The 72,089-nt window shown below is 39.5% G+C and overlaps 1 protein-coding gene across 7 annotated transcripts; it reads left to right on the forward strand.

Moving 5' to 3' along the window:
* Positions 1–7,955: 7,955 nt before the first annotated feature.
* Positions 7,956–40,517, forward strand: LOC131232453 (probable serine/threonine-protein kinase SIS8). Of its 7 annotated transcripts, none has more exons than XM_058228686.1 (21): positions 7,956–8,212; positions 10,636–11,114; positions 11,284–11,439; positions 11,545–11,630; positions 17,250–17,374; positions 24,042–25,196; positions 29,369–29,756; positions 29,851–29,967; positions 30,076–30,150; positions 30,364–30,477; positions 34,241–34,799; positions 34,902–34,942; positions 35,039–35,107; positions 35,465–35,565; positions 35,770–35,848; positions 35,962–36,060; positions 36,141–36,209; positions 36,825–36,874; positions 36,999–37,080; positions 39,968–40,062; positions 40,156–40,517. In XM_058228686.1, the coding sequence occupies exons 6-21, from the start codon at positions 24,847–24,849 to the stop codon at positions 40,262–40,264; spliced, it is 2,397 nt and encodes a 798-aa protein (XP_058084669.1). In that variant the 5' UTR covers positions 7,956–8,212; positions 10,636–11,114; positions 11,284–11,439; positions 11,545–11,630; positions 17,250–17,374; positions 24,042–24,846; the 3' UTR covers positions 40,265–40,517. The 7 variants fall into 7 exon arrangements, with proteins under 7 accessions (XP_058084669.1, XP_058084670.1, XP_058084665.1 ...); XM_058228682.1 differs by having other exon boundaries at positions 7,957–8,212; positions 30,076–30,180; XM_058228684.1 differs by having other exon boundaries at positions 7,957–8,212; positions 10,967–11,114; positions 30,076–30,180.
* The last annotated feature ends 31,572 nt before the right edge of the window (positions 40,518–72,089 follow it).

Here is a 72,089-nt window from a genome sequence, read left to right on the forward strand (position 1 = left end):
TTATTTCTTCATCAGATGTGACAACATTAGCCTGTTTGGAAGAAGCCACTGAATTTTCTTTCTTCGCCATAAGATTTCTATAATCCTTCTTCATGTGTCCAAACATCCCACAGTTTCAACACTTTAATTTTCATTTGCCCTTACCTTTGGATTTGGATGTAGGTCTAAAAGATCTTATACCTCGCTCAGAATCTCAGCCCCTCATAATCAGTGCATCGGAAGATGTCCCCATGTCATTGTTTAGATTTCTCATAGCTTTCCCTTAAAGGGCTAAGATAACGGTGTCGATACTCAGGGTTTTATTTGCAATGCACATTTGTCCCTCAATGACTCATACGATGCAGGAAGAGAATTTAACAATATACATGCTTGTTCCTCATCTTTGACCACTTCCTCCATATGCAGCAATTTACATATCAATTTATTAAAGTTGCTGATGTAGGCTTTTAGATCTCCATCATCTGCCATATTGAAGGTATAACATTATAGCTTCAAGTGTAGGTGATTTTCAGAGTACTTTGCATAGATGTTCTCTAACTTCGCCTATATACTTGCTGCAATTTTCTTCCTCAAAACATTATACAAAACCTCATTCATGAGACATAAATAGATGGAAGCTAAAGCATTACTACCAAAGGTCTTCCGTTCTTCATCTTTCATAGTCGATTTTCGCTCCTCAAGAGCCTTAACCTCACCTTGCTTAATTACTTAATCTTCCACAACTCAAAATTATTTTTGCCTGAGTACTTCTTGTTAAGGGTCAAATATTATATATTAGACCATAATTATTATCTAATTTTACATACATGATAATGCTTAACGCCCTGCTTTAATCTTGTTTTTGGTGCAAGGTGTATTTACGAGCCTCGACCAAAAAGGATGTTAAAAGTATGGATTTAACGCTCAGGAATTACCAAGGCAATGGACGGGACTACAGGGGACTGAGATCGACAGATTTACACGCCAGAGATCCGAGAAAATCAGGAAACTGAAGCTCAAGTAGCCCAAAATTGGTCCAGAATGCAAGATCATGGGGTTCCCACCATCCGTTCGACTCGAAACTTCATACATGGCCAAGGGACCACAAATTAACCGTACACGTAAAAATTCAGCCCTTGGATCAGTGTGTAAGTGACCCGATGGATAAGATCAGACAATAACCATTAAGAAAGCATCTTGGATATCCTTGGGAGATCAGGACCCAAACTGAACCGATGGAAAGAGCATGAAAAACGGTGGATACCCGTCAAATTTCACTTCTTTTGGATGGTACAGTAGGGAGAAACGAATGATAGACGTTTCTAAAAGGGAGAGTGGCAAATTTGTAAATAACCAAAACTCTATATGCATGCACGTAAGCTAGAAGAGGTTTGCATCAACGTTCGGTATTGACTCATCACAGGTTGATGGTGTGGCCCACCTAGAGTTTGGATCTACTTCATACTTTGACCCATAGGCTTATACTTTATTAAGAAAATGATGAGCGGAGTAGATCTTCGAAAATGCCATCAGAAGTGGGCTCCACCTATTTTTTGCAAACCATCCAAATAGAGCCATGCAAAACGTCCAGTGACGGACGTGCTATCCACTGGGTTTTTACCGTGGGCCCCTCCCATCAGTCTGATCACTGATCCAGACCGTCCATGTGACTCACGTGGTTCATCTTTCCCAAGCTTAGGTGACGAAATAAGATGCGACAGCGAGGATGGGTTCCTATCCGTCCAAACATAAGACGGATGGCAGAGCAGAAAATGATGTGGGCCACACTGAATCTAATAAAAAAACCTAGTCATTTCCAATTGGATTTTCGAGTATAATCCAGTGAACGGAGTAGATTTTTATTCCAGAGCATTGATTATGGGCTTGCCAATCATCACACAAGAAGGGAGTGCGTAAGAAAATTTCTGCGTAAACAGAGTTGCTTGTTACACACTCCACCGACCCAGCCACCGTCCTTGCTGCTATAAAGAGGGAGAGAGAGAGAGGCGCAGTGGGGGGGATCCTGGACGGGGACGAGGACGGGCAGCCGTGGAGGCATCAGCAGCACCAAGTAGTGTCTTTTATTTTTCTGTTTTATTTTTTCTTTCTTTTAAGGGTAGCCTAATTATGTTGGGCTGAACCTCTTAGATAGGGCTAAGAGGTAAAGCTTGTAGTGTGATTGGGTTGTTAGCTTTGCTTTGATTCATAGTTATTGAACTTTTGTGGATTTTAATTTGATTATTAAAGAATATTTTTAGTTTTTAATGGTTTATTGTGACTCAAATTACAGTAGATCTGCAATAGCTTCGAGTATGTTCTTTCCATTATGAGATTGTGAACTTAGGAGGCCCTGTTGTTCACCATTGTCTCCTTGACATGGTTGGGTGACGGAACCCCTTCCTAACTTTCATAATTCTCTTGTGATTGGTTGTGGGTTTGGTAAATTGCTGTTGTTTGCCATAGTCTCCTGGGCATGATTAGGTGATGGGATCACTTCCAAATCTACACCAATCGTATCTGTTGATGATTAGATCCATGAGACATTTAGAGATCTGACAAATCTCTTCTTACCAACTGGATAGGATGGGACTCTGATTCCAGTTGTGTCCTTGAATCAATATAAGGTAACTTCCCAATTGCTACAAGTAGATCCTTGGCACCCTAGTTCCCATCTTTATTTTTATTAATTTTTAATTAATTTATTCATAATTATTCCCTCATAATCACTTGATTTACATTACATCTTAGTCTAGTTCTAGTTCTATTTAGTTTTAGATTATGTACAGGTTTCAGTCCCTTGAGATTCGACCTCGGTCTTACCGAGTTTATTACTACATCACAATCCTATACTTGGGGACTGAACACTTCTCAATGTCAAACTTGAAATTTTTCATTGTTGTTAATCCTGCAAATTTAGATATGTGCCCCAACAATATCTCTAATACCACTTGTTGGGATTTGTGCTGTGGAATTACACAGTTCTAAATTAGGATAGCAATTCAAGAGCACCAAGCAAACACAAAAGAACGCAGAAATTTAACGTGGAAAACCTTTGTGGAAAAAAACCACAACATAAAGTGACAAAAAATTCCACTATGAAAGCACATATTACAAACATAGAGGACTTACCCGGCTTAAGCAATCTTCAAACCTTTCCTTTTCTCCACTCCTTGAAACCCCGGAACTCTTTTAGAAATACTTAGAACCCCTTAGAATAGCTCTTAGTCCTGTATACATGCCTATTTATAGGTTTAAAAAGAAACCTAAGCAAAATCGAAAACAAAAATCGCAGAATCTGCGTTTCCACAAACAAATCTACGTAAACCTTCGATGACATCGAACTTAGTTCGATGCCATTAAAGAAGGACCAAAACTATCCAACGACCGGGGCTGAAAAACGCGAAAAATTTTGATTTCATCGAGTTTGCTTCGATGTCATCGAACCAATATATACAGATTTAAGACATCTGTCAATAACACATGTAGTGGTTTCTTTTATTGAATTCAGTTGGGTTTTCTATTGTTACTGCTTGAAAATTTGAGAAACTCATATCTTATTTTTCCTGAATTTGGGTTATTTTATCATAGTTGGGTTTTCTAATTATAATAGTGCTTGGGGATTTAGAAACAGCCAAAATTTTGTGGGTTCTTGTAATGTATGAAAGACCGGCCTTAAGATTATTCCTTCTACTTTTCACGTTATAGGTATTTTTGATCTGTGGGCCCACTCTTGTGGCCCACTTGATGATTGGTTTAACCTAAAAATGGGTTCAAATATTCATCTAGATTTGCTTAACAAAATGGCATAACTTTCTGCCAAGCTTTCTTACCTAAGTTTGACATTTTGGAATGATATCCTATTCCAAGTTTTGCTTGGTGTGAGTACAGTACTTGTAACTGACGTAGAGCTTATCCAAACGCAAAAAACAACTTACTTGTAGGTGAGTGGTGACTCATAGGTTACATCCAAATAGGCGCCATGTAAGTGAAAGTCACAACTTAAAAACTTATGGGCATCCGAAGGACCTCTAAAAAATCATTATAGAGGGAAAGAACGGTCAATGGTGACAACCCAACACCAGAAATTTACTCTTCATTGAATAGAGCTATTGCAATTCAGTTGGATTGGACGACATCCAAACACAGATATATACATTCAATTTCAACAAAGACAGGAAGACCAGCTGAGCATTGTCTTAGCAATTTTTTTAAAAAATAAATAAATAATCAATTGATAGTTGGAGATGTGTGTGTGTGCGTGTGTGTGCGAGAGAGAGATAGAGAGAGGGAGAGAGAGAGAGAGCAACCTCAATGATGTTTGTGTATGGGCGCTTGTCTTGTGACAGCCTTCTCTTCTAGTCTCTGCTGAGGAAGTTCGCCACTTCTGCGTCACCATGTGATCATCCAGACGATTCATCTAGAAGGTCCCCACTGAATACGAGACGCACGGGTTCAGCGATCCTCACCGTCCACTTATAAGATGACAACGGACATGACATCTCTGGTACCACCTGGCCGATCGAAGTAAGACATTCTAGATGAACGGCCTGGATCGTTATGCTGTGGTGCAGGAGGAGCGAGCAGATTGGGCCAACCTTCCTTAGCATTGAAATGCGCAAGAATTTGAGGTCGCACGTCGAGTAGCGAGGGAGGGAGCGGAGGTTCAGGTGTGGCAACGGGTTGGGCTTGAATGATGTCAGGGTCAGCCCGATCCTGGCCCGCTTATTTAAACAGGTGGCCTAAACCCAACCACTGACCCATTACCCGATCCCCAGACCAAACCCATTTAAGATGCAACGGCAGGCCCTGACACAATCCAACCCATTTATTTGTTATTGGGTCGGGTCCAGACATAAGGCTGAAGGTATACCCAACACAGCCCGATTAGTGGATACAAACATCAGGCGTGTATCAATATTTCTCTTTTGTGTTACTTGGCCCAGCCCACTGACATCATATATTGCCGGTTGGATAGGGTAGGGTTCAACTCAAGTCTAACCCATTATCGAAAATGGGCGATGTTTACGTCTCAAGCTCAAATCATTGACGTAAATGGGTCCCATTTTCAGACCGGCCGGGGCCGTTCAGGTGCACATTTAGCTTGCCTAAAACCCTTCTCCAAAGCAGGTCAGACCCATTGACTTGCTGGGGAATCAAACCTATTGCCACCTCTAAGTGGCACATGGCTCAAGTGCATTGATCTACGCACCGCACCCAAGATCTCGGTATTGGAGGACTATTTGGTGAGGAATACGTTTTTAGCAAAATTGGATACGGCTCTCTCTCTCTCTCTCTCTCTCTCTCTCTCTCTCTCTCTCTCTCTCTCTCTCTCTCTCTCTCTCTCTCTCTCTCTCTCTCTCTCTCTCTGCCTATATGGAGTGATATACAATTCATCAAAGCACACTTAACATGTGATGGCCCTTAGGTCAAATATAAAGCTCAATTCACAAGTTGGGTGGGTCACACAACAAGGAACAATGATAGTGGAGATTGACCAAACATTGTGGGTGGGGCTCATAAAATTGTTGAAATATTGAATCTAACCTCTTAATTGGGTTCCTCCCACTAGGTCCACTCGAGATTTCAATTCAATCAAACAAGAGGATACATGTGTTAGTGAGTAAATATATTCGATTAACGCATGCGATCAAGGAAGTGCGGGAATACCAAAGTTGCACTTGACTTAATATTTGATTGAATGTTGGTGCTCTCGTGCTGATATGGACCTTTTAAAATTGAATTCTAGGACTCAACCACCCTCTCAAACACTAAGGGCTCGTTTGGCCGGTCGGATTGGAAGGGATTGGATGGTATTGGAAGGGATTGGAAGTTAAATCCCGGGATTAGCCGGGCGTGCCAAACAAAGATGGTGATCTGATCCCAATCCCATGGGTCTTAAGACAATCCACTGACAACACCATCATTACCTTTAAATCCCAATCCAATCCACCCTAATCCGTTCAAATTTGCCTGGGACGTTTTTGGTTCTAGGGAATGGAAGGGATGGGAAGGTTAATCCTGGGATTGGCCGGAAGTGCCAAACAGACTAGATATAGCAATCCCATGGAACTCAAGACAATCCACTGACAACACCATCATTACCTCGGAATCCCTGCCATCCACTCTAATACCATCCAATCCCTTCCAATGCACCTGGCCAAACGAGCCCTAATTGTTATCAAGCGATTTGAAGAATATGAGTTGGTCCTTTTTGATAGATTTTTTTTTCTTTTTTGTACTGTGTTTTAAGGGCTTGTTCTTTCACTAGTAATTATAACCAATGCATTTCTTAATAAAATGAAAATGAATAAATTAAACTAAAGAGATAAAATAATGTCGTTTTTATTAATGTGTAATTAATGTTCACAATTAATAGAGTAACAAATAAACTAGAAAATAAAAAATAAAACAAGAGATAAATACTTGTATCGCCCATGTGGATAGACAATCTAAGTTAATGGTCAATAGAATGTGACCAGGGTATTTGATTTTTCAAGTGAGAACTCGGTTAATTAGGATCCAACAATAGAAGGTTGTAGATATTTATGTTACATTTACACATACTACAACTATAGCATTGGATAATAGTGATCTACACTAATTTAAAACTTTAAACATTCTATAACATGATCAAATAAAAGTAGGGAGATTAAAACTAAGATAAGATAAAAGATAAAGACAATGTTGTATTGTGAGACAAATTATGTTTGGTATAGGCATCGAACTTTTCATTACGTTCTCCTTTTATAACTCTGGAATGAGACAAACCCATTGTTGGGTTTCCTTTCCAGTCTATGATCCTGCGTGGCCGCGTCCCTTTGGACCTGGATCATGACCTAATTCATTGGTTTTTATCTACTCCAATGTTGATTTAATTCTTAAATTTTTATAACTGCTGTGAGAGCTTTTAATATTTTTGAAAATATATTTCATTTTAGGACCATGAGAGAATCTTTTCATGCACATTCAAATATGTGATAAAATTCTTCCCTTGGTAGTCTTTTATACAGCCTTTTAGCTGGTTAGTACACCTCACTGTCAGTTCACACTTCACCGGTGGCTACCCCCACTTGAAATCGATACCAAGACCTCATTGTTGAAACAAGGTATCTTTTGTTATAGCTTGTTACCTCGGTTATATGCCACCTTTTCACAAGCATGCAGTACTCACGTGTGATAACATTTATTGGTCAGCAAGCGTGTGCTTTTTTGTAATCCAGATCCTCTCCTGAAATAAACAAACAGAAAATTTACATTTGTTACAATCTGATTGAGCCACATCATCTCACACGTCATTTAATGCATCAGGAAGAACGTATATGATGCGTGTACTAACCGCAAAAATTTCATGGGACGCGGATTTCCTGCAAAACAGCGACAGCCATGACACAAAGTTCATGGGCAAGGGTGCTGAGTTGGGCCCACTATGATGTTCGTAAGAAATCCACCCCGTTCATCCGTTTTGGGAGATCATTTTATTACATGCAACCAAAAAGGATTCAAAACTCAAGTGATCCACGAGAGAGGAAACAGTGGGGATTCAGTGAGCACCGTTGAAACATTCTTGTGGTGATAAAAAGGTTTTGTATCATGCTATCTTTTCGGTGTTTTCACTTCATCCCATTGGGAATGACCTTATAAACGGTTTGGATGACCTATAACCATCAGAGTCCAAGAAGATTTCAACGGTACGAATTTCTTTCCCCAATTTTTCCTCTCGTGTGACCCACTAGAGTCTTGGATCCACCTAATTTTTTATTGCACATACTACAATGAGCTAGAAAAACGGATGGACGAGGTGGATTTTTCACAAACATCACGGCCCCCCATCCAGCGTCCTTGGCAGGAACTTCCCGCGAAAGCCTTTAACAGGAACTGCTTGTTACGAGCAGAGGATGCGGATTCGTTTTTTGCAAACCCTCGTGGGCCAAATTAATGCTGTCACGTGTTGGTGCTATAACGACATAATCGTAATCGCAAAACGAATGGACGGCGTGGATATTGACATGTCCATCCTTTATTTTTTGGACCATGACTTACATGGTCCGCAGCAAGAACATGCGGCTCCTCGTCGTCCCCACCCGCTCTCTCAACCGCTCGATGCCTACGACGAGATCGGCGATAACTGGCGGCTCCATCTAGACGTGTCTGCAAAGATCTATAGACGGCTGGGGATTGGTCACTGTCCTGACCACCCATTGTTCAACTGGAGAATGATCACAATGCATATAAGGTACTGATTTCATGGCTTCTCCCATTCATCTCTCTCTCGTGATCTTCTGTTGATTTGTGGTGAATTTTTAGGGTTTGTTATCCAGGCACGAGAATTTACTCTTGTTTTTTAGTTTTGGACTGCGTTTCGATTCATAACCAATTGAATTGCAATATTCCGTTCAGTAAAGAGGAAATTAGCATATTTTACTTACCTGCTAGTGAGCAATCTTGCTCTCAGCAAATTCTCAGGTTGAGAATTTCTCTGGAGATTTTCGGATTTTGAGGTTTTCTTAGATGATTGGAAAATCTCGCTGAATATATATATAGAATTAAAGAAATGTTTATATAAATTAGTGAAATCCATAATGTATGTAATGGTTGCTTGAATTTTAAAAAACTTTCATGCCAACATTACGGTAATTTCGTGATAAAATTGTGTAATTTTCATGCCAACATCAATTTTAATGAATCCACAGAAAATCAGCAGAATTATCTGAAAAATAGGTCTATATGCAACCACACATTATAAAAACCTTCATATCTCCCTCAATTTTCATCCAAATCACATGAAACTTGTTTCTATAGTTGGAAAACGCACAACTGCACCAAATTCATGTGAAAAAACACCACAAAAATCCTCAGAAAAGACAATATAACTCTAAAAAAATGAAAACTGGAGTGTTTCCCAACTTCTTTTCTATTTTTGCATGAAAGATCCCCAAAACCTTACCAAAAAATATTGGAAAAATCACCGTAATTCCTCTATAATATCCTTTTCTAGATTTCGTACTTTCTTTCTTCATGGGGCCATCTCCTACTGTATATTGTTGATGTCGTCCGTACCGATTGCATCAATAGTGGGCCCCACCAAAACCCCCTTAATCAGCCAAAAAACTTGTTCTAATACCAAGTCGAAAGTGGTGAGTGAGAGAGAGAGAGAAGTGTTTTGCCCGCTTTTTTAAATCTTGGTAAAGGCATCTAAATGCCCATCCACAAGACTTCTTGGCTGCTTTCAGTTAAAAATCTACATACGGGCACCTAAATGCCTATCCTAGAGGCATTTTGCCCTTCTTTTCAAGTTTAAAAATATAGGGATGGGCACCTAAATTCCATTCCTCGCAGCATTTTGCCTCATTTTTGAGTAAAAGATTCAGGTTATGGTACCTAAATTCCCAACCTTGAGCCATTTTTTACACTTTTAAGTTAAAAATTATAGTAAGTGCACCTAAAAGCTAATCCTTAAGGCATTTTACCCACTTTTCAAGTTAAAAAAATCTAGATAAAGGCATCTAGGTGCCTATCCTAGATGCATTCTGGCCGCTTTCACAATCAAAGATCTAGATAGGCACCTAAATGGTTGTCGTCGAGGCATTTTGCCATCTTTTTAAAATAAAAATGAAGGTAAGGGCAACTAAATACCTATCCTCGAGGCATTTTTCCATCTTTTAAAGCTAAAAATGAAGGTAAGGGGCAACTAAATGCCTATCCTTGAGGCAGTTTGCTCCCTTTTCAAGTTAAAAATCCAGGTAAAGGCGCCTAAATGCCTTTCCTTGAGACACCTGAGTTCCATAACCCTTTCTAAGATCTTAACTCCCCCATGTGTGGAAAATTCTAAAATTCTCATGGGGAAGAAGGAGAATTTGAGACAAGGACTAAGAGCTTGGGAAGCTCTTCTCACTCAGGGCTAGAGAGTACAGCTCTATTCTTTGAAGTGGTGAGCAAGGCTCTACCTTTGGTAGGAGAATTGCTCTCTTGTTCTTTTTCTTTGTTTCTCCTAGAAGAACAATCAAGCCAAGACCCTCCCCCTCACAAGATGTTGAAGACTCATTCAAGGAGATCAAGTCCGTTTTCAAGCTTAGTTCCTAAATAATAGGAAGGCAACCACTTGGAAGCAAACTCACTAGATTCCCCTCCCTCAATTCTCTCTCTAATCCTCCTACTTTCTCCTTTTCTTTTCTTTTCTTTCTTTCTTTCTTTCTTTCTTTTTTTCTTTTTTCTTTTTAACCTTTGGGAGCCAAAATTAACCATTCCACAAAATCCCAATAGTCAGGATATAATTCTCCTCAAGTAGATGCTGCAATATTGCAGGTGGAGTTTGGTGCCCAAGTCCTAACCCCTTTCAACTCCATAATCCTGGTCCTTAGCAGGAAATTTGGTGAGGAGACCTTATCAAAGTTAACTTCCCAAAAATCAAGGGAATCGCTCCTTTTTATTTGAGCCATAAACAAGGATTCTAGCCTTTCACGATACACAAAAAAATGGCTAGTGGCAACTCCAAATTTTACAAAATTTGGCTCTACCATCTTGGTGGGGCTTTGTTGCTACGTTGAGAAGTTGCCATTTAATTTTTCCTAAAAAAAATTGTGCGCAGGCAAAATGTATGTGTCGCAATGATCTTGGAGAGAGTTGCCATTTATTTTATCTTGAATTTTGTGTGTGCAGGCAAAATGTATTAAAGAAAGCATCGTAATGGGTTGAAATGATCTTGGAGACCTCCATTGTACTTGAGAGTTTCCATTAGAATGGACTGCAATGATCTTTGAGCCTTTCATTGCGCGGGATGGAGGGAGGGAGTAGCAATTATTTCATCTTGAATTTTGTGTGCAAGTAAAATGTATCGAAGAAAACATCAGCATGGATTGCAATGATCTTGGAGATTTCCATTGTGCACATGGTTCACTTGGGGATGATTTTAAGAGTTACATCTGTACTTGTGATTATTGTACCACACCAAAGCAAATAATTCAGATGTGTTTGAATGTAATTTTGGCAGCATTGAGATGGGTCAATTCATCCATGTCTTCAGATACTATGTTTGTGAAGCAGAGCTGACTCTAGAGGTGTTCAACCTTGCAAAACTAAAATGCGCCACTGGATTGGTTCACTTGGAGGCTAAAAAGTAGAAGCTTGCTGCTCACGAGGTTTGTTTGGCCATCTTTTATATAAAAAGAAAATAAGAAGAATCTTGTCTCAATTTCTATGATTATGTAGGGTGGAACTTCCTTCCACAAATTTTAAGATGGGTTTTGATTACTAATTGCATGGAAGAATTTAACATATCATTAAATTCTCTTGCTGTGTTGCAAGCAGTTTCTGGAAATGGGACCAAAACAGGGGAATGACCATGCAATTTTAGAAATGGGACCAAAACTGGGTAATGACTATGCAAAGGTGATAGCACCACAAGACATTGTGACCTTTGGTGGACCATGCTCACTTGCTTGTTTTGATAGTACACGGCTGAAGGTATACATCCACCATCTGTTAGTTCACTTACGAAATCATGTCCTATTACTTTTCAAGCTAGTTGCTGATGGATCACTACCCCAAATATTTGTTTTTCTTTGACAGAACAAAGTTGTCGAAAAAATCGGCTTCGGAAATTTCTTGTAGTTAGTTCCTGAAGCAAGAGAGCTTATTCATGACTTCTATGAAAGGTAAGTAAATATGAGAATCCAGATGATGCCTTGTCTTGATATCCCCAGTCTGCATAGGGTTTACCTTATGGAGGCATGTGATTTCAGGATGTCAGATTTTGGCATTGTCTTCTTACTCTTCCATTGGGGATCTAAAAGTTCCAGCATGTGTTAGACATAGCAGATAAATAGTCCCGATGTTCCTATTTGGTGCACTGGGGCCCATTGTTCACTTATCCAGATCCTTTGGATGATCCCCATTATGGAAGGGGGATGCCCAAAGGATTGCCCAGATTCGAAACTTTAACCCTTTGATCAGTGGCCTACAAATAGACTTTTAGTTTTATAAGAAAATACAGTGATAGCTTGGAGAAGAAAACGGCCAAAGTTTGGATGGCCTGGAACTTCCAATCTGAAAATTTTGGAGCATCCATCCACCTATGGCAGTGGGCCACACCATATCAACAGTCCAGTTAATCAAACCATGGGGCCCAATTGCATGGTATGGCTACGTCAGGTTATCATTCACATCAAGACCTAACTACTCCTAGCTGCTAGGTGTTTGCTCGTGGGTTAACTTTATATGAATCAGTACACGTAGCTGTCAAATTTCATGATCTTGTTGCATTTACTGTTTTCTTCGAAGGCCTTATTGGGACTTTGTTTTAGTGGTCCCATCTATACTGTTAAGTTAAAGGTTTTCCATTAGATGCTTCTTCAAGCTTCTCTTCCATTATACACCGAACAGCATGTCTTGAAGCAATAGAAAAATAAATGCATGCTCTCTGAACTTTTCACACATCTCTTCTGATACAGGACATGGAAAATTAAATATGATATGCAAGATTTCAAGCTTAGATCCTACCAATTCAAAAACAATCACACAAATTCCACGTCCCACATGAAAATCCAAACATTCAATTAAAAAGGGGAATCTATGCAGGTCCAAACCGACATAGGCTAGGACTGGACCAATAAAAATTATAAACCAAACGATTTCAAAGGGAAATAAAATCAACTACTCATGCATAAAAATCAGTCCCTAATCCAAGGGATTCCCTAATTTCAATTCAAGGAACCCTAAGATGATAAAAAGGGGCAAATCAATTAGGGATCATGTAATCTAGGGTTATGATTCATGAAAAACAGCTATGAGAGGATAAAAGAGGATAAAAACCTGAGCCAAAAAATGATTCCGCATGTGAACAGCAACAATGGCCCAGACGGACGTGCGTGTAATCCCGGCCGCACGTGTGTGGGGCCCACTATTCAAAAAAAGGCCACCTTGGCCCTGGTCGGCCAGGGATGGACTCCAAAGCCTCCAAATCTCAGCTCGATCCGATGTACGATTTGTGTGTGGTGCTCCGCCGAAGTTTCAGCTCGCCTGCGGACCAAAATCTGGAAACCTGCTGTAATGAAGAAATCTGATGCAACAAAAGGACAAATTTGAAGTACGGATGGTGGGGGAAGATGAAAAAAAGATGGTGGAAGATAGGGGTGAATTGGGATCGATGTAGCTTCGCACCACGGTAGTTAGCCCTTCGAAAAGGGAGGGCTTCGCACCCACTTTTGAATTCTTCCACAACTCACGAAGAGAGCAGAAAAATAAAGTAGAAATTTTTTATTAACTTCAATGAATGAAAAGAACTACAAAGGGTGCCTATTTATAGGGAGAACCCTATACCCAAAAACTCGCACCATGTGCACACCTATTACTTGGCGATGAAGTAAACTAAAATAAAAACTAAACAAGGAAATCTAAAGTGTTCACGATGTTCTAAATAATAACAATAAGCAAAACCTAAAATATAAAACCAATCCGACGAGTGGGCCACGATCATGAGATCCCATGGTGGGCTTTTCTTGACTATCAGGCCACTTTTCTGAACCAAAACTTGACTTCTAGCTAGGAGGCCCTCCCTGGACGTCGTCATTGAGCCAGATCGATGGTGGGGTCCTCCTTCTACGTACGTACGTGCGTAGGGGAGGCGGCGTGAGTGCGCGTGTGCGCGTGATGTCCCCATCAATTCTCCCCGGCTGCAAAGATTTCGCCACTGGCGAAATAAAACTCCTGAACCGCTCCAGGATGTCAGGATCAAGTCTCTGAAGCTCCTCCTCAGTGAGCCACGCGCTGTCTGAAGCTGGGCGTGACTTCCATTTAACCACGTACTTCTGAAACCCGCCGTTCGACGTTAAAACTATCTGATGGTCCAGGATGTCCTCTATTTCCTTTTTGGGTGTGTGAAGGTTAGGTATGGGAGATAGAGATTGGGAAAATGAGTCGGGAAGGATAGGTATGGGAGGTAGAGGCTGGGAAGATGGGTCGAGACGGGTAGGTATAGGAGGTAGAGGCTGAGAACATGGGTTGGGACGGGTAGGTATGGGACGTAGAGGCTGGAAAAATAAGTTAGGAAGGGTAGATATGGGAGGTAGAGGCTGAAAAATGGGTCGGGACGGGTAGGTATGGGACGTAGAGGCTGAGAAAATGGGTCGAAAATGGTAGGTGTGGGAGGTAGAGGCTGGGAAGAAAGGTTAGAAAAAGTACATATGGGAGGTAGAGGCTGGAAAAATGGGTTGGGAAGGGGCTATGGTTCAAGTGATAAATATGGGGAATCAGGATGGGTGGGCGAAGGGCCGGACAAAGTATCAGTGGTCCCCTGAAAAGTAACTAAATCTTCCACATCGGATGTGAAACTAATTCCCATGGAAGGTGGAAGATCTACCTCATACACATTGAGACCGTTTCGTTTTATAATTTTGACGGGTCCAGTGCTACACGTGTGTAACTTACGAACGACCCTCGAAGGATACCGCTCGGGCCTGATGCAGACCATCACAAAGTCCCCAATATTGAATCCTTTGAAACATTTATACTGGTCTGTAGAAAATGTGCAATGTTCATTATTAGTCATGATCTTCTGCCCGATTTCTTGATGCCATGAATGAATGTGATGCGCAAAAGACTCTGCAGACTCCAACAGCCTATGGGACAGTGACATAAGGACAAGATCAATAAGTTTCCTAGGTTTATAATCAGTAACGACTTCACGAGAACTTAGACTTGTGGACCTATCGACAAAATTATTCAACGTAAACTTGGTTGTAGGTATTACGGTGTCCCATGTTCTGGTGTGTTCTATATCCCTCCTAGGGGACTCATCTGGTAGATCATCAGGACAAACATCACGAAACTCATCCACTACCGGAATGACCTCAGTGGGTAACTCTACACTAACATCTGGTGCACCCTCTCCAGTCACAAGGCTGCACATGTTGTACCCCTCAAAATAGTGGTCTTGATGTCCTTCATGGGGTGGGTACACGGGTGCACGCCCATAACTGATTCCTTGGCCAACTCCATTTATTGTTCTATCCTTCCGGCCACCTGCCTGAGATTGGACATCTATCCCAATGGTGGGGTTTGTCCTGGCGATGGTCTTTAGTCGGGCAATGCGTTCAAACTGCTCAAAGCATTGGTCCATTTCCAAGCGTTTAATCATAAACTCCAACTTCTGGGACAACTTGTTTAGTGACTCTTGCAATTGTTCCATGTTTAGTGTACGGTGCCAACCAAAATTCAGCAATATAGTTGTCAAAATATAAGAGATTTTTTTTTTTTTTTTTTTTTAAAGAATCGACTTAGTTTCTAAAAAACGAAAAAGGAAAGTTTCTAAAGAAACAAATTAGGAAAGCTTCTAAAAAAAAAAAAAAAACAAATTAGAAAAGTTTCTTAAAAAAAACAACCTAGTTTCTAAAGAAAAAGAAAAAAGGAAAGTTGCTAAAAATAGAAAGTAAGTTAGTTTCTAAAAAAGAAAAAGGAAAGTAAATTAGTTTTTAAAAAAGAAAAAGGATAGGAAATTAGTTTCTAAAAACAGATTAAGAAAGTTTCTAAAAAATTAGTTTATATACAAAAAACGGAAAAGGAAAGTTTCTAAACCTAGAAATAGAAAACTAAGATAATTTCTAAAATAATTCAAATAAGGGGATAACAAAAAATTTCAGCAGCTTATTTCAGGGTTTATGGACCTCTAAACAACCATATATGATGAGAATTGATGCGTAATGGACATAAACAACCAAACCCTAAACATATAATGAATTCCCCTACAAAAACCCTAGGCTTTGATACCAAATTTGATGCAGGACATGGAAAATTAAATATGATATGCAAGATTTCAAGCTTAGATCCTACCAATTCAGAAACAATCACACAAATTCCACGTCCCACATGAAAATCCAAACATTCAATTAAAAAGGGGAATTTATGCGGGTCCAAGCCGACATAGGCTAGGACTGGACCAATAAAAATTATAAACCAAACGATTTCAAAGGGAAATAAAATCAACTACTCATGCATAAAAATCAGTCCCTAATCCAAGGGATTCCCTAATTTCAATTCAAGGAACCCTAAGGTGATAAAAAGGGGCAAATCAATTAGGGATCATGTAATCTAGGGTTATGATTCATGAAAAACAGCTATGAGAGGATAAAAGAGGATAAAAACCTAAGCCAAAAGATGATTCCGCGTGTGGATAGCAACAATGGCCCAGACGGACGTGCGTGTGATCCCGGCCGCACGTGTGTGGGGCCCACTATTCAGAAAAAGGCCACCTTGGCCCTGGTCGGCCAGGGATGGACTCCAAAGCCCCCAAATCTCAGCTCGATCCGATGTACGATTTGTGTGTGGTGCTCCGCCGAAGTTTCAGCTCGCCTGCGGGCCAAAATCTGGAAACCTGCTGTAATGAAGAAATCTGATGCAACAAAAGGACAAATTTGAAGTACGGATGGTGGGGGAAGATGAAAAAAAGATGGTGGAAGATAGGGGTGAATTGGGATCGATGTGACTTCGCACCACGGTAGTTAGCCCTTCGAAAAGGGAGGGCTTCGCACCCACTTTTGAATTCTTCCACAACTCACGAAAAGAGCAGAAAAATAAAGTAGGAATTTTTTATTAACTTCAATGAATGAAAAGAACTACAAGGGGTGTCTATTTATAGGGAGAACCCTATACCCAAAAACTCGCAGCATGTGCACACCTATTACTTGGCGATGAAGTAAACTAAAATAAAAATTAAACAAGGAAATCTAAAGCATTCACGATGTTCTAAATAATAACAATAAGCAAAACCTAAAATATAAAACCAATCCGACGAGTGGGCCACGATCATGAGATTCCATGGTGGGCTTTTCTTGACTATCAGGCCACTTTTCTGAACCAAAACTTGACTTCTAGATAGGAGGCCCTCCCTGGACGTCGTCATTGAGCCAGATCGATGGTGGGGTCCTCTTTCTACATACGTACGTGCGTAGGGGAGGCGGCGTGAGTGCGCGTGTGCGCGTGATGTCCCCAACATCTTCCATCCGCCTTCATGTATGCTACTATAAATGCATGCTCTCTAACTTTTTTAATAACATTCTTCGTGTATACTACTATAAACCGGAAGTCGGCATACACACCATTGTTGCTCTACTGCTTGTGCACTGCCTACCAGCACCGTGATCAGTGGCCTTGTTTGTGAACTTTTGGTGATACATGTGATATTGTGTATGTTCTACTGATTTCCTGACTGTCACCAATGTCTGCTGCTTAATTTATCGGTGTTTGGATAAAGTAACTGCCATCTTTGTCAACAAAACCAGAATTCCAGAGGAAGATGGAGTGAGGAATCCCATGGGGCATGCGGCCATGTTTACAGCCATCCAGACCGTTCATCTGATTTGTTAAAAGCCCAACATGGTGTGCACAATGGACCGTTGGGGATATTGTAAGTATTAACATCTGCTTATACTCCCGTACAAATTCTTTTATCTTGTTTTGGTTAAGCTATGATACTTTCTGTTAACCAAAAAATAAAAAAAAACCATCTACATCCATTATGAATGATGCTTAAGGAGGCTTGTCCATTCAACTCCACCATTTGATGATCTAGACCATTCATCTAGCTGGTCTTATTTAATATCAACAACACGGCAAAATTTCACTGATTAGGGATCACCACCATCTTTAGAATTTGATTTTCCAGGCCACTGTTTCTAAATACCTTTTTATGGATGGCGAGATGTTGGGTAAGAATTCTGCCCATCTACAGAAAAACTATTTAGTATCCTAGATGAAGGGCTTAGATCATGTAGTTGGATAAGGAGCAAGCCTGCATTTCCTGTATGGGAAATACTGGGTTATCAAACTCATGGCCTTATACTGGGTTAACTTACTACTAGACAATCTAAACCATCCAGTGGATGTGGTTTTCCTCATTGAATGTGGGCTGCTGCTTATCCTTAGCCATCCATTTGTAGGCCACTGATCAGAGGAGTTTGATGCCCATGACTTCTGGACAATGGACCCATACACATGGTCAGCCACCAGCATAAACAGCCCCTGTCACCAGATGCATGAGCTGGCAAATCATTTGCTTAGTTCTATTAATGCATATATTTTTAATCTATCTTTTGCTGATTGTGGATGCAACATGCACCAGACTCCTGTGATAGTTGACCACTAATTACACATAGAATACTCGTACCCAATCCAGACCATCTAAGTCTTTCCAATTGTGGATGGAGAGAAACTCAAAAATTACACTGAAAGATGATAGACGATGGTTAGAGTCTGATTTTTCCCTTGGAATTTGGACACTCACTATTTTATTGTAACCGTCCATTTGATAGTCATCAGTTGGATGGTTGTTTAATCAGTTTAATTTTAGAGATCGTATTCGCAAGTAAATGGTCTTGCCTACATTGAGTGTCACATTTTAGGTGAAAATGATGGTAGATTGTAATAGGAGTGTTATTTATGCTATATCCAATTAGAAATTTCAGGGGCAAATAAATTAATTCGATTAATTTTAGAGCCTATTTGTTTTTCATTTTCCATATTAAATAGTGTTAAATCAATAATGATGACTTTTAGTGCCTTTGGAAAGGGACAATAACTGAAAAAGAAAACCAGCTGGGATCTCGCCATTCAAATGGTATGGGAATTGCGTGAGGAAAATCTGTGGATCCCATTATGATGTATATGTCTAATCTATGACGTTCACCTGTTATGCCAGCTCATTTTAAGGCATGAGTCTAAAATTAAGGCAGATTATAAGCTCAAGTGGACCACACTTTAAAAAATGGGGGATAATGACATCCACCGTTGAAAGCAAAAATCTTCCTAAGGCCCACAGTGATATGTATCTGTCAGCCAACTTGTTCACAAGGTCACACAAATATGGATAAAAGGAAAACACAAATATCAGCTTAATCCAAAACTTCTGTAGCCCTTAAGAAGTTTTCAACAGTAGGGGTTCAATGCCCCTATTTCCTGTGGTGAGATATACTTGTGCTTTAGATCTGCCTTATTTTGGGCTCATGCCATAAAATGAGTCAGTAAAACGGATGGACAGCGTGGATCAAAGACATACGTCACGGTGGGCCTCATTGATTTTACCGATCTCATGTTTTTCTTCGCATTAGCTCAACTCTTTTCAAAGGCCATGGCTGTCAATCGTTGTAGGTAGTCAACGTTCCAGCGGTGGCTAGCATGAAGTTTTGGAGTAAATAATAATTATTTAATTACCACTATACTTGAAGTATTTACCAGGAACCAAATCCCACATCCTTAGGATTGATGGTTGGAATTATGCAAGGACACATGATTTTAATAGATAAGAGCATACAGCTAATTTGATAGCTAGTTTTTAAATAGAGAAAAACGTTGATACTCTGAGAAACCATTGTAGTTAATATACAGCCAGCGTGATATTATACATGTGTCATGGAAGTAACTGAGATTAAACATTTAACTTGTTAACCATATATGTACCAAAAATTGCAGTGATTTGATTATGTAAATAGCCGATTGGTGGACATTTTGTGATCTGAATTTACAGAAAAGCTATCCAGTAATCATAGGTCAGGATTGCTTAGACAATGTGATTTTCAAAAAGTGACCGGGTCGCAGTGAAATTTTAAACTTTGGACGGTTAAAACCTAAAGTTTAGTATGGGTTAAACTCTGCTACATTATCATACCCCTCTTTAAAATAAATAAATAATTTTTATTTTTATATTTTTAAAGGCTCTAGTTTTAATACTCTTTCCACGTGCGCTGCGCGTGCAGCCTCTTTTCTAGCGTACCCGCAAATGCACCTTCTCCTCCAAACACGCGACACGAAAGAAGCCCGTAGCTCGTAGACGGATGAAACTCCAATCGAGTTTAACTTTGAGACCGTGTTTCATATGACAATTACAATCATGCCATTGCAACAGGAAGCATTGGATGGGATACTACCCCCACCAGGACCTAGTTAGAGATGGACGGTCCCGTCAGGGAATCTGTGGGGCTCACCGTGATGTATATATTTTAACCATACCGTCCATCTATTTTGACAGATTATATTAGCTCATGAGCTAAAAAAGGAAGTAGATTGAAGGCTCAAGTGGACTATACTACAGGAAGCAGGGGGGCTAAATTCCTAAAATGAAAACTTACTAGGGCCCATTGTGATGTTTATTTTCCATCCAACCTGAGCTGCATAGTGTATGAAGGCAGAAAATATAAATATCAGCTTGACCAAAAACTTTTGTGCCCTCAAGAAGTTTTCAACTGGAACCTATCTTTCAATCCCCCACTATTTCCTATGGTGTGGTCCACTGCCCGGATTTGATGGGGGAAGCCCATAGAAGAGAGAAACCAATCTTTTCCCCAAAGGAAAAGTCAGTCTCAACCATTATAGAAACAAATGAGAAACACAGATAGGAAGAAATTCATAGTAAATGCCTCAACCTGATTGATGGACAAAACATATACACATATCGCCTGATAGTACTGTCCGTCTCTAGCAGGTCCCGGAGGGGTAGTACCCAATCCGCCCCTGAAAGAGTAATGTCGTTTTCGAGGTTACACGCGTGCGATTCTAAAAGCGTCAAACAAATGTAGCCCCCGCAATAGTTACAGGTGTCTCTTCTTATAGACTAAAAAAATGGCAATGACCGAATATACCTAGGGTTTGGAATCAGACTCGATGCTTAGAATGACTAAAAGCCTGTAAAAACATTAATTTAATTGAAGTGCATATAAACTGGCTTATCTTAGCATGTAAGCATGCCCATCAATCTGAACCGTCCGGTCAATGGATGCCTCTTGATTGGCTGTCCTCCCTAGTTCGAATCAGCCCAACACGAGATTTCCATGATTAGATGGTTTATAAAGTTATGGATCACTATCCAATCCAAGGTCCACTGAATGGATGGTTTAGGAACATCTGATCAAAATAATAGCCCACCCAAGAGGTGGCGAGTTGATTGGCGGTCTAGATGGAATGATAACAATCTACTTCAGCCCTAAAGCATGAGGTGTGTCCATGACTAGATGATCAATCTAACATTTAAAATACTCTGATTGGTCCACTTTTTGATATACAGACAAATGAAGATGTGACTCATCAATCCAACAGTCAAGATTGATGAGATCATTCGTGATTGTGTTATATTAATGGTGTGTTAGAGAGAACCCATCAAACAACCCTGTCAATTTTCGGCAAGGTTGGAGCGGATGGGAATCATGTGACCGACTGGGGTCCGAATCCGACAGCTTAGCTCCTGTCCAAAAGTAGTAATTTTGCCTTTGTCGAAAGGCAACAACATATGAGCGGTATGACTGCTGATAGTTCCAATGCCGAAAGCTACGGTCTGTATTACATCTCCGGTCTCGGGTCCCACGGAATCCCTCCTACCCCTAACGTAGGCACGTGAAAGAACTGCTAAAGTGCAGCCGCCTCAAACATGGCTGCGGATTCGCTGTGAAAGCCTTTCCAAGGAACCCACCGTGATGTTTGTGGGAAATCCACCCTGTCCATCCATTTTACCAGATTATGATAGGGTACAGGCCAAAAAATGATGCAAATACAAAACTCAAGTGGGTGGAAAACGCAAGTAAATGCTCACCGTTGAAACCTCCCTGAGTCCACTGTGATATTTGTTTGCCATCCATACGGTTCATAAGCTCATCATGAACTGAAAACACAATTAAATTAGTTTCATCCAAAATTTCCATGCCCCATGAATGTTTCAACAATGGAAGTTCAATCTTCTGTTGTGCAGCCCACTTGAGTTTTGGATTCGCACGGAATAGATTTCTCACAATCATTACAGTGGCCCCACCTGGCTTCTCATCACAGTAAGCTCATACAGAAGGCTTTCTCAGGCAATCCATGTCCTTTAAACGTGAAGCTACAAACATATGTTTGAAATCAGAACCGTTGAGCTATACTTGTACAAAGAATTTAGATGGTTGGTCAGTTTCTATTGGCTGTGTACCTATTTAGATAGTCACCGGAATGACTTGTACAACAAATTACAATACATGCCTCTTGATAATTTGACCCAAAGTCTCTGTTTGGATAGATTTTATAATAGTGCGATTATGATATTGAAATGGCAAGTTAGTGTGAAGAATACACTAATTTCTGTGTTTAGATAAAGAATTTATGTTGGAATGTATAGTAAATCTATAATGATTATAAATTCCTTTACATTTCTTGTTACATTTGTATTCAATCACTGAATTACATGTCTAACTGCACATGTAAACAAACATTGAAAATTCATAATAATTGTGCTTTTACATTACGATTCTGTTATAATGGACTATCTTAACTAAAGCTGATTGCTGGCATATTTATTTATCCAGGTTGTCCATTACTTTTTTCATATCATTTTAATGTATAAAATAAAAAATGAGGTATATTCAGAGCTCCAGTGGAGCACACCAAATAGTAAATTTGGGTTGCATTAAATGCAAGAGTTATTTGTGTTGTGGTCCACTTAAGTGCAGGATCGGTCTCATTTTTATGCTCATACCTTAAAATAATATGAAAAAAAAGGGATGGCCAGCGTAGATAAACAACGGTGACCCTGCCCGTCCCCGAGTAGAGACGGCGGGGTAGGACGCAGTCCTCTTGCCCATCCAATTGCTTTCATATCAATGGCCCACAAAGCAAAGCCAAAGAGGGTCAATATTCAACAAAACATTGAAAAATCAAAGTGTTAAATTATTCAAATTGGAGTGTTTCATTATCCTCCACTGGCCGTGAGGCCCATCTTGTAAACGGTTCAGATCACCAAACATATCGATCTATCATACTGCAGGAAGATACGTTAGGAATATATCCCGGCGCATTTGCTGGAATGCATTGCGTTAAGATTCTTTGGGCTTTTAATCTTTAAATCTGGATCATTTTTAGATGATCCAGATCATTTATACCATACGCATCACCTTGGATAGGGTAGCCAAACAATATCTAATCATTCGACTATTCTTCTTTGAATATGAACGGTCTGCTCAAAATTTTAAAAATCAAACGGTTAAATATTTTGATATGAGAGTTACTTTGAGCATCCACCATCCAAGGTGAGGCCCATCATATAAACGGTTCGATCACTGGAAAGGACCCCGATCCACGGTTAAAGTACCGACGTATTCTATTGCAATGCGTAGGGATGTATTCTAACAAACCTACTTGCACAGGTGTTTCCGTTCCACGTGCGCAGCGCCTGCACGAAAGAGAGCCCGCATTCCGATCCTTACCTCGGGTAGCATCGCAGTCAAGGGTGTTGTCGTAATTACGTCGAAGTCACGGGGCTTGTATGATACCAAAGTCACCTTTCTCGTTTATGCAGCAACCGCTAGTCCGGACGCGGACAACCGCCTGATACCGACTTCTCTGGATCGGTGGGTCCGGAGTAGCAGCTTAAGTGGGTGAGTCTCTCACAGTGGGGCCCACGTAGATGTATATATTGTATATACACACCGTCCATCCGTTTTTACAACTCATTTTAGGGCAGAGGCCCAAAAATAAAGCAGATCAAAATCTCAAGTGGGCCACACCACAGGCCACAGGAAACAGTGGCGATTGACCATTACAAACTTTTTGTGGGCCACAAAAGTTTTGTATCAAGATGATATTTTTTTTTCCCGTTCATCAAGGTATTTCTGATCTTATCAAAAGGTTGGATGGAAAATAAACGTTACGGTAGACCCTAGGAAGCTTTAAATGGTGGGCGTTCAATGAACAATGTTTCCTGTGGTGTGGTCCACTTGAGAGTTTTATCAAATTCATATTTGGGTCCTTCCCACATAATGATGTGGAAAAAGTGATGGACGGCATGGATATACAACATATACATCGAATTGGGCCCCGTGGTCAGGCACTCACCTAATCCGCGCCCCACTTCGAGTAATTACTCCATAGCCCAGCAGAGCACAACGAATAGTGCTCTATCACATCCACCGTTTATATTCGTTCCGATCTGAACGGTCCAAATCTAATTTCTTACCTTGGATGCGGCATTTACCAAAATTTACTACAATTCGATGATCTGGAATATTCATTTTTTTACTTGATGAATTTGACAGATGGATCTTTCCTCATTGGATGACCAGTTTGATGGCAGCATAGATATCATCTGATATTGGCCCATTCTCCACCCAGTGTGGCCCATAATTTCGGTGGCCTCAGTTCACAAACATGTACAGATTGGGGAAGGCCAGTTGTAGGGAGCCGGTGTTGGACTAACCGTGATATATATCTAACATCCTCTCCGTTCATCAGTTCTGTCAGACCATTTTAGAACGTGATGCAAAAAATCAGGCTGATCCAAAACTCAAATGGGACACCACAAAAAACAACGGTGATGGGATGCTACCACTGAAACTGTCTGGGTCCGATGTTTAAATGCCATCCAACCCGTTCACAAGGTGAGTCCAACTAGGATGAAGGAAAAACACAAATATCATCCAAATCCAAAACTTCCACAAGAAGGTTTCAATGGTGGATGTCTGAATCCCACCGTTTCCTTAGTGTGACGCGCTTGAGTTTTCGATCTGTCTTTTTTTATCCTTAATCACACCCTACCATGATCCGGGTCGACTGATGGACGGAGTTGATTTCATACACAGATCACGGTGGGTCCCACGGAGCTTTTCAGATTGGTACGTGTGTACGATCAAACACAGTCAACAAGAAGACGAGACTAGTCAATTCTTCTCCTCTTCTTTATTCGAACTTTTCTCCGATACAACTCCAGCACCTGGCGATGCAAGAAAGCCCAGCCGTCCTGCAAAAACACAGGTGGCAGATTCTTGTGAATCTTACGAACTGTCCAATAGCAGCGGACTAGAGCTCGATCGCTAACCCATCTCCTGCACATATAAGCGCATTGCGCACCACCTTTGCATTCCAGGCGCCATGTCGGACTCATCGATTCCACCACTCCAACTCACCGAGTCGACCAGTTCTGCATCCGGACTCTGCCAGGCTCTCCTGACTCGGTTCCGAGACCTCGAGATCAGCCACAAGATGCTCCAGGAGCAGTTCAAAGCGCTGTTGAACAAGAAAGAGAAGGAGAGAGAAGAAGAAGAAGAAGAAGAAGAAGAAGAAGAAAAGAGGAGATGGAGAATTACAAGCGAAGAGAGGAAAGAGATTGAAAGAGGATGTATTCCGGGATTATTCTCGAAGAACACGTACTGGAATGTTTTGCAATCCATGGGCCATGCCGTTCATGTAAGCAGAGCTTCTACTGGGGAGATCATCTATTGGTATGATCCTTCATACCCTTTTCATTTCTTCTTCTTCTTCTTCCATGAATGAGTTGTTCTGATTCGTCCAGCTCTGTTTGATTAGAATTGCAGTCTTGATTCTCTACGTAGAAAGATCGACCATTGTGTTTTCATATAGATGTATTTATTATATTAGTATCTGAATTCTACATATGAATGCGAATTTGATTATTGGAAGTAAGAGTAGAGTGGCTTTGTTTTCATTATCAGCGCTGGTAGAGTTGTGAACTGTAACCATTGGCATGACACATGGATCGGTTGGTCGCTTCCTGTTTGTTGATTTGTTTAGGATTGTGAAATCGAAGAGTGATATCGGCAGAGAGAATTTATTGGGCCCTGATCATTGGCGACACTGTTGGGGTGAAGACAATTTGTAGGCATGGTGCTCAATTTAGGGCTGTCCATGGGCCGGGCACTTTAGCTCGGACTTTGAATTGTTCGGTCGGGCCTATTCATAAATTTGATTTTGCCTGGCCCATTGACAGCCCTAGTGCCCATTGTCAGATTATCCAATCCGTTGAACAGATGGACCCCACTGTGGATGGTGGATGCTGTGGAAATTTTCAAGATTGGAACATTCCTGCCCTTTGATACAGCTGCTTGCAAATGGGCGGTTGAGAGAAAAATCTGTAGTGACAGTTCTCATTAGATAGAAAATTGGCCAAGTATTGAAGGGTTGAGATCTACAAATCCAAGAGATTTCTCGAAATCACTGATCTAATTTAGGTCTCATCATATCGATGGTTTGGATCACTGGAACATGGGATGCACAGGGCTATAATACTCACGTCAGCAAACTGTACCTTTGCTGATAAGCAGGATAGTATAGTGACTCTTAACCAAATACGGTTCTCCAGGTTTTGTTGTTTTTAACTAATGAAAGTATGCTTGTTATATCTCTCTGAGAAAGAAAGTATGTTTGCTATCACTTTGTCTAATGGAGGAAGATCTGCTTTTTACAAAAATATTTGTTTGCTTTAATTGCTTTATGGCATAGCAGAACCATGGAATAAGGAGGAGGTCACCGTCTTCTTCTCAAGAACAGCTTTTGAATCCACAAGGAGAGAGAAGTCTCGAAAATGAGAAATAAAAGTGATAATCTGTAAAACGAGAAATAACAGTGATATTATTGAATGAAAAGTGCTCTCTAGTCTCTACAATGTACTTGATGGCCTTATATAAGCTTAAGAGGCCCTTGACGATGAATTTGACTCAAATTAGGAAACTTTCCAGAAATAATAAAAATTACTAAAAATAGCAAAAAAGCCTAAACCTACCCAAACTCATAAACAACCATTGGATGGCTAAAACAAAGACTTTGGACTACAACCGACTTCTTAAAACCATAAAAATAGCAAAAAGGGAACTTACTAAAAATATTGAGTTCTGAACAAAAATGAGATTTTGACCTGGAAAACTGCCTTTTTCCAAGAAATCCCTTAGGGCAAACTGACTTTGTCACTTTCCACGTGGTAGGGCCTATCGGTAGCTTTCCAACGACATACTATACATGTGAAACGGATAACCGGTCATACAGTTATGGCCTTTGGTAGCTAAGTGCATGTTTAGGCTGTTTTCACCCTAGATTGAGCTTTTTGGCGGGTTTCTTTCAATCTTGAGTGTCCATGAAGTCATTCACAACCTATTCTATATCACTTTGTGGTACAAATCTACAGCGATCCTCATTCGCCATTGATTCGATTAACTTTGATAATTGGAAGAGTATTTCAGAGGCCCCAAATTATTTTATTTGGAGTTGTTTCTATATGGTCTCAGTGATAATTTATGTACAGGTGCACTTTTTTTTAGAAGTCATTCATATTCCCATAACTTACCTCTTGCTTTCCAACATGATTAAGGATTTTGGGGTGATGATATCTGAGTGGCTTGCTAATTCAATTTCACTAGTAGGAGACATCTTTAACATTCGGTTAACTTAATTACCTTCATTTTAAGCATAGGACTGAATAAGTACAATTTCTCACATGTTTTGGTATCGGGTTGCAATCAATTCTACCGTGGCAGGTAGGGCTGTACATTGAGCCAGGTCGAGTCGAGGTGGGCCAAGCTTGGCTTGACTTGTCCATGCTATACTCGAGTTCGAGCTCGAGCTCGCCCTCAAGCTCAACATTGAAGCTTGGCTTGTTTTCCAAAGCTGTCGAGTCGAGCTAGTGGTTCGAGGCAAGTCGAGTTTACCTTGAGTCGAACTCGAGCTTGTTCATATGTTAACCCAAACCCCAACCCGACCCAACCCCTAATCTACAAGTTTACCTAAACCCCCAACCCGACCCAACCCAGCCCCTAATCTACAATAAATCTATAATCATATAAATCTACAAGTTAAATAATAATTATATAAAAAAAAAAAAAGTTAAACACCTACCGTGGAGAGATTGAGAGAATGAGAGAGAGATCGGGCCGAATCCAGATAGGGCGCGGGTTCGCTCGGAGCCTCAGAGAGATCGGGAGAATGAGAGAGAGAGATTGGGCGACCGGCAGGGCCGAGCTAGACTGCTAGAGTGCTGGGTGCGGCAGGCTGTGCAGGCGTGCGGGCAGCGGCAGGGGCCTGGGTGGGGTAGAAAGAAAGAGAGGAAGGTAGGGTAGGAAAGGAAAGGGTAGGGCCGATCGGGTGCTAATGCTATTAGGGTTTCTTTTAAAAAAAAAAAAAAAAAACTTTAAGTGTGTATGTGTGTGTGTGTGTGTGTAATATTATATTATATATTTTGAAATTATTATTCGAGTCGAGTCGAGCTCGAGTTCGAGCTTCAAGTCGAGTTGAAATGCACTGTGCACGAACTCGGCTCGAACTCAACTCAAGCCTCATAAAATGAGCTTGACTCGACTCGAATCGGCCTTTCAAGCCGAGTCAATCCGAGCTGACTCGAGGCAAGTCAAGCGAGCTTTTCTAGCTAGCTTGACTCGTGAACAGCTATAGTGGCAGGTGCGTAGTAAAGAGAAGAGATCACCATCTTCTTATCAGATATAGTCAGATATAGTCCTTGAATTCGTAAGGAGAGAAGATCTCTAAAATGAGAAATAAATTTGATATTATTTATGAGAAGTGTTGTTCACAATGTACGTAATGGCCTTATATAAGTAAAGAGGCCCAATGCTCCTAATATGACTCAAACTAGATAACTTTCCCGAAATAGTAAAGTTTCCTAAAATAGTAAAAGACATCTAATCCTACCCAAACTCATAAACAACTCTTAGATAACCAAAGCAAAGACTCTCTCTCTCTCTCTCTCTCTCTCTCTCTCTCTCTCTCTCTCTCTCTCTCTCTCTCTCTCTCTCTCTCTCTCTCTCTCTCTCTCTCTCTCTCTCTCTCTCTCTCTCTCTCTCTCTCTCTCTCTCTCTCTCTCTCTCTCTCTCTCTCTCTCTCTCTCTCTCTCTCTCTCTCTCTCTCTCTCTCTCTCTCTCTCTCTCTCTCTCTCTCTCTCTATCTATATATATATATATATATATAGTTTATTTCAAACTCAAATTTGACTTCTGAAATGATTGAATTTTGTGAAACCATTCAGGGGCCAATTAACCTCGGTAATTGGCCAGGATGTAAAGCTTGTCAATAACTTTTCAACGGCATATTATAAGAGAAAAACAGATAACTGATCACAAAGTTATGGTTGTCAGAAGCTATTGTGCGTGTTTAGGCCATTTTAGTCCAGTCATGGCCCTTCTGGTCTAAATTCGTGTGATCTGGGCTCCCTATTGAGTTGTTCATGACCCATCCTACATCAAATTCACAGCAACACAATACCATCACTAGGATGCATTTCTTTTACCTCTTTGACGGTGGAAGTGACATCTTCACTTGTCTCACATATACATGGAAGCGACAACACAATGTATCAACTATTTACACTGTTCATCTTCATTCATGATTTCACCCACTCTCCCAAGTCCATTCCTTCTAGCATGGAGTGCCTGTCAAGTACTTGGAGCCCCTCTTCAACAGTTGAATCTTCTCAGTATATGGTACCAAGTTGGTAGGGCTGAAGTAGTAGTCTTGAGTTCTTGACTAATACTATAGTATATCTTGCCTGGATCCTCAGATTGTAAATTTGTAATGGTCAGAAGCTAGCATGGAGTGCCTGTCAAGTACTTAGTAGAATCTGTTAGTCCTGCTTAATTTCTTTTCTCTATTTCAGGAACCGATCTGCAGAGAATCTCTATGGATGGAAAGATTATGAAGTAATTGGTCGAAGAGTTCTTGATCTTCTTATCAACAAAGAAAATCATGTATTGGACAAAAATATCATGGAAAGTTTGAACACTGGTCAAACATGGTCGGGTCAATTTCCATTAAAGAAGAGATCCGGTGAGATGTTTATGGCGATGGTAACAAATAGCCCATTGTATGAGGATGGTGAGTTTATTGGTATTATTACTGTATCAAGTGATGCTGCTGTATTTAACGATATAAAATTAAGAACACGCGAGGAACATGCCCATGGTCAGCCTAGAGAGTGGAAGCTAAACATGAAAAAGATTCAGTGGCACCCACAGCCACAGATTGCATCGTCTGTTTCCAATCTGGTGCTTATGTTTTAAAATTAAGACGCTTTTGTTGCTCTTTTCATTGTTTTCTTCCATTTCAAGTACTTACTGGATATTCAGTTGAACCAAACAGGCATCAAAAGTTTTCTCACTTCGACACGGAGACAATGGTGGTGACTTTGAGAATTCCGAAAATAGAGAGCTGATGCAGCAGACTGAAACTGTGCAAGCAGAAAAGACTGAAATACCAGTAAGCGTATTTCTCTATTTATACTTTTATATCTGTATGATGTTGAGATGGCACAACAGATCTCTGTATCCTATGAAATTTCTGAGGAAAAACCATGAATCTGTCCAGGCATCAAAGCCCATTTTCAGATTGATTGTTGGGGAGAAAGCAATTGGAGGGAAAGGCAACAGAAAAGAGGAAAATGTATCTGAACTTCCTCAACCTTCCAAATTTGTAATGGCGCAATTCTCTTGACTCATTCAACATATTCCATTAATGCAAATGAACTACCACCATAGTTTGAGTTCATATATGCATTTGTTTTGTTTCCACCCCCACCATTTTTGTAGCTTCCACTTAAAAGATTTTCTTTTGGGTTGATAACTGATTTCTTGGAACTTCTTTGAATCAATGCAGGCAGCAAAGTTGTTGTCAAAATTGCAATTTGGGACCAACAAGAATACTCAAGGATCCTGTAGAAGTGATCAAGTTAGCTCACCAGAGGATTCAGCAAAAAATTTAATGAAAAAGGTACTCTCTCTCTCTCTCTCTCTCTCTCTCTCTCTCTCTCTCTCTCTCTCTCTCTCTCTCTCTCTCTCTCTCTCTCTCTCTCTCTCTCTCTCTCTCTCTCTCTCTCTCTCTCTCTCTCTCTCTCTCTCTCTCTCTCTCTCTCTCTCTCTCTCTCTCTCTCTCTCTCTCTCTCTCTCTCTCTCTCTCTCTCTCTCTCTCTCTCTCTCTCTCTCTCTCTCTCTCTCTCTCTAACTGTTTGTTTCTGCTCAAACATGTCAGTGAAACGAAAGCATGGAGATTATGTGTAACTGTTTTCCTTGGCCACAAATATCAATAACCTTTGGGGCTGTAACTAGAAGAATTTAGGCATCTTTTTCTTTCTTTTTTTAAATTTTTGCATATGATGTAAAATCTGTCCTTAAACATAATGATATAATATAATAAAAGCCTGATACTGTTCCTAATCTGTTTGCCACTTATTTGTTTACAATTCTGGATTATTCACTGCTGTAAAGGTTCAAAAGTTTCGATCTTCATGGAGAGAATTTGCAGATAATGGAATTCAACTCCTTCCAAATAGTATTCATGTTGGGAAATTTGATTTAAAACATAGGAAAGACTTATACAAAATTTGCCTTTTTTAACTTCTTTTGTTTGGGAATGTTGCATGTCCCACATCAAATGGGAGAGAACTAGAGATGCCTTCATATTAAACTTAGGTCTAGAGGTTTGTAATGCAAACTGAGAGAGAGTATTTGGGGACATTCTCACATGCACAAATGTGCCAGGCTGGGCCTCAGTGCACTGTGGTGTCTTATGTGAGTCTCTTTTTTATCTTTCTTTTTAATTTCTTGGTGCCACCACACAGGCATGTAAAATTGTTTGCACCACCTCACATGCGTCAAAAGCAAGCTTGTGCCGATGCGTCAGTGTCTCTAGCGCCGTACATGTGCCACGTGTCCTGGGATGGCCTTCTTTGCAAGCTATTTCTGTTTAAAAAGGAAAACAGAAAAAAATCTTTCTGTTCTCCATCATTTCTTCAACTTCTCTTCTTCTTCCTTCTTGACTCTCTGTCTAGGCAAATCAGTCAAGACATCTCTTACTTCAAGAGGCTTTGATCCAGTGTGTATCTGATCCAAGCCATCCATCATCACGGAGAGCTGTTGTATTCCGGAGATAGGAGCTGCGACTCGCTGCATCAAGGTTCAAATCCTTGTGGGTGCAAATTTGTCTTTAAGACAGCAACTGCCTTAGCTCTCCTTCCTTTGTTTATTTGATTTTTTATATTTGTCTCTGTTGCCGAACCACGATTTCTATTCTATCTCTCTACTTAAGATCCAACAATTTAAAGAAAGATTTCCGTCCCAAAAAATCTCAATCTCAAATAGAAACCATCTCAGAAAACCCTCGAATTGAGTTTTCTAACGGAAAAAATAAAAAATAAAAAATTCCAAAGATTGCAACAGAAATTGGAGTCTTACATGACAACTCTTAAACCGATCTATCATAAAAAACCAATCCCATCATTTGTGGAAAATGAACTCGCGACCTTATTTGAGCTATCTAAATGGGAAGAGTACAACTATTTGTGCCGTAACCATATTCTAAATGCGATGACAAATGAAAATTATGATGTCTACAGTCATCACACTTCAACCAAAGAACTGTTGGCACATTTAGAGAAGAAATTCAAAACAGAATATGCTGGGAGCAAAATATGTGGTTGGTCACTATATTGGTTTCAAGATGACAGATAACAAACCTACGGTGGATCAAATACACAATTTTCATAAAGTTGCACATGAAATCTTATCCAAAGTACACTTGATGTACAAGTCATAGTCCGTAACTTGGGTCTGAGGGTGCACACTCCGTATCCGAATTATGGGGTGTGACAATTGTCTTGTGTTTTAATTGCCACGCTGCTATAGCAAATGCAAACAATTGAACCTACAATAGGAAATTTGAACATCTACATCTCAGTCATAGCTTAGTCAAACAATTACTCGAGGATGAAGTACAATTAACTTAGTAAGGTCCAAAGTAATTTAGCTAGTCCGCTAACCAAAGGATCATCTAGAGAGTTAGTGTTGAATACGTCGAGGGGAATGGGGCTTAGACCCATGTAAATGAGTCACCGGCAACAGAAACCCAACCTATATGATAGGAGATCTAAGGAACTAGGTTCAATGGGTGAAAACAATTTGTTCTTGAGTGATTTGTCATCAGCACTCCAAACTAATATTTAAAGGCTCCATTCCCTATGATGCGCAAGTGCTATGACCTGTAACGAGAAAGTTTGGACCATGTTCTTAACGAGTTTCATAGCCATGATATAGTGGAATGTATAGCTACAAGTACGTTCTTGATGGACTCACCTATATGAATGTGGAAATAGGGCAATTTCCTATGAGAATTAAGGCAATCTCTAGAGCACTCATAAAATTGGGATAAAGCACATGGCCAAAAACATACTAGCTTTATAAAAACTTAGACTTGCTTGGAAATGTTGTGTGTCGTATATCAGAAATGTCATTTCACAGGGGCTTAGTTTAAGACATCAGATAACTAACCTTTTGACAACCTACATATATTTACGTTAGGTAAGGTTCAAATCTCTAGATACTACCAACGCACCTTGTTTCCATTGATTTGCCCATTAGCTTTTAATCTTCTTGTCATCTTTTCACTATTTTCCTATATTTTAAATTGTGGGGGATTATTGGGAAATTTTGATTTGAAACATATAAAAGAACTATGTAGGTTTTGCCTTTGGCTTTTGTTTGAGAGTGTTGCTTGTCCCACATCAGATAGGGAAAGGACTAGAGATGCCTTTATATTAAGACCTTGGTCTACAAGTTTATAATGGAAATTGAGAGAGAGTATTCGGGGACATTCTCACATGCACACATGCCAGGCTGTGCTGTGGCCACGGTGCAGTGTGGTGTCTCACATGAGTTTCTTTTTTCTTTCTTTTTAATATATTGGTGCTGCCATATGTGTGTGTAAAGCTGTTCGCACCACATTGTTCGCGTCAAAGGCTGTCTTACGCTGACACGTCAACATTTCTAGCGCCATGCATATGCCACGTGTCTTGGGCTGACCATCTTTACAAGTTACTTCCATTATAAAAAGGGTTATTGTTTTTTGCTTTGAACTACCCAAAAAAAAAAAAATCTCTCCGTCCTTTCTTCAACTTCTCTTCTATCTTCTCGACTCTTTGTATGGGCAAATAAGTTTAAGGCATCTCTAGCTTCAAGAGGCTTTGATCGAGCATGCACTTGATCGGAGCCATCCAATGATTGTTGTATCTTGGAGACAGAGGAGCTGCGACCTAGTGCATCAAAGTTCAACTCCTTGTGAGAGCAAATTTGTCTTTAAGACAACGACTATAACGGGCCTTAGCTCTCCTCCTCTCATTTTAGTTTTTATATTTACCCATCTCTGAACCTATTTCTCTACTCAAGCTCCAACGATTCATACTGGGTTTGGTTTCTTGGCTTAACTTGGTTTATTTCACTGCAGTCATCAGAGTAATCACTAAGCCTACCACTGTTAGAAAGCCGGCATGGTTTCAATGGGAATGATGGTTATGGGTCAAATGAGCAGAATAAAGCAGGCTTGCATGATTCTACCAGAATATCATTCAAACCAATCTATTTGATTTTTGCATTGGCTATTTCATTCATTAATACGATGTTGTCATTGGAGTAGCTAGCTTCAGGTCTCACTGAAATGAAGAGAGCACAGCATCGTTGCTAATGACAGTTCATATCTGATACAGGCTCATGGTCAGGCCAGTTCAGAAAATTCAGGAAATGGTAGTTCAGGAAATGCAGCATGGAGCATTCGAAAACCCCCAACAAGGTTGAAAGTAACACCCACGAACCATCGTGATCGTGATTCTGACAAAGGTGCTGCAGATCCTGACAAGAGTTCTTGTCATTCCCTTAGAAGTGGATGTTCTGATGGAAAGAACTACATGAGTCATAAAACTTTTGAGGATGATTCTTCTGTGGTACATAAAAGATCTGCCAGCCCTTGTTTTGAATGTGGTGAGTGTTATGCCATGGCCACATTTGGAGATTGGTCACCTCCCTTAATGCCTGAACATGATGGGAATGGGGAAGCGCAGCTTAATCAAGAGAATTGGTGTGAATGTTTACCAGCAGAGACCATGGAACACCAGAATCCAGAGGTTAACCACTCTCCGACATTATCAAGCCCAGGAGGAAGCAACGGCAGCAGCCGTACAAGTTCAAAAGATGAAAAGGAGCTGAACTCACTTGTTGACTGTGAGATTCATTGGGAAGACCTGCTTTTAGGAGAGGAAATTGGACAAGGTATTTTCCAAAGTGACATCATTTCAATATCTTCAAAGTATATTCTCCCATATTGATGGCTTGGGATCTTTTCAAGTTAATTTTTGTTTTATATTTGTTTAGGTTCCTATGGTGTTGTTTATCGAGGAATTTGGAATGGATCGGTACATTAGTTCAGCGTGAAAATTTTCCTTTCCAGCTTGATATTTATTCCAACAATACATTGACAGAAACATAACACTCTTTCTTATGTTTATCAGGATGTTGCTATAAAAGTTTATTTGGGAAATGAATACCGTGAAGGAATTTTGCTTGACTATAAAAAAGAGGTATAGAATCTAGAGATAACCACAATACAAGAGCAATGCTACTTCTTAAAACCCCAATCATTTGGTGTAAGGGCCCATTTGGACATAACTTCTGCAGGAGGCCTTCTGCCACAAAACAGCATTTTTGTTGACTTGCTGAAAACCTATCTGCTTGGTTTTTTGGTTCAGTGAGTGGGCTTTTTAGTGCCTATATCGTTGGCTGAAAATGACGATTTTATGTGGGTTTCCATACAGCCACAAAACCTTCATTTCCAATTGAAACAGTGGTTTCATCTTCAAACATGCGTTTTGATGGTGCATCTAAACGGGCCCTGAAAGGAGTTGCCTACTCTAGAATCTGACTGGTACCTATTTCAGATTGCTATCATGAAAAGGCTCAGACATCCCAACGTCTTGCTGTTCATGGGAGCTGTTTATTCACCTGACCGACTTGCCATAGTGACAGAATTTTTACCAAGGTAAAACAAATGACATCTCTTTATTAAAATTAGTGCTGGCAACGGAATGGAGGCCTAGAAAAATCAATTTTTTGAATAGGCCTGACCCAAGCAATTCATATGTGGGCCTAGACAGTAATAAATGTATAGAAATAGCATGTCACATGTGCTTCCTATTTTCTTTTCCGGTAAATTCATATAACTTGTTTTTTTCCTAATGCTCAGGGGAAGTCTCTTCAAAACATTACACAGGAACAATCAGGCACTAGACCTTAGACGCCGAATGAGGATGGCCCTTGATGTCGTACGTTTATTTTTATAAATACCTTGGCCCTGTTTTTTACTAGTAATTTTTTGGAATGAAGTTGAGATCAGGTGGTTGAGCTTCTTAGCAGTTACGTTACCTTCCTGTTGCAGGCTAGAGGTATGAATTATTTGCATTGCAGAAATCCACCGATAGTGCATAGAGACCTGAAATCATCAAACCTACTAGTTGACAGAAACTGGACAGTCAAGGTATGAGTTTGTAATTTGTATATGACTGGAGCAGACTGTTTTTAACTGACCTACCGGATTATCCATGTTGATTTAATCAGGTGGGAGACTTTGGGCTGTCTCGATTGAAGAACTCAACCTTCTTGACAGCAAAATCAGGAAGAGGAACAGTAAGGATCTTCCTCTTCTTTTGAAAAATACTACTTTATGTGCATCAATATTCAGTTGGGATCAAAATCAAAGTCATTTACTTGATTAGATGGAGAAATATCGATCTTCTCCTTTGTACATAGTGCTGATTGTAGTTTTATGCATGATTTACCAGTAGTGAATTATGTATACCTTGGCTCAAAGGTCAGACGGGTTATTCCAAAATTTTAATTCCTTTTGGTTTTATCTTACGTCTGCTTGTGCAAGTGGCTTTTTCCTTCACATTCAGTTGATTATTTTGCTTCCATTAATGTATACAATATAAGGTACAAGCCCTATGGAGAGAGGCAGTTCTGTCTGTGCTACAGAAGAATCAATGTATAGGATAACGGTAGTTTATGTTTTAGTGCATGATTATGACTGAGGATCTAGTTTTATTGATGGAAACATCAGAAAGAGAAATGTTCTGTCTATGGGGGGGCGGGGGGTGTCAAAAGCCTAATTCGAGTATGCTTTTATCTCCTCAATTTGAAGACGGAAAAGTTTTACACATGCACTTCATGATTTTCAATGGTGTAATTTAGATTGTCATGCTGCATCCATATATGTTGATGAAGTTTTATATGTTGGTGTAGCCACAGTGGATGGCTCCTGAAGTCCTTCGCAACGAACCTTCAAATGAAAAGTAATGTAGCAAAACCAACTGAAGCAGTGAAACTCACTACCTATAAATTTCTAATATAAATTTACAATCCTATATTTAAGGAAGCTGTTGGTTTGCTGTTAAAGATCCCTTTCTTTCCTAACAGGTCTGACGTATACAGCTTTGGTGTCATACTGTGGGAACTGATGACCGAATCCGTTCCGTGGGCCCATTTGAATTCCTTACAGGTATACCTTTAATAAGAAAGCAACCAAATTCATCACTTCTCTTAGGCAAGGATTTGCCTGTCTGTCTCTGTGTGCTTGTGAATAAATGCATTGTGTTGGTGCTTTAAAAATCAAACTGTAAGATCCTGTGTGACTCGTTAGCCAACAGCATGAGTTGGTTCTTCATTGTCAGATACAGACATGAGGATGCTGAAAACCCCAACAGATTGACATATTTATACAAGCATAGGGTAAGATGGAAAGGTGAATTATTCAGTAAATGTCAGATTATATAAGCTATAATTCCCCAATATGGATTCAGATACAAACACAGATATGAGAAAGGGTTGCAACTTTCTTTTTCTTTAAAATGCTGGATACCGATATGGTATCCATTTATAACATGCTACTCATATTTAGTACTATGATTTTTACTAAAACCATTTGCCCTATTCTGCCATTTTGTAGTTTCTTATAATCTTCCCAGCATGCTAATTGTATTGAAATTTTTTTTTTCCCCCTAATTTTGTAGTATGCCTACCATAGATACACATATAACAAGAATGTCAAAAGTAATGAATCTAATAAAACTTCCTATGGGTATCCTTTATCGGGATCAATGTTTTCGGTAGCGCTTGTAGCTTAGCGTAGCTAAAACACTACGTAGCATATGCAGGTAGCATAGCTCCATAGTAGTTGAAGGTACGGAGCATGTAATGTAGCATAGCATGTAGTGCAGGTAGCGTACGCAACTTGAAATCTCCTTTTTTTTAGTGTTTCTTTTATGTTAGTTCAACACCTATTTTAAAATGGTGGTGACTCATCCCCATCACACGTGGCATTACATTAGATCAATCCGGACCATCCAAATTGTGGTCAATATCATGAATTTGTGATCTTTCAATAAATAAATAAATAAAGGTCACACTTAGAGATGTTTGAAGGCAAAGAAACAGAGAGATTTTGCATGGAAATATGTGGTTGACGATCTAGATTTGCAGTCAAGAACTCATAGAAATTATGCATTTTGTAAATTTTATCATATTTTTATATTATTTTAGTTAAAAATATGAAGAATCGTGTAACTTACACTACATGTTATAGAGGAATTATGCATGGAACTATGTGGTTGACAATCTAGATTCGCAGTCAAGAACTCATAGGAATTATGCATTTTGTAAATTTTATCATATTTTCATATTATTTTAATTAAAAATATTATGTATTGTGTAGCTTACGCTACATGATATAGAGGACCAAATGCTACACACTATTGAAAACAATGATCGGAATTGGTATCATGTCGCATCCAAAACAATAAGTTGAGTAGAAGTATTTGGTTATTTTAGTATATGAATATGAAATATTAAAAAAATGTCCGATCTCTACTATAGATGACAGGGTCACATGGGTAAAAATTTATACGCAGTTAGATATTTTAATAGCTAAACTATGCTTTATTAAAGATTCTCCAAAAAAAAGGTATCAAAAGACTATGCTTTATTGAAGGATATGGAAATGTGATTAAACAAAAAAAAAAAAAAAATGGCATTTGGGTAAAATTCAAACCAAAATAAGAGGGTTTTACACTACCTTACGTGTTCTCTGCCTTTGGAAAAACTTTAACACTTTGGAGTACGATGGTTGATACCTGGGCGGTAAGAAATTGAACATGTAGCATACAATGAAATTGAACGAAACCCTCATTTTGATGGCTATCAAAAAGAAAATCTGATTGATTGGATTTCCTAATTGTTTGAATGGTGCAATCTTCAATGAACGGTGAAAATTAAAGCAGTGAACAGTTCAAATTTAACAAACAAATGCTTATTATTCAGAGGTTGCAATCTCTAAATCAAAATACTTGTGGAGGATGACCCATGTAAAGTTGTTCCAATGATTTGGACGGTTTAATTGAATAAATGTATGCCACGTTCAATTTTAGAGTGCCCAAGTATCAACCATCACACTCTGGCAGGGTATCAAATAACTACCCTTTGCAACTGCTCCACTAACTCCCACGTTTCGCAAAACACTTCTCCTCTCCACATGCATTACATGTGCCATATCAAGTAATACAATATAACTAGGCCATATGGACATTGCGCAAGTTACCCAAACAACAATTAGAGTGCCCAAGTATTAACCATCACACCCTGGCATGGTATCAAATTACCCCACCTTATAAGTATGAGCATTTACAGCAAAAGACGGCAGATTCTTTCTCCTCCTCTCCTGTATTCATGGACTTCATCAGGAGCCCCACTTGCTTCTCCATTCCTCACCAACAGATGGTTCTGTTTGCTACCTGGTGTAACTGACCTCTTTAGGGACTTCTATCCTCAGTTATCATCCCCCTCCTAATAGAAGAAAGATCACCATGTCCCCAAAGGCTAATTACCTTCCACCATGTGGCTTTTGTAATTCTTGTCAGGGACTATCCTCTATGACTGGTATGGATATATAGGTACTATTTGGGTGCATTGCTGCCACCCTAAAATCCCACCTTATTAAAAAATGTGTATTAAAGCAAGATCATGCCCTGTATTGGTCTTGCCTTGTATATACAAGCTGCAAGCCTCCATCCTTGTGGCCCGGCAGGGTCTAGCTTGTGTAGCAGAAACAGTAAGAGCCCCACTGCCTAGTAAAAAGGAAGAAACATGTTAGTTAATTGGGTGTTTGCATGTGTTCTGGTCATTCGTATGGAGATTGGCACCCTGGCTCACCCATTGGCCGGCACGCGTTACTTCGAGCTCCTCTTCCTTTCTTTGTGAGTGCACGCTGTTTTCTCTCATGCTCACGCACCCTAGACGTGTCTAAATGTTTGTAGCAGTGTGCAAGCACCTTCAAATTACAAACTGCATTACATTTTAAAGATATTTGCGTGTTCTGTTTTTTTGTGTTGAAGGTGGTTGGAGTTGTTGGATTCATGGACCGCAGGTTAGATTTACCAGAAGGTCTGGATCCCAGAATTTCATCCATCATCAATGATTGTTGGCAAAGGTAACTCAGTTCTTTTAACCATTTTTCTTTGCATTTTTTTCTTTTTATATTGACATTCTGCAGATAGATTGATTTTAGTTTGGAATTACATAGCGATCCAGAACAGCGTCCTTCGTTCATGCACATACTTCAGCAGATGACAGACGTAATTGGTGCAGTCCTGGCTGCACCTGGTAGGAAGGATTCAGGGTCTCAGGTTTGAAGATCTTGGAGAGATTGTACTTAGCGTTTTATATATATATAATCTTTTTTATCTACTTCATAGGAGAGCTGGAGAGGAGAAGGATTTCTCTTTTCTTTCTTTTTTTTTTTAAGTGAGGATTTAGAAGGGAAATGCCAGAGAGGGGAATTCTTACTGGTGCTGAGAGAGACTAAAATGGCGGGGGCTTGAGTGTTTATATGGTGGTGTTCGGAAAGGAGTGGGAATATAATTCGTGTCACACGTGTTGAATCCAGGCCTTTAATCAGGTGTGGGCCACTGGGAAGTGCGAACATGCCCGCCCCTGACCCAATAGCTGGGCCAGTTCCCTGATCATTCAGGTGGGCCATATGTCTTAGAAAAATGGTGACCAACAATCCATACTCGATGCCCATTTGGGCTTGTTTATGGGCCACGTCATCCAGCCAATGAATTGCATGACCAATGGGGGCATAACACGAGTGGAGCTGGAAGAACCGTAATATAGTAGAGCGATCACTGTACACGTGGAAGGGTTATCCATCAATCTTAACTGTCCAACTAGTGGACCTCATGAAGACCATACCCATCACCTTACTTCCCAGCACTTCATGTTGACTGTCCGTGGATTTGAAGGCAACCATCTAGACGGCCACGATAATCCAATCCATGGGTATCTTGAATCATTTTCGTTCACACGAGATGGACAATCCTCATTGAAAGATAACCCTACCACGTGTAAATGCCAGCGATATGGCTCTACCGGGTATCATCTCCCATGACAAATGCACGTATACGTGCCACGCTCGCACATGTGCTGCTAATAGCCTCTTCAATCTTTTATGCGAAACCTAATGTCTTTGCATCTCTTTCTGTGAAAGAATTGTGTGGAACAGGGCCGTCTGTGGGAGGACAAGAATTCAGATTGAAGAGGCAAATCCATTACACGTGTACAAGATATGGACCGTTTATACTCGTTTGGAAAGTGTACTTGGGAGTCTTGGTTGGGACAGGTTGGTCCATGGTCAGGGAGACCCTCCAAGTGTGGGTGGATGGTGCAACAAACATAGACCAGATTGGAAAATCCAAACTCATTATCAACGAGTGGACCAATTAATAGGCAGTTACAGAAGAAGACAACAATGGTTCATGTTCAGCCAAAAAGAAAAACGCCAAATGCTCTGTAACCCACTTCCAATCTGAGTGAGTTTTTCGCGGGCCGTCCATGTGAGGTGCTTTGTATAAAATCGAACGGTTTGGATCACTGACGCATGGCCGCTTCGCTTGGTCAATGATCATGGGCCACCCATTTGGGCCTCGTTTTAGATGGGTTTTAAGAGTCGAAACCTTTCACTTCAATTAACGGACGCTTGTTTGGACGGGTGAGATTTATGATTTGCTACACCCACAAGCAAAGTTTCAGACATCTAAACTACATGTAGCAACATGTGCTGACGTGGCACACCTGCGTGAGCTCCCAGCCGTTCATAAGGTAGGTCCATGATTTAGATTTCACCACATCAGTAACAAAAAATAAAGTCTATTTCTAACATCGTGATCAATGAAAGGCTGTCCAGCTGATTTTGGAGCCAATAGATCTACATGGTGGGACACACATGATGGACGGCTTTGATCTCATTCCAATGTTACTCCCCTTGTTAAATAACATTCCTTTTGTCGTCCTGTGCATGGCCGGAAAAAAAAAAAAAGAACTGATCACCTGCCGGTTGCCTGCGTGGCAAGAACCATTAAGTGCATTTTCAGCCACGAAAAATCCTCCCGCACCCCACTATTTTTGTGGCTGAGAATGCACCGCCCTATCTGTTGGTGATAGTTCTCAAAGGGGAGAATAACCCAGCATCTTTGCACCGGATACATGGATTTTCAATTCCCACAAGGAAGGCCCATGGTTCGGCAATCTAGTCCATTGATCTGATGTGTCTCAGCATTGATAGAGCATGCTCCAAAAATCTCCTGAATAGGAAGATTCAAGCGGACAATAGAACCACTGTTGTATTTATCTTGTCGACCGTCCATTGGTAGGCCACAAATGGAAAGGTTAACATTAAGATATCGATGAGAATTTTGAGGCCTAGTCCATCAGCAGTGGGACAGAAAGACCAATTGGTGTGGATTACTGAACCAAGGGTCCCACTCGTCTGAACTGAAAGACGTGGGCCACCTAAATCACACCAAAGGGAACATTCATCCATCACTGTCTGTCACGTACCAACAAACTCTTTCATCGTTTTCTAATTAATGGACGATAATGAAATGATAATCTGTTTTCAGCGTTATGGAGGTGACACGTATGGTGTCCTGTCCATCTCTCTTATTGGCCCCCACTACAGGTGGCCCACTTCTAAAAATCACTCTCCACCGGTATTGTGGTCCACCCAATTTCTTGCTTTCCTTTCTAAACAGACTACTTCCAATTGAAAATCCTAGTTGTGAGCCCACATAAAACCCCATTTTTTAACCACATGGACGTGGCCGGATTGCCTAACGGCCTGTTTGGGAACTTGGATTAGGAATACACTAGAATTCAAATCACAATTACATTGAAATCAAGGTAATTTTAAAACTTTATTTGTATTCGGTTGAAATACATTGAAATCCAAATCTTTTGGTTGAGACTTTATATTTGAAGGCCAATGAAATTCTTTGGTGTATTCACATGGCTTAAAATTTAATTAACTAAATTAGCTTTCATATTTCAAATTAGTGTGCGTGCGTGTGAGCGCGCCCGCTCGCGCGTGTGTGTGTGTGTGTGTATATATATATATATATATATATATATATATATATATATATATATATATATATATGGGAAAAGGTACTATGTGCTCAACCTCACGAGTAGCTCCCGTGAGGTAGAGCTGTGTGGGCCCCATCGTGATGCGTGTCAACCATCAACACCGTGTATTTGATGGGTACCCTCTAAATTATGGGATATCCCAAAAATCAGCTGTATATGGAACTCAGGTGGGCCATACCATCTAAAATCATGTGAAACTCCGTTAAAACATATAAAAGCACTTGGTGGGGCCCACCTGAGTTTTGAATGCTGCTGAAACTTGGTCTGAACCCTCATGCAAGTGTGACACACATAATGGATGGGATGGATTTGCAAACCACATCTCGGTAGGCCCAAAAAATTGATTATGAATATTTTAATGGTGCACGCCCCCTCCCCACTTCTGTATGTGGTGTGGCCCACACAAGTCACGGATTGACTTGATTTTTGAGACCTAGGCCCACGATGGAATGGTGCATCTGACTGATAGGTTAGATGTTCGAAACGCATCACGGTGGAGCCCACACAGCTCAACCTCATAAGACGGACTCGTGACGTCGAGCGCATATTACCTTTTCCACACACACACACACACACATATATATATATATATATATATATATATATATATGATTGTAATAATATTTTAATAATTTGTATAAGTGACAAATGCAAGGATCACAAATGTTTTTTAACCATGCATTTAGATGTCTAATGTTTGAATGGTTTAGATCATTCTCTTAATATAATTTTAGTATTGTAGTTGATAATTAGATTGTTTCGTACTATCATTCACATATCATGTGTCTAATAGATGGGTAAAAAGTATCAAAAAATGCATTTTCTTTGGATTCCACATGAATCTAAACATTTTAGTATGATTTAAAAACTCATCAAAAGGTAAATTTGAAACACCTCACATTTTATTTATCTCTAAATCCAAAGCTGCCAAACGCCCACCAAAAAAAAAAAAAAGCCTTTTGGATTTGAAATACACCCACTTACCACCAAATTCAAGGTGACAAAACCGTGTGTAATGAAATGAAATTTTCTTTAATTAAATATGAACTTTACAACATTCCCCCGGATTATAAGGAGATGGTGACGCGATTCTAGCCATTAGAGATTGCAGAGGCTACACGCTGACACGTGCCAATGTAAGGCACGTGTGCAGGATCGGGTATGCTTGCCACGTGGGGCACAAAAACATACCCTGGTCCAAAAATTAAGTTGAATGGCTCAGCGGGTGGGTTCACATGTATATGGAATGTAGACCATTGATCGCTTTTATTCCTTACCGTCTATGTGGTTCAGGTGATAAGTGCACCCGGCTGATTTTTGTGCCATTGTATGCTCGCAGTTGGACCTACCTAATCAATGGCTCGGATCTCACACATCTCTGTCGTGTTGGCACGTGTGATTGTCTAGTCGCTTCTCCCTACAATCTGAAGGGAGGATAGATGTGGTCAAGGCCACCGGCAAAGACGGTGCCAGCCCCTACCCACTCTACTGTCCATCTTGATTAGGTGTGGGGACCACCTTCTGATAACTGTTAATGGGGACGGACCGTCCATCTGATCAGGAGTGGGGACCACCTGGTAATTGTGTGGCGTCCATCTTGATTAGGTGTGGGACCACCACTTGATAATTTGGTCTTTTGCTCAGGACCGACTGGATTCACCAGACGCGGATCCGGGGAACAACAAAGCTCGGTGGATCCGTGACTGTGGGGCCAACTTTATGTTTTTTTTATATATATATCCATTCCGTCCATACATTTTTTTCAGCTCATTTTACGGCATGAGCCAAAAAATAAGCAGATTCAAATCTTAGGTGGGTCACACCACAAGAAACAGTGGTAATTGAATGGCCACCATTAAAAACTTCTTGGAGGGCCATAAAAGTTTGGGATCAAGCTGATATATGTGTTTTCCCTTCATTCAGATCTGTGTGACTTTATCAACGATCTGGCTGGCAATTAAACATTACGGTGGGCCTTAGAAAGTTTTTGATGGTGGGCATTCAATCCCCACCATTTCCTGTGGTGTGGTCCAACTCAGACTTTGAATTTGCTTAATTTTTTGGATTATGCCCTAAACTAAGCTGGTAAAAGGGGTGGACGGCACGGGTATAAAACATATATATCACAATGCGCCCCCACAGTTACCCGGGTCCACCGAATCCGCTTCCCAATTCACCCACCTCATCCATGGAGGCCGTCGCGCCGACCTCTCACGGTGCGTTGACGTGGAAAAGTTCCGTGGCTCACTATATATATATATATACTGCCCATCTATTTTGCAAGATCACCTTAGCAGATGAACCCACAAGTTAGGCAAAGAAAATCCTCCAAGTAGACCAAACCACAAAAAGCAGAAGCAATGGAGATTAATTCCAACAATTGAAAATTAATTGGAGTAATATAAGTTTTTGATTATGTTGATATTTGTGTTTCCCTTTTATAAGGTATGTCTGGCCTCATGAACAGGTTGGATGGCAAATAACCATCATGGTGAGCTTAGAAAGGCTCCTCACAATGGCCAGTATTTTCTTTGTGCTTGTTTGTGGTGTGGTTCACTTAAGGTTTGAATTGCCTTACATGTAGCTCATGCTCTAAAATGATCATTATGGGGGAGCCCATGTAACTTTGCCGCATCAACGCACCACCTGAGGTTGGTTACACCACGCAATCTACTTCTATCATTCATGTGATTGCCTACTAAGTAATTAAGTTCGCTAACGTACTAAGTAAATTATGTGGACCCACCCATGATCTAGTGTCTCATAATCCTTTTGCCCGCTCATATAAAGGTATGTGCCAAAAATTAAAGTATATCCAAAGTGCTAGTGGACCACATCACAGTAAAAGGTAATAATAACATCAAATGTTGATACCTTCATAAGACCTACAATAATGTTTATTTGTCATTTAACCAGTTCTTGATGTAGAGCTGGTCGCGAACGGTTACATGGCCAAGATGGATCAGAAAAGGCCCAGTCGACGACAGAAGTGATCCAGACCATCGAACCTTAAATCGGGCGTATCTTGCAATTCGGAATGAGTTATCTGATGTAAAATATATGATTTTAGGGTAGAACGAGCTACTGAAGCCAACCAACCCTGCTATGCTGGGTTGCGTAGCCCGGAATTGCGAAAAACCCCTAAATCGACGGTCGTTTCTCTATTTTAATTTCGTGTTTACTATAAATAGTAAGTTTTAGTTTAATTATAACTCTTCATCCATCGGGCTTTCGGAGTTACGCCCAACGTGAAAAGAGCTTAGAATAATTAGGAAAACAGTTTGGTAAAACCAAATAGGACACTTACTATTTTTGGCCGAAAACCTTGCGCACTAGTAGACATCATGACCGTCTATAAATAGTAAGTTCACTATTTATAGTAAGTTCACTATTTGGCCGAAAACCAAATAGGACACTTACTTTTTAACAGTTTGGTAAAACCAAATAGGACACTTACTATTCGAGGAGTTTGAGTTGTAGTTTGATTCTAATTTCTTTTACATTGCTTGGTACTCCTATTTAAAGGGTTGTGAACTCGTTTTTATTCATCAATTAATCAATTTTAAATTTCTTAGAATTTATTTCTATTTTCTGTTTTCTTTCCTCATGGATTCGAGAAGTCTCTGTGAGGAGTCCAGAAAAGCTCCGTGGATTCGGAGTAGTTATCCTCATCACGTTCATCCCTGCGTCAGTTCTTAAGGTTACACACATGGATGAAGAGAAAACACAAATATGAGCTTGATTCAAAACTTCTATAATCTTTAAGTAGTTTTCAATGTTAATTTGATTCTCATTATTTCCTATGGTGTCCTCTACCTGAGCTTTATATAAGCTTTATTTCTAACTTCTTAAGGTAAAATAAGCTGAAAAATGAGATCCACTGACGGCGTGGATAAGATGCATAAATCTCGGTGGCCAAGAGAGTATACTCAGTATGCTGTAGCTTACTTAGCTGATGAATGCGAACTCTGCGTTCCTGACCGAATACGGCTGTCGTTTACAACTGTTAAGTATCCAAACCGTTGATATTTTGGGAGCACTGACAGTGATCATGCGACAAATCGAAAATCTCGAGGTGGAAGAATCCTGAGACTCTGAACAGTCTGCCAACGAATAAACGGTTAAAAAGGAAATACAGCAATGGTACCCACACAGCCCACAAAACGCCAAATATTCTGTGGTCAGGATTTTACAATCCATGGGATTTGGATGGTCATCCACTGTAAGTGCCATCACATCAACTTCTTGGAAGACAAAAACCGTGGCCCACCTATACAGATTTAAATCACGAATGTTCGGCCGTAGCAAATCTCGTTCGTTCCCAAAAATTTCTCGGATGATTTTCAAATTTTGCGGTTTTCTTAGGAATGCTATCCATAAAATCGTGTTCGAAATAAAATAATTTAAAACATTTATTATTAATTAACAGATCATTTTAAATTATATATGTGTAGATAGAGAGTAATTGGATAACTTTCGTGATGAAATTTGGTCTCGGATGCGTATGGTTTGCTACTTTACATTCTGACCGTAGATAATGTCAATGGGACTATGGAAGGACTAATGTGGTCCGTCCGATGGGAGAGGTTTGCTACGCTGAAATCTGACCGTAGATGATCTCATTTTCTCTTACAAGAACGTGAGCTTGGCGAAGAAAAAACGAAAGAAAGTAAGTCGGCTTTTGTATTCACTCCACGAAAGTAAGAAAAGACAAAAGATTGATACACTGGCAGAGTATGATGCCACATACGCGTGCACACCAAAACACGGACGTATCTTACGCATATCTCCAAATAAATAGTCCATCAGGTATGGCCCAAAATCAACTGAACATGCGATCTCAACCGAGTGAGCGGTGGACCTTTTAATAGACGGTTACGATGGAAACTATTCAAACGGTCCAAAATCGACAAACAAATAACCGTTAATCTGAGGTCTTGTTCATTCCATAAAATCAGATATTGGGATCATGGTGCATCTAATGCAGGTCCCACTGTTTTGGGCGGTTCAGTTGGAGGCAGACGTATGCCACGTGTACAATTTATGTGTACATTCGACCATAGCATTAAGCGAAAGGATGGTGGAATCTGGAGTGACGCAGGCCGCGATTAGCATTTAACCTGGGGTTAAACGGCTCCCCGTAACCCAAAGCTCTATGGGGTCCACCGTTATGTTTGTGTTATATCGACTCCGTCCATCCGTTTCGTCAGATTATTTTATTGCATGAGACTAAATATGTGGGAGATCTAAAATTCAAGTGGGCCATACCACAGGAAACAGTGGAGATGGAGACATCCACCGTTGAAATCTTCATTGCCCCACCGTGAGTTAGATGCCATCCAGAACCTTAGTAAGACGATTCACACGTGGATGAATGGAAAATACAAATATAACCTTGATCCAAAACTTCTTTGACCCACGAAGGTTTTAACGGTAAGAAATTCAATTATCATACTTGTGTCACACATGAGTTTGGGATTTTCCTCATGTTTGGTACAATTATTTAAAATCATATGAAAAAATGGATGGACGGAGTGGATATAACACAACCATCATGGTGGGCCGACAGATCTTTGGGTTGTTGGCGAGTGATGCAAAACCCGGGTTACAGGCAAGTCGCGTGGAGTGACGCAGGAGAGATATTACGGAGTCGCAGGGGAGAAAATCGAGCCTACCTATTGTAGCTTGTTTCTTCTTTCAGTGGAAATTACAGAGACCCGTCTTGCCTTCTGACGTTTCACATTCCAGATGAAAGTGGAAATCTGAAACCTATCCTACTAGTAGAGAGGCCGGTACCTCTACCACTCCTCTTGGAATAGGTTCGTTCGACAAGGGTCGCAGTGGGGCCCACCGCGGTGTTTGTACAGGATCCGGCTTCGATGGTTCCCTGCCCCTGAAACCACCGAGGTGCGTGGGACCCTGACTGTGGGGCTCAGATTGATGTAAGTGATTACATCCACGCCGTCCATCTGTATTGAAAAGTCATTTCAAGGCATAATGCAAAAAATGAAGCAGATCCAAATCTCAGATGGACCATGGTACAGGAAATAATAGTAATTGATAATTAAAAACTTCTTGTGGGCCACAAAAGCTTTGGATCAAGATGATATTTGTGTGGACTCTTCATATAGATCTTTGTGACCTTATGAACAGGTTCGATGGAAAATAAACATTCCGGTGGACTCCATGAAGCTTTTAATGGTGAGGATTCAATCACTACTTTTTCCTATGGTGTGATCGACCTAAGATTTGGGCATGCTTCGTTTTTTAGAGAATACCCTAAAATTATCTTTCAAAATGGTTGGACGGTGTGGATTTAAGGAACAAAGATCACTGTGAGCCCCACAGTCAGGGGTCCCACCCACCACGGTGGATTCGTGTGTATGGCATCAAGTCTCGGAAGCAGATTGCCTCACCGCGCTTTAGTGTAGTGACTAAACTCAGTGAGGCCCAACGTGACGTATGTGTATTATCCACGCCGTCCATCCGTTTTTTTTAGATCATTTAAGTGCATGATACCAAAATCGACTACACCGCAGGAAATGGTGTGAACTGAGTGCCTACTGTTGAAAACTTCTTGAGGTCACATGAATTTTGGATGGAGCTAATATTTGTGTTTTTCATTCATCCATATCTCTGAACAGTTTGGATGGAAAATAAACATTACTGCCTGCCCTAGGAATGTTTCAACGATGGATGTCATTAAGGCCACTGTTTCATGTGGTGTGATCCACTTGAGTTTTGGATACGCTTCAATTTGGGGATCATGCAATAAAATGATCTGAAAAAAATATGGACGGCGTGGATAAGACATATACATCCACGGTGGGCCCCACAGAGTTTACTCAGTAGGCAATCCGTTTCCCCAAATCTCCCACCGTGACAGTCGGACACTCCAAGAATCACGCCGAACCACCTATCACGTGGGCCACCACTTGATTTGGGAGGTTGTATTTAGGTAACTGTCACCGTCAAAAAATTTCTATGATAGGCCCACGTATTGAATCGCACGACATGGTGGTCACCATGCATGTGTAAGCAGGGGGGGAAATGTAGGTGCATGATGTTTACGGGCAGGTGAACTAAAATCAGTTATTTGTTTAGCAAATTACCAGGTACATGGAAATTAAATGGTTAGAGATATAGTGGAATCAAGCAAAGTAAGCACAATCTTATAAACAAATCTAAATAAAACAATCTAATTTTACGTGGAAAATCATTTGTTGTTAAAAAACAATGTTACAAATGAGTGAGTAATACACTATGAAAGCATAATTACATGACATAGATAATCTTATCAATTTGAATAAACCTCGAATCTCCTTCAAACTCTAAAGCCCTTGGGAATGTTTAAAAAAATCCTAGTGCGCCTTAATTCCCTTCTTAATCCTAATTACATCCTTCATATATACTATTCCCTCCCTAATCTTAATAACACCTAGTATATATACTATCTAATGGAATATGAAACAAATCCTTCACTTGCGCAACTATGTGTGAATGTTAAATGGGACCTTCGATGGCATCGAATAAATATTGAAGCCCCATCGATGTCATTGGAGATCTTTTGATGCCATCAAATAGCAACTATGATTTATTTATTTTTTTAATTTTCTTGATGGGATTGAACAAATTATCAATGGCATCGACATCATCTTCATCTCATTGGAATCGAGTGATCTATCAATAGCATTGACATACTCTATTATTGACAAATTTAAAACATCAATAATAAATTGTACCATTATTGTCTCTTTACAACACTTGCATTTGACTCATAAATTCTATGTTTAACTTTATTTTATTTGAAAAATAATTAATATAATAAGGTTCATGTTGAAGACGATGGACGCAGATTTCCTGAGAAAGCCTTTAACACATGAAGTTCCTGCACAGGAATGATAGGTGGGGCCCATATTAATGTTTGTGAGAAATCCACACCATCTATCCATTTTAGGAGCTCATTTTAGGAGATGAGTCCAAAAATCACGTGGATCCAAAACTCAAGGCGATCATACAAGAGGGAAAAGCGGGGAAAGAGTTTCATACCATTGAAACCTTCTTGAATTTATCTTGATGTTTATATGACATCCGAATTTTTGGTCGCATATTCTAAAATGAGCTCTCAAAATGGATAGACAATGTCAATTTTGCACAAACATCACAATGGGCCCCACCTAGCATCCTTGCACAAGGAACTTCCTATGAAAGGCTTTCACAGGAAATTCACATCCGGTGACTAATTAGTTTGATGATTAAGAACTTAATTAGTGGAGTAGATAGTAGAATTGATAAGTTTAACATGAACATTGTACTTTGATGATGATTTAATATAAATTTATTTATTAGTTAATCAATATGATACATGGAGGTGCATGTGAACATAAAATTAGATATTAATGACAAACAGAAAGTTATATAGGGTCCTTACTCTTACTAGGGTGGTAGACTCTTAGGAGTTTCAACACCGGGTTGAGGGTTCGAGTACCCACAGGTGGTGAAATTCCACTATGGGGTGAGTGTGTGGCGGTGTGTGTCCGTGTGTAAAAAAAAACAAAAAAAACAAAAAGTTATATATTTCACAAATTATGTATCTCACACCTTTAAATTTAAGATTAGGATAACTGTACTCAAGTGTCTAATTTTATAAGGTGATGACTTGGATTTAATATTGTTATGATAATAGAAAGTATTATTATGATCACAAATTCTTTCATTTATCTTCTTGGGGCTTATTTGTCTTGCAATTTACCACAGTAAATGGTGGTACGTAAATACATAATTACTTTTCATACTTATTTAGATTAGATGAAACATAGGAAGGTAATTATACTGTGAGAATGAAGATTGCATTGGGTGTTGTGCCCACATAAATTTGTGGGTTCGTTGTGATGTGTTTCTGGTCTATGACATCCATCCATTTTACCAGCTCACTTAGGGCATGAGCACAATAATGAGGATTAGGTGGACCATAACATAGGAAACAGGAGGATAATGATGTCCAACCATAAAAGCTGAAATTTGTGTTGGGCTGTAAGTGATGTGTATTTGTCATCCAACCTGTTCACAAGGATAAAAAAGACATGAATGAACTTAAAGTTCAAAAATTGTCCTCAGCAAAAAACTTTTATGGCTTTCGAGAAGTTTTTAATGGTGGGTATTTGATTCCCATTGTAACCTCTTGTGTGGTCCACATGAACATTGGATTTGTCTCATTTTACGCTCATCCCCTAAAATGAATTTATAAAATGAAAGGATGGCTCGGATCTAACACATACACCCTAGGGAGCAAATTAGGTGAGACCTAGACTCACCTAAGATGGTGCAATCCTTATAATGGGCCTATCTCGATGCATGTATTCTGTCATCCATCCATTCTTTAATGATCATTTTAAGGAATTATCTCAAAAATGAAGTCATTCTAATTATCAGGTGGACCATACCATAGGAAACAATGGTGATTGAACACCCTACCATTAAAAACTTCTTAGTATGCACCTTAATGTTTTATTAGTGCCTATTTACCATCCAATTAGTTGATAAGATCACCTAATCATAGATGAAGGGAAAAAACAAATATTAACTTAATCTAGAACTTTTTGGCTCACCTATTCCACTCTCTACATCCTCACATAGTTTTCACATCTCATTTTTCTCTTCCTCGATTTTAATGAAGTTGTCAATGTCAGGGCGGCATGCATGAATTTACCATGAGAGATAATTATTATCAAATTACCACCATTTACCACAGTAAATGCTACCCATTTGATTTGGTTGTAGTAAAATTACCACCATTTACTACAGTAAAAGGTAACTATTTGGTTTGGTGGCAGTAAATAAAACCACAAATATTTCTTTTTCCTACATGTAGAGAAACCAATATTATTCTCTAGCTACTTGTACCCTCCAAATGGTCGATCTGTACTTCTCATCTGGCCCCCCATGCATTTCATATACTACCACGTGAAAATCACATAGATTGGATGATTGTAAACGTCTGATCAATAGTTTGAAAAAATGAACGGCCATTTGATATATTATTGAAAATGGGTCCAATAAACATTTTGACATCTATTTGTTGGGTCGAACCATTGGTCACTATGATCCTAACTAATATGGACGGATATAAAGACTAGGACAACTTCCCATCTCCGGATTTGAAAATGGACGGATACAAAGACTAGGACAACTTAGCGGACGGATTAGATTATTCTATCGCCTGATTTTTGCACTAAACATTTTTAGTAATTATAAATATTAGTTAGAAGTACTGTATAATGTAGATTAGATAATGGGAGGTAAGAGAATGGACGCTCTGACCAGTTGATTTGGACTGTCCATCAGGTCCGGCGAACCCACTTTCTCTGAGACACCATGGAATGACCACAACTAGCCATTTTACAAGCCAGGATTGGAAGGCTAGGATTGTTTGATCACATTGACTCTTTAGAACCAGCAATCCAAGGGTGGCCCACCGAATGGATAGTTTAAGTGGTGCAGTTGACATATTTTATATGGATTTCTATGGAAAACCTTGAATTTCCACTTTGTATGATAAGTAGGTGTGAATTATTGGACCAATGTCATTTTGCTTCGTGGGCCATAAAAATGGCCGGTAAGAAGAAGCGGTGTAGGACGCCGACAGTGTACAGAGTAACTCAGTAGGAACTCTGTGGGGTCCATCGTGATGTATTTATCTTATCCACGCTGTCTATCCGTTTTACTAGTTCATTTTAGGGCATGTTCCCAAAATTGAAGTATGTCCATAGCTCAAGTGGACCACGCCACAGGAAACAGTTTGAATTGAACACCTACGATTGAAAAATTCTTGAGGGCCGCAGAAGTTTTCAACAAGACGATATCTGTGTTTTCCCTTCATCCACGTTTGTGTGACCTTATGAACAGTTTAGATGAAGGAAAAAAAAAAAAAACAGTACTGTGGGTCCTACTAAGGTATCCAATGTGCACTTTCGTGTGGTGTGGTTCAATGGAGCTTCGAATGTGGTTCGAAATTCAGGCTCACGTCCTAAAAAGGCCTGATAAAACGGATGGACGGCATGGATAATACACAAACATCAACGAGGGCCCCACAAAATTTTCTCAATACTCAGTCTGCTTCCAGCCGTCGATATCAGTTGCTCACTCGATTCACATGTCCAATGCAAAGCATTGCACCCCATCAGCTATCATGTCATTGACACCGAAAACGGCTATAAATAACAAGAGCCCATTTGAACATACCTTAAGAGGGATGTATGATGCCCACCTCCCTTTTTTTCTAACCCAAAATCTCTTTTTCGTGTTTTCCATTTGGATGCAATTTTGCAGGCAATACTCCAATTCATTCATGGAAATAGGCACTGAAAATTCATTAATTCCAGAAATTCGATAGACAAAATCAACATGCAATTTCTTTTATGGAAAACTATTTTTTTGGAAAGTTGCATCAAAATGGCTTAAAAAGAAGTCATCAAAATAAGAAAGGGTTTCTATGATATTAGTCCAAGCATCTATGGCTAAATCAGTCTTAAATCAAATTGTTCAAGCGATCCTAACCTTATATTTTTGTGGACACTAATTTGTTTAAATAAGAATGGTTGATATTCTTCATTTTTAACTGTCCAATAAATGTCCAAAAATCTGATAGTTTTCTTTATTTTATTTTTGATATAGAAACACGACCACTATTTAAATAGTCTCATGTGACATACTTGTAGGTCAAATTATGCAATATCTAAGTAATCGGTTGGAGCTTAATTATCTCTAAACCCAATGTGAGTTTTTCTAATTTAATTGGCTCTCACATGATGATCAAATGAGAATGAATAAAAGGCTTGTAGATTGATGTGAGAGGGTGGGGATGGGTATATTACCGGAGCGAACTCTGAGCTAATACGCAATGCATGGATACAAGATATGCCTTGGAATAAAAGACAATTTCAAATCCACTTTGTCTACAAATAAGGAAGCTACGAGTAATGATATCTATGAAATCGTGGGGCAAAAGAATCCCACCTTTGAATCATGATAAGATCAAGATCAGATTGAACTGCTACGAGTGGGCCAATGGGCTATTTTGGGGAAAGTTGCCCATGAATGTTCATTTTTGTTGTTGCTGGAGGAAGTATGTGGGCCCACCAATCAGGCAAGCTGGAGATTGAGCTGTCCTTCCAGCACAGTTACATCACAAAATGCAAACCAAACCAATCTTAAACGAGCCTAACTCTGGTAAATAAGAAATATCTCTATTGGGTTTCTTTAAGTTATGGCAAGAAGCTACGGCAATCTTGTCACTGAATTGCTATCTGGCATGACCCACATGTTTCCTAAATCGAGAGAAATTCTGTTTGTAAATGGATTTCATGCAAACAATCATCCAAATATTCCATATTTCATCGCATTCTTACGCGACTATGGAACCTAATGATTTGGTGTGCTAGTCAAACAATCGATCATTTCGAGGAGGATCTTGATCAGCTTTGGATACCTGGGTGTTGGTACTAGTCGCAGCGACACTCTTTTTTCTTTTTGTTTTCTTTTTGTATTTTATTTTTTTCATTTTTCATTTTCCATATTGCCATTCACCATTCAAATTGGAGGTGGTGAATTTCAATAATCCAAACCATTCGACACTGCATGTACTTTGCTGTAGACATGTACAATAACAACATCTCTCACGTTAAACTATTTCAATCTTTTGATGGATTAAGTGCTTGTTCGGATTATGGACTAACACAGTAATATTATGTAAAACTTATACACGGAACTTCCGTGGACTCCTCACAGAGACTTCTTAAATTCATGAGATGTTTGATATGTATGTCCCTGTTACAACATTAATATATATATATATATATATATAAACTCAAAAATTATAATTATCACAAATAGTAAACTTATAATAAAAATACTAATTCTAATAAAACTCTTCTAAAGTCTAATTTCTAAAAATAAAAATTCCTAATAAACTTTTATTAGAAGAGTCCTAGCATAATTACAAGTTATTTTTAAAAAATAAGAAAATCTAAAGCTTTAAAAAATAGAAAAATAATAAAAATTTGGAATTAGTAAAAATAATAATATTTTCCTAAAAATTCGTTTTTGAGTTGAAATGGCGTGTTTTCTGACAAAATGAACATATGTGACCCACAATTCACCTCGGATGGCCCATTTCAATAAAGATTGATAGATTATGCACCCCATGATGATACTTGAATCAAAAGTTATGATCAATTTATGATTTACCTTCTTTTAGCCCAACCATGCTAGGATATATCTATGAAACATTCTACGTCACATCTTATTTTGTATTGGATATGGCCAACTGTTAAATCATGGTAATCCTTCGAAATCATGCAAGATATGGATTGATAGAAGTGAATTGATGTGGCATAATTTCGTGGGCCTCACTATGATGTATATATTGCATTCATGTCATTTATCCATCTTAAATAATCATTTTATGAAATAAGACAAAAATAAAACGAATCTAAAGCGGAAATGATCCTCACCATCGCGGGTAATGGTGATTGAACTTCTGCCATTGAAAACTTATAAGGGTTGACAAATGTATTGGATCAAGCTATATTTTTCCTTTTATCTATGATTGTTTTAAATTATGAACAAGTTAGATAACAAATAAACATCACGGTGGGCTCTAAAATGATTTCAACAATGGGCGTTATTATCCTTAATGCTTTTTTTGATGTGGTTTACTTGAGATTTCTATGGTGGGCATCTCTCCTATTAATGAGCATTGTCCATTCGATGTTTGAATAAATGAAATTGAAAAGTAACCCATACTCTTTGCTTGAACAACATTGATATGTTAGATAATTGAATTCCATAAAGTAATCATTAGAGACAAAATTATTATTAGAAAATTAAGTTTAAATTTTCATTTTGATTATTACTAAAAAAATTAATTTAAAAATTAAGTTTAAATTTTCATTTTCATTATTACTACAAAAATAAGTTTAAATTTTCATTTTGATTATTACTAAAAAATTAAGTTTAAAATTTCATTTTATATGTACAACTTTGAGTAAATCATGGTTACTACCGCACTGGATGTTGCAACCCTAGCCATCCATTTGGTTCAAGAAAACTATATGATTGCCGCTGAGGATAAAATATATAATTCCTCTTGACATAGACTCACTGTCATATGATGTTGTTGTGTCACCCACAACTCGTGCTAGCTGGCCATTCATTTGATGGATGAGAGTGCCTTATGTGTGCAAATTATTGTAAATAACTCACCCTGGACTCTTTAGATTTGAAACCCCCCTAAATTAGAAATCCTTGTATTGGAATTTAATCACTAAATCAACTTTAATATCTTTAATTAGTATATCTATATAATGTTTGACGCAATGGTTGATTAAGCTTAATGAAATATATACTTTGCCTGAAAAAGATAACCGTATTGTATATGTATGCAAGTGACTAGCATCAGTTGTGAAATCTAGTTTATTAATTACAATTCCATGGTTTATCAAATGTAAGTACTGTTGAGAACACTCAGAAGAAATTTAGCACACAAATGAAAAGTATTATTATTGATAACAAACTGCAGGCATATATAGCCTTTTACAAAGAGATAAGATTGAAATAACAACCCACGTTTACAACATCCTAAAACGTGGTAACAGACTAAGTGTGAGTTGAGAAGAAAGCCACTAATTCCTAAAGAATAGGACTTATTAACAAACTGAAATAACTAAAAGATCGGATCTAACATTCCCTCCCTTAAACTGTATGCAGAATGCATTCAGTTTATATTAGGAACTTCACACACGCCCAGCAAACTACGAAGCTTCAAAAACACCTCCAACCTGAGCGGCTTTGTCATAATGTCAGCTACCTGGTCTTGAGTATTACAATGTCTTAAATCAACCACACCATCTCTTACCAATTCACGAAGAAAATGAAACCTGATGTCAATGTGCTTGCTTCTTCCGTGAAGAACAGGATTCTTGGAGAGTTTTATAGTTGAACTGTTATCACACAAAATTGTAGTACATTTCTCCTGCACGTAACCAAGCTTTGTTAAAACTCTTCTTAACCAAATACACTGACAAGCACATGAGGCAGCTGCAATGTATTCGGCTTCAGTGGTGGATAAGCTAACCATAGGCTATTTTTTGGATGACCACGACACCGCTCTAGAACTAAACATGAATACACACCCCGTTGTACTCTTCTGATCATCTAGATCTCCAGCAAAATCACTATCTGAGTAAGCTGTGAGTTGCTTACAGCCTCCTTTCTTGTATAAAATCCCCAGATCAGTCGTTCCTTTCAAATATCTTAGCAACCTCTTCGCTGCCAACCAGTGTTGTGCATACGCTCGACTCCCGAATTTCCGGGGTCACTTATAACCGGTTTTCATTAATATGCGATTAATCCAGTCTAAATGCGCATTCTGGAATTTCCTGGAACATGAAGCACAACCACACAAGTCTACCGAAATGGAAGAAAAATAATTATACCTATATATACACATGACCAAAAGAATACAAACGGGCGTACAAGGTGACGCCCAACAAAATTCACAAAAAGAATGACATGTCCAAAGAAATAAAGCTGAGCCGCTATTCGGCGGTCCAACGACCCATCTACTAATCCGACGGGATCCTGCTCATCAACTGGAAGTAAGGGAACTCGCCTTCCTCCTCAAGGCTCGCATTGCCAGGCTCCACGGAGTCTGTATCACCTGCATCTATGAACGGGTCTGGTTGGTGTTTTAAAACACCGTCCCAGAGTGGGAGTGAGTGATCAACTCAGTGGGTGCTATTAGTCTTAAGTTGTAACAAGCATCAATTATAATAAGAATTTAATGAAAAGCAATCAATCATAAACATCTATCTAGTCTTGTTAATGCGCATGCGTGTAGGATGATATGATGTATGCCCTCACCACAACACTCCCTCGTGCGACACTATCTAACGATCGCCAATGCCACCACTCCCTCAGTGCGACCTCGACTGCCGAGTCGCCAACCTAGCTAATGCCATGCAATGATGATGTTAATCGAGTTCTTAATTAAGTCCATTCATCAGCAGATTTGGGAATCTGATATACCCCACGTATCAAATGCCCTGAACTAGTTGCGAGGCCAAGACCCCCCAATGTGTAAGGCCGAGACCCCGCGATCCTTGACCCCGTCGGGTTTCCCCCATCCCCGACTTCAAGCACATGGGGGGTGCTGAATGTGAGGTCGCTCGCGGTCACTACGGGAGGCGCGTCACCCAGCGTAGGCCGACGGCTCGGACATAGTATCCCATTCCACCATGCCCGGCTCACGAGGCGTGGATCGGTTTCAATTTAGTTATCGATGGGTTACAACGGTGGGGTGTTCCAGTTTCCATACATGTGTGAGCAAACAAGATTAACAAACTAGGTGGGTCAGCCGGTGAACTGAACGAGCTCGGCAAGTATGTGGCGGAACGACATCGAGTACAAGCGACCCATGTAGCCTAACTACTCCCGCCCACACGTACTCGTCCAAACCCATGGGTTTAGCCTCAAGGTGGTCCTACCAACTAACCACATTCGCTCTCCTCATGTTCCTGACCAACCCAAGGGTAGGAATAGTGACTTATAACATGCCAACTACCAATGTAACATCAAACATATTCAACACCTTGATCTCATATTGCTCAACATACAATTCAAATTTTCCTACAAGCAAAATCATTAATATTATAAATAAAGTGTATGTGTGTGGTGTGGGTTATTGAGGAAGTTAACACTTCCTCCATGTTGAGAAATCATACACACAAGAGTAATGAAATCATACGAAATATGAAGCAACAACGTATAAAAATCAACACGGCATGAGCATATGATCATCCATACATCAAATCATGTGAGAAACATAAACGACATCATGACAGAGAGAGTCAAAACATATAAATCCATATCATATCAACCAACATACAATTCCTAGGATTTCCTAGGCTTTCAAAAATAACATCCAAGCAATCAAAATCATTAATCTCGTATTAAAATTGGTGCTAGGTCACCTAAGAGTAATAGTCCGCACCTATGGATCGTTGAGATCTTGGAAACGACCTAGGAATGAGGGCTTTTGGGATCGGACGGCCGGAATCCCTAAAGCAACCATTTGCATGTTAGAGTTTCAAGCAAATCCTTCCTCAACTCAAGATTTTCAAGAAAATGGATGAGAGTTTTTACCTAGATGATCAACGGAGCGAATGTGTGGTTGTGGTGGAGGGTTCTTCCTTGAAGAAGAGGTAGGGTGGTGCAAGATTGAACTCCCTTGGATCCCACCTTGCCTATGGTCCACCTTCACTCTCACCTTCACTCTCTTCTTCCTCTCTTCCTTCTCCTTTTTCTCTCCTCTCTCCCTTTGTTCCTTAGGGCAAATTCGTATGAGGGAGTGGGTGCCCCAAATAAGGCCTTTTATAATGCCAGATTTGGTGACAATGGCCTTAAGTGTTAAGATTTTACTATACTAGACCTATGAGAGGGTCTTTCTAAGCTTTAGGGCCCACTATGGGTTGTACAAGTCAATATACACTGTAGGATAGCTAGCCCTAATGATGATCTACGTATGGATACGATCGGCCCGCCATTTGGATGCGCCGATCGACAGATATGATAAGAAGTCTGTTCAATGGTCACCGATAGTCGATCAGGGCCGTGGCTATACGGATATGAGCAGGAAAATATCCTTATTCCATGGGTAAAGTTTGGTCGCAAACCGACGGTCCAAAATCCTCAACTTTGCATAAGAGTGAACGACTCAATTCACTTAAGTTCCAACTCATTCCTTTAGGGTATTTGCACTTCTCATGCACTCGTCCTTCAACTCAAGTTGACCGGTTCTGGACCATACCCAGATCCGATTCCCGCGATGGACGTCAAGCCTAATGAGATAGACATTATTGTATAGTTTTGGAACTAGTGGTCCACCAACGAGCGGTCTAGAGCTTGTTTGGATAACCGGGACAGTTCTGGTGACCCTCTGACCATGAAACTTATAGGATAGGTGCTCCATGGCCTGATGAAGGGCCATGCAAAATTTGGGGATGATCAGATATGGGGTTTGGTCGCACGAGTCTGATTCGCGATCAACGGTCACCGTGCCACGATCGGGACCTAGATTTTTGTGGGCGGGTGTAGAAAAATACATTAAACCCTCATCGTAAATTATGAAGAAATCTGACAGCTGAAATGTCTTACATTTCAGTTTTATTTACACGTGCCAAATTCTAATTTTGGCATTAGTGGGGCGCATCTGGCAAGTGCCAGATTTCACTTCTAGGTGTCTACTGGGTCCGAGGTCCACGATGGTCCCCAAGTCCAGTGAGATTTATGCTCCCTTGAATTTTCATAATTTTCTGACCTTCCCGTGTCGCAGTATAGCCTACACGGGCTGTCGCTAGGTGTTAACGACCATCTGGCTTGGAGGCCCGCACCAGGTTCTATCAAGGCTCGTCTGGTCTATTCAATTGGGTTAATCTTGGTCTAATTTATTTGTGATACCTCACTATGAGTAGTTTAAACCAACGGTCCTGCGACAAATCCTACGTGGACGCCTCAGGACACTGTTCTGGTTGGACAGGACGTTACACTACACCTGATGTTCAAGCGATCGGGCGGATTCATTGGCTTCCTACGGCTAATTAATCGGACTGGTACGGCTCTTTACTAGTACCACCCCTGTATAGACTAACATTAAGTGTTACTGGTCATTTAAGTGATATTATAAGTTAATTAATAAAAATAAAAATAAAAATTTTTGGAAATCCAAAACAGTGATCAGTCGTTCCTTTCAAATATCTTAGCAACCTCTTCGCTGCCAACCAGTGTTGCTCTGTAGGACACGACATGAACCTGCTGATAAGACTCACACCATACATCAAATCAGGTCTGGTTGCAGTTAAGTACATGAGACTGCTAACCACCTGCTTGAACAAACTTTCATCAACCTTAGTTCCCTTCTCATCCTTTAACAATCTGCAACCTGGAACTATGAGGTTCTTCTCCAAATTGCTTCTGTTCATGCCAAATCTTTCTAAAACTTCATGAGCAATTTCCACTTTGTATGATAAGTAGGTGTGAATTATTGGACCAATGTCATTTTGCTTCGTGGGCCATAAAAATGGCCGGTAAGAAGAAGCGGTGTAGGACGCCGACAGTGTACAGAGTAACTCAGTAGGAACTCTGTGGGGTCCATCGTGATGTATTTATCTTATCCACGCTGTCTATCCGTTTTACTAGTTCATTTTAGGGCATGTTCCCAAAATTGAAGTATGTCCATAGCTCAAGTGGACCACGCCACAGGAAACAGTTTGAATTGAACACCTACGATTGAAAAATTCTTGAGGGCCGCAGAAGTTTTCAACAAGACGATATCTGTGTTTTCCCTTCATCCACGTTTGTGTGACCTTATGAACAGTTTAGATGAAGGAAAAAAAAAAAAAACAGTACTGTGGGTCCTACTAAGGTATCCAATGTGCACTTTCGTGTGGTGTGGTTCAATGGAGCTTCGAATGTGGTTCGAAATTCAGGCTCACGTCCTAAAAAGGCCTGATAAAACGGATGGACGGCATGGATAATACACAAACATCAACGAGGGCCCCACAAAATTTTCTCAATACTCAGTCTGCTTCCAGCCGTCGATATCAGTTGCTCACTCGATTCACATGTCCAATGCAAAGCATTGCACCCCATCAGCTATCATGTCATTGACACCGAAAACGGCTATAAATAACAAGAGCCCATTTGAACATACCTTAAGAGGGATGTATGATGCCCACCTCCCTTTTTTTCTAACCCAAAATCTCTTTTTCGTGTTTTCCATTTGGATGCAATTTTGCAGGCAATACTCCAATTCATTCATGGAAATAGGCACTGAAAATTCATTAATTCCAGAAATTCGATAGACAAAATCAACATGCAATTTCTTTTATGGAAAACTATTTTTTTGGAAAGTTGCATCAAAATGGCTTAAAAAGAAGTCATCAAAATAAGAAAGGGTTTCTATGATATTAGTCCAAGCATCTATGGCTAAATCAGTCTTAAATCAAATTGTTCAAGCGATCCTAACCTTATATTTTTGTGGACACTAATTTGTTTAAATAAGAATGGTTGATATTCTTCATTTTTAACTGTCCAATAAATGTCCAAAAATCTGATAGTTTTCTTTATTTTATTTTTGATATAGAAACACGACCACTATTTAAATAGTCTCATGTGACATACTTGTAGGTCAAATTATGCAATATCTAAGTAATCGGTTGGAGCTTAATTATCTCTAAACCCAATGTGAGTTTTTCTAATTTAATTGGCTCTCACATGATGATCAAATGAGAATGAATAAAAGGCTTGTAGATTGATGTGAGAGGGTGGGGATGGGTATATTACCGGAGCGAACTCTGAGCTAATACGCAATGCATGGATACAAGATATGCCTTGGAATAAAAGACAATTTCAAATCCACTTTGTCTACAAATAAGGAAGCTACGAGTAATGATATCTATGAAATCGTGGGGCAAAAGAATCCCACCTTTGAATCATGATAAGATCAAGATCAGATTGAACTGCTACGAGTGGGCCAATGGGCTATTTTGGGGAAAGTTGCCCATGAATGTTCATTTTTGTTGTTGCTGGAGGAAGTATGTGGGCCCACCAATCAGGCAAGCTGGAGATTGAGCTGTCCTTCCAGCACAGTTACATCACAAAATGCAAACCAAACCAATCTTAAACGAGCCTAACTCTGGTAAATAAGAAATATCTCTATTGGGTTTCTTTAAGTTATGGCAAGAAGCTACGGCAATCTTGTCACTGAATTGCTATCTGGCATGACCCACATGTTTCCTAAATCGAGAGAAATTCTGTTTGTAAATGGATTTCATGCAAACAATCATCCAAATATTCCATATTTCATCGCATTCTTACGCGACTATGGAACCTAATGATTTGGTGTGCTAGTCAAACAATCGATCATTTCGAGGAGGATCTTGATCAGCTTTGGATACCTGGGTGTTGGTACTAGTCGCAGCGACACTCTTTTTTCTTTTTGTTTTCTTTTTGTATTTTATTTTTTTCATTTTTCATTTTCCATATTGCCATTCACCATTCAAATTGGAGGTGGTGAATTTCAATAATCCAAACCATTCGACACTGCATGTACTTTGCTGTAGACATGTACAATAACAACATCTCTCACGTTAAACTATTTCAATCTTTTGATGGATTAAGTGCTTGTTCGGATTATGGACTAACACAGTAATATTATGTAAAACTTATACACGGAACTTCCGTGGACTCCTCACAGAGACTTCTTAAATTCATGAGAAAAAGAAGAAGAAAAACAGAAAATAAATTCTATAAAATTCGAAATTGATTGAATGATGTACAAAACATGTTTCCTTTACAACATTAATTTATATATATATATTATAAACTCAAAAAATTATAATTATCACAAATAGCAAATTCCTATCTCTAATAAAAATACTAATTCTAATAAAACTCTTCTAAAGTCTAATTTCTAAAAATAAAAATTCCTAATAAACTTTTATTAGAAGAGTCCTAGCATAATTACAAGTTATTTTTAAAAAATAAGAAAATCTAAAGCTTTAAAAAATAGAAAAATAATAAAAATTTGGAATTAGTAAAAATAATAATATTTTCCTAAAAATTCGTTTTTGAGTTGAAATGGCGTGTTTTCTGACAAAATGAACATATGTGACCCACAATTCACCTCGGATGGCCCATTTCAATAAAGATTGATAGATTATGCACCCCATGATGATACTTGAATCAAAAGTTATGATCAATTTATGATTTACCTTCTTTTAGCCCAACCATGCTAGGATATATCTATGAAACATTCTACGTCACATCTTATTTTGTATTGGATATGGCCAACTGTTAAATCATGGTAATCCTTCGAAATCATGCAAGATATGGATTGATAGAAGTGAATTGATGTGGCATAATTTCGTGGGCCTCACTATGATGTATATATTGCATTCATGTCATTTATCCATCTTAAATAATCATTTTATGAAATAAGACAAAAATAAAACGAATCTAAAGCGGAAATGATCCTCACCATCGCGGGTAATGGTGATTGAACTTCTGCCATTGAAAACTTATAAGGGTTGACAAATGTATTGGATCAAGCTATATTTTTCCTTTTATCTATGATTGTTTTAAATTATGAACAAGTTAGATAACAAATAAACATCACGGTGGGCTCTAAAATGATTTCAACAATGGGCGTTATTATCCTTAATGCTTTTTTTGATGTGGTTTACTTGAGATTTCTATGGTGGGCATCTCTCCTATTAATGAGCATTGTCCATTCGATGTTTGAATAAATGAAATTGAAAAGTAACCCATACTCTTTGCTTGAACAACATTGATATGTTAGATAATTGAATTCCATAAAGTAATCATTAGAGACAAAATTATTATTAGAAAATTAAGTTTAAATTTTCATTTTGATTATTACTAAAAAATTAAGTTTAAAATTTCATTTTATATGTACAACTTTGAGTAAATCATGGTTACTACCGCACTGGATGTTGCAACCCTAGCCATCCATTTGGTTCAAGAAAACTATATGATTGCCGCTGAGGATAAAATATATAATTCCTCTTGACATAGACTCACTGTCATATGATGTTGTTGTGTCACCCACAACTCGTGCTAGCTGGCCATTCATTTGATGGATGAGAGTGCCTTATGTGTGCAAATTATTGTAAATAACTCACCCTGGACTCTTTAGATTTGAAACCCCCCTAAATTAGAAATCCTTGTATTGGAATTTAATCACTAAATCAACTTTAATATCTTTAATTAGTATATCTATATAATGTTTGACGCAATGGTTGATTAAGCTTAATGAAATATATACTTTGCCTGAAAACGATAAAAGTCCAAAGTCTTGAATGGGCTATAAGCATAGGATTACATTTGAGTGACTGGCCAATGATTTTTATTTGTCGATTTACATGAACAATATTTAGACGGCATAAATCATCATATTATAGTGATGTTATTGATAATCTAATTATTTTGGGATATCATCAATGGGATATGTGCCTAATAAATTAATAATAAACACATGTTACTTTATCGTGCTTATATATAATCCAAGCATTCGAGATTTCAAACCCGCTGGATTTGATACCCCGGTTATGGCCCGTTTGGCCAGGCGGATTGGAAGGGATTGGAAGGAATTGGAAGTTAAACCTTGGGATTGGCCGGGCGTGCCAAACGGATTGGGTGACTTGATCCTGGGATAACGCAATCTCATGGATCTTTAAACAATCCACTGACAACACCATCATTACCTTTAAATCCCATCCAATCTATCCTAGTCTGTTCAAATTTGCCTGGGATGTGTTTGGTTCAGGGCCGGTGATTTGATCCCAATCCCATGGATCTCAAAACAATTCACTGACAACACCATCATTACCTTTAAATCCCATCCAATCCATCCTAATCCGTTCAAATTTACCTGGGACGTGCTTGGTTTGAAGGATTGGAAGGGATGGGAAGGTTGAATCCCGGGATTGGCCGGGCGTGCCAAGCAGACTGGACTGACGCAGCCATCCCATCCACCCTAATACATGGGATGGGTCCCTCCAAACACGCCCTAATATCATTCAATCCCTTCCAATCCACCCGGCCAAACGGGCCCTTACTTTATCATGCTAAACATAAGGTGATTTGAAATCCCCCAAACCTCCTCAAATCTACGGGGCCTAACGAGTACTCAATTGAACGGCTTGGATTGGCGGGCAGACAGCGATTCTATCTGGCGGATGTTTTATGCATCAGGTTGGAATGCCCGGTCCCAATCAACTGATCTTTGAGAAAATACAGCCTGCCTGGCACAGAAATCTATTAGTCTCGTATATTGCACCCATATCTAACACGTGTCAAAAACATCTATGATCCGGACCGTTCATGTGGTGGGCCTCACCGTGGATTGGCCCCAATAGAAAAACCACACTGAAATAAATAAACCAAACTGTCGGCTGCAACCGTAGAATGAACACCTACAACGATCAGCTTTGAGCTTGAAAAGATCCAACAGTACAAGTTAGTAGGATCATCTAATCCAACGATCAGATTCTTACAGTTTCCAAAACACAGTGGGACCCACCCGAAGAATGGTTCGGATGACGGAACACGAAGCCCAAAAATGCAGATTTCCAAATTCAGTAGGGCTATTATTGTAATTTAAAAAGCAAACGGGTATTATCTCGACGCCGGCACATCACAGAAGTCAGTGTCACCGATACATATCTGCTAGTTTCTCTTGGACTAGTCGCATCCTACCTTATGATATGACCTATTTATAATAATTAAATTACCTAATTTGACATTTCTCCTTTCACAGGAAAAATCCTCTCCGACACCTGATTTACAAAGCTCGTGAAACACCCCACCTCAATGCGTCCACCAGATGGTGTATGTAAAATCTACTCCGCCCATCATGTGATAACCGTTATTTGGACCGTACAAAAAACATATAAGCATGATTGAATCTTATATGGACCACACCAATGGTAGTAATGTAAGATTGCTGCAAAACTACTAAGTTCGCCATGGCGACCCCACAGGAAACCATGTGGTTGGCATCTCATTCCAATTTTTCCATTGGTGTGACCCATATGAGTTGTGGATCAAGCTAATTTTTAGCATTAAGGCCTACCACAAAAGACAGGACCTTATGAAGAAATTGGATTTTACACATAGAGCTTGGTAGGCGGTATGAACTCAGGTGTTTTACACGCTAGATAATGCAGACAATTCCATCATCTTACCGTTTCTTTCTAGACGATAAGACCTGGCATGGAGGACAAGACCTTACATGGATTTTAGAGGTACAAGATGGTAGGCCATGTGAACTTAGGTGTTTTATACACCGGTTAAAGAAGGCAATATTGAGGAATTTTGTATTTGTTGACTCTGAATTCTCGTTGTTCCCCACTGTTTAGGCCATGTTTTGATAGTGTTAACGTAGAAATATAGCAAGTTTACATTAATAAGATATGTCTTCCGAACGATGAATGTTGTAGTAAATCGTCTGATTTTCTTTTTCATCCTTAACAAGCCAGAATCGATCCAGGCAGGGCTCTGTGTTGGGCTGTCAACGGGTCGGGCCTGGGGTAGGTCTCAGCCTCGATTATGAACTGTTTCAGGTTAGGGGTCGGGCCAGCCCTACTAAAAATTCTGAATTTTCAGACCTGAGCCCGGCCCATTGACACCGCTAGTTATGTGGATCACTCTGTTATGAGTGGGTTTTATAAGGAATAGATTGCCTCGGAGAATAATCTGTCCATGCGGGGACTCCTGTGCGGCCACCATGATGTATCCATTTATCCATTTTCTCATTTCTCGTATCATTTTAGGCTATGACAGAAAAAATGAGGCAGATCCAATGCTTAGTAGACCACACCAAATAGTGAGCTTGGGTTGCATTAAACGTACATAAATTGTATTAAATGTAAGACTAATCTTTGGTGTGGTTCACTTGAGCATTAGATTTGCTCATTTTTGGGCTCATACCTTAAAATGATATGAGAAAATGGATGAACAACATGGATGAACAAATACATCATAGTGGGCCTCGTAAGAACCCTTGTATGGATGGATTATTAATCCCGTGTGTTCAAATGTAATCCACTTCTGTTCATTCATTTTTGTCAATGGATTGTCTTAAGATCCATGGGATTGCTTATATCCGGGAAAAGTTCATTGGGTCTGTTTGGCACGCCGTGCATATCCCGAGATTTTACTTTCCAATCCATCCAACCAAAGGGTAGGATCAATTTTAAGGTAATGATGGTGATGTCAGTGGATTGTCTTAAGATCCATGGGATTGCTCATATCCTGGGACAAGTTCACCGGATCTGTTTGGCTCGTCACGTGTATCCCAGGATATTGCCGATCCCATCCCTCCTAATACCGTAGGATCTGCGTGGCCTCGTAAGAACCCTTGTATGGATGGATTATTAATCCCGTGTGTTCAAATGTAATCCACTTCTGTTCATTCATTTTTCAACATATTTTTAGTGTAGGGTTTTAAAATGAGGAGATCCAAGGCTTATGTAACTGATATGATAGGGAGTGAAAGCACACCTTCCTGGGGCTAAGGAAGTAATAGGTCAAGCTGCCATTTGTGTTTTTCCTTCATTTAGGTTTGTGTAATTTTGAGGAGGTGGGATGAAAAAATAAACATTATAATGGGCCCTAGGAAAGTTCCAATGATGAACATTTGTCAATGATGCACCTCCTAGTGTGATCCACTTAAGTGTTGGATCTGTCTTAATTTTTTGCTCACTATAAAATGACATAAAAATTTGGATGAACAACATGGACAAAGCCCATACATCAGGAAAGGCCACACAAAGCCTTGCCTAGATTGATTATGGTCCTGCGGGGCAAAAGCTATCCAGTTCACTTTAGAAATAGAGTACAACTTTTTTCTTTTCAAAAGCAAAATAAAAGAAAAAAAAAAATTGCCCATAATGCATTTCTAAATGATATTTTTGGAGAGAGAAGTCTCTCTTTATATAAATGGAATTCAAATACCCACAAATGCTCATAACCTTTTTTTTTTTAACAAAACAAGGTGTAAAGGGTTTCCTCCTTCTAACGTTGATGCCATATCATATCCTAATTATATCACAATTTTGCTTAATCTTGCATTTCCTTGGTTTAAGTTTAATCAAAACATGCACTTACCATGCTTGATTCACCTCTACCCAATCTTTGAGATATGGCATTGCATCATTAAGAACTAACATAAGGTTAGGAATAGAGTTGTACACGAATCAAGTTAGCTTGGGTAACTCACTCGAATCGACATGAAAAAATTCGATTTGACTCAGTTCGAGCTGTCAAGCTAATTTTTGAAGCTCTTAAACATTTTGAGCCGAGTTCGAGCTTGGCAAACTTGAATTGACTCGGATCGAACGTCAACTCAAACCAAAGTCGGATCAAACTAGTTCGGTGACTCGATTATTTTGATATTGATGTTGCTCACCAAGTGTTTGATGAAATGACTCAATGAAGTGTTGTTTCGAGAGGATACATTCTCCGTGGGATCAGCCAATGGCAAGGAAGGTATGGATATGAAACAAATGACTACCAAAAAAATAAACATTACATGATAAATTTACCCTTGGATGTTGATTTTGATGCTACTTACTGAGTGTTTGATGAAATACATGTAAACTATTGTTGTTGTTTTGCAAACTGTGAGAAATTGAAGGTGTACTTTATGTGCAGAGCGGCTGATCGAACCAAGCCAAGTTGGCCAGTCAGGCTTAAGGACCGAGCCGAGCCGAGTTTGAGATAGAGTCAGCCAGTGGCCGAGCCGAGTCGAATTGTGCTAAGCTCGACTCGTGTACAACACTAGTTAGGATATATCTTACATGTGTAAATCTTCGCGTGGAATGCGAGAACACTTACAAAGTGCACTTGGACCATTCGACTATCAAGCAAACACTCCTATTCTTGCTTTTGTATTGTCATCTCTTAAAGTTTGACATATTAGTATGAGAAGTGGATTGCATCCTACCTCTGCCTCGGAGAGAATCAATCTTTGCAAGGCTTTGTGGGAAACATTGTGTATAGGTTTTATCTATGCTATCCATTAAAAAAACAAAAATCATTTTAGAATATGAGCCTAAAAATGAGGCAAATCCAATCTCAAGTGGTCTATACAAAGGGGATTGAAAGCCCACCATTAAAATCTTCTTGGGGCCACAAAAGTTTAATTTGGATCAACCGGTATTTGTGTTTTCCCTTCATCCAAGTTTTGGTTTCAACTGTGGGTATCTTTGTTACTGTTAGTTTGTTACATCATGTGGGGGTCGTCCACTCAAGCCCTGGATCTGCCCCCCTTTTTTTTTTTTTTCTTTCTTAACACGCACACACTCACGTTGGTGGAATTTCACCACCTATGGGTACTTGAACCCTTGACCGGGAGTTGAAATTCCTGAGAGTCTACCACCCGAGCAAGAGTAAGGACCTAGCTTTTCTTTGTGGTTCAGACTATAAAATGATCTATAAAAAAAGAAAAAAAAAGAAAAAAAATAGATAAATGACATGGATAAAGCCCATACATCATGGTGGAATCCAAAGAGCCCCTGCTTGGATTGATTTCAGTTCAGGCGAGGGTAGGATGCAATCCACTTCCATTGTGATGTATGATTATACATAGACACTTCAATTCATAAATTACATGAGTAAATGTAGTTAAACTGTCCAAACCATGGGCCTAGTTTAGACTTATCATTACTCAAAACACCTGCTCATTTGATAATCTAACCATCATGTTAGTGGACTTCATTGTGCAGTTAAAAAGGGAAAATACCCAATGGGCATATTTCAACAAACAAGTGCCCATGCCATGAGTAAGATGTTATTGAACCAATATGTTTTTTGGAATATGACTTAGGGCCGCTTTGGATACCACCAAATAAGTTCTTTTTCTTTTTTTTTTATAACCCCAGCAGTAAATAAATAATTTATTTCAGATAAGTAAGTTTGGTTTATAATGAGTTATAAATAACATTTTTACTTAAAAAGTATATAATCACTTCAGTTAATTTTTTAGAACTTTTCACCATTTTGTTAGTTGCTGAAGAGAGGCATAAAAGAGATGAAAGAGAAAATAAGCTGATAAATATGTTTTTAAACAACATACGTATCTTCTTAATAAGAAAAAACTACGAGATAAGTTACTTGTGGCATGGGTAACTTATCTTAAGTAACTTATTTTCTTAATATCGAAACAGGCACTGCCGATGATTAAATAGATAAGCGTAATACACCCATTTTTGGACGCTCATCCATCAGCCACGTAGGGTGCATTAAATCAATGGAACACACCGTCTCTAAGTTCTAATAATAAAATCAGACTGGTTAATGACTTCAAACCTCTAATGAGTGGACACTGGCTTGCTGAAATAGGGTTATTAGATATTTTCATTTTGAACCGTCCAAAAAGTGTTGACCAAT

Source organism: Magnolia sinica, chromosome 18 (genome assembly GCF_029962835.1).
Source record: "Magnolia sinica isolate HGM2019 chromosome 18, MsV1, whole genome shotgun sequence".
Taxonomy (NCBI): Eukaryota; Viridiplantae; Streptophyta; class Magnoliopsida; order Magnoliales; family Magnoliaceae; genus Magnolia; species Magnolia sinica.

Coding starts and splice junctions, on each gene's coding strand:
- LOC131232453 (XM_058228682.1), top strand. CDS start 24,847: ATGTCGGACTCATCGATTCCACCACTCCAACTCACCGAGTCGACCAGT. Junction 25,197..29,368: donor ACTGGGGAGATCATCTATTG/GTATGATCCTTC, acceptor TCTCTATTTCAG/GAACCGATCTGCAGAGAATC. Junction 30,478..34,240: donor CAAAAAATTTAATGAAAAAG/GTACTCTCTCTC, acceptor TATCTGATACAG/GCTCATGGTCAGGCCAGTTC.